General features: G+C 38.4%; 4 protein-coding genes and 1 long non-coding RNA gene across 40 annotated transcripts in view; 1 reads left to right on the forward strand and 4 right to left on the reverse strand.

Annotated features, from left to right (window-relative positions):
* Positions 1-19749, reverse strand: part of LOC149020119 (PHD finger-containing protein 6-like) — a 46464-nt gene extending 26715 nt beyond the window's left edge. For 7 of the 32 annotated variants that reach the window (XM_089148201.1, XM_089148200.1, XM_089148198.1 and 4 more), the window contains exons 1-7: positions 19307-19749; positions 17052-19200; positions 16231-16362; positions 15563-15660; positions 13656-15101; positions 10285-10431; positions 7822-7983 (exon numbers count right to left, since the gene is read on the reverse strand). Coding sequence is in view for 25 of the 32 variants with exons in the window: in XM_089148182.1 (XP_089004308.1) it covers positions 7822-7833 (12 nt within the window). In the remaining 7 variants the exon portion in view is untranslated. The other 25 variants (XM_089148182.1, XM_089148173.1, XM_089148181.1 and 22 more) reach the window with 25 other exon arrangements.
* A 6074-nt stretch (positions 19750-25823) lies between these two features.
* On the reverse strand, positions 25824-56140 carry LOC149020120 (PHD finger-containing protein 6-like). Of its 3 annotated transcripts, none has more exons than XM_089148204.1 (9): positions 55845-56140; positions 45029-45117; positions 40944-41398; positions 40785-40847; positions 40509-40571; positions 38737-38875; positions 35841-36071; positions 35639-35760; positions 25824-26716 (listed from the first exon to the last, which is right to left on the reverse strand). In XM_089148204.1, the coding sequence occupies exons 1-9, from the start codon at positions 55902-55904 to the stop codon at positions 26022-26024; spliced, it is 1917 nt and encodes a 638-aa protein (XP_089004330.1). In that variant the 5' UTR covers positions 55905-56140; the 3' UTR covers positions 25824-26021. The 3 variants fall into 3 exon arrangements, with proteins under 3 accessions (XP_089004330.1, XP_089004331.1, XP_089004332.1); XM_089148205.1 differs by having other exon boundaries at positions 25828-26716; positions 55445-56139; XM_089148206.1 differs by lacking the exon at positions 55845-56140 and having other exon boundaries at positions 25828-26716; positions 45039-45079.
* Positions 41514-54051, forward strand: LOC149020121 (uncharacterized). Its single transcript, XR_016172151.1, has 3 exons — positions 41514-43268; positions 51598-51691; positions 53083-54051. It is a non-coding gene; the product is annotated as an uncharacterized LOC149020121 (long non-coding RNA).
* Positions 56141-60621: 4481 nt separating the features above from the next.
* Positions 60622-64775, reverse strand: LOC149020122 (ureide permease 1-like). Of its 3 annotated transcripts, none has more exons than XM_089148209.1 (8): positions 64408-64775; positions 63599-63898; positions 62809-62947; positions 62508-62682; positions 62317-62363; positions 62140-62231; positions 61512-61886; positions 60622-60932 (listed from the first exon to the last, which is right to left on the reverse strand). In XM_089148209.1, the coding sequence occupies exons 2-8, from the start codon at positions 63833-63835 to the stop codon at positions 60777-60779; spliced, it is 1221 nt and encodes a 406-aa protein (XP_089004335.1). In that variant the 5' UTR covers positions 63836-63898; positions 64408-64775; the 3' UTR covers positions 60622-60776. The 3 variants fall into 3 exon arrangements, with proteins under 3 accessions (XP_089004335.1, XP_089004333.1, XP_089004334.1); XM_089148207.1 differs by lacking the exon at positions 64408-64775 and adding an exon at positions 64218-64379; XM_089148208.1 differs by lacking the exon at positions 64408-64775 and adding an exon at positions 64218-64377 and having other exon boundaries at positions 62317-62348.
* Positions 64776-67933: 3158 nt separating this feature from the next.
* LOC149020123 (ureide permease 1-like) lies at positions 67934-71400 on the reverse strand. The gene is made up of 8 exons (XM_089146874.1): positions 71174-71400; positions 70732-71040; positions 70142-70280; positions 69841-70015; positions 69633-69676; positions 69446-69537; positions 68775-69149; positions 67934-68315 (listed from the first exon to the last, which is right to left on the reverse strand). The coding sequence occupies exons 1-8, from the start codon at positions 71174-71176 to the stop codon at positions 68160-68162; spliced, it is 1293 nt and encodes a 430-aa protein (XP_089003000.1). The 5' UTR covers positions 71177-71400; the 3' UTR covers positions 67934-68159.
* Between the last annotated feature and the right edge of the window lie 442 nt (positions 71401-71842).

Genomic DNA, 71842 nt, shown 5'->3' on the forward strand with positions numbered 1-71842 from the left:
GAAACTTTCAAGCTTTCTCTTCAAGGAACCTTGAGGTATGTTGAATTTGATATCATCGAGCTAAAAGTTAGTAGAAAAGATTAAACCTAGAATTTATTAGTGGAGTGCAAGAAACATCTATCGTGCAACAGCGTGAAAAGTTAGTACCCAGATTTCTGGCGAAGTGAGAACGAGAAGAATGCAGTCTTTGAATAAGCATGCAAGAAAAGGACAATGTGCTCGAAATCTGTCATCATGCTATTATGGGAGTCTCCGATGCCATCTCTTGCCGTTTGAATCTTCCTGGCGACGGTAGGCGGTACATACTCTAGCGCGTAGAAAGCTTACAAGGTAATGCTTCCAAAGTCTTACTTTAAAATCGTTGAGGGTAGCATCTCCTGTAAAAGACTTCTAAAATTGAAGAAATGCTAACTCTTAAATCATCGATTCGCCTCCAAAGGAAGCCATGACTTTGGTTCCTCCAGACTTAGGAATTTTATTTTATTCAACTTGCAATTACAGTAGTTTGAGGCTTTATTTGTAGCCTTAAACTAAGAAACAAATAGTGCTAAATCTATGAAACCTCATTAACCTCGAACTAACATTCTAATAATAATTAGGACTTAACCACTCACATAAAAAAAGAACTCCACCATAATGTGCTCTGAAGAAATCTCCAAAGGCTTCTTAAAGTAAAAATGACACCTAGTAAAAGATCAACTCAAACTAGGGGATCCCAACACAACAAGAAATCACACCAAAATAAGGACTCACAACACACTAAACAAATGGGAAAATAAAAAATAGATCTAGAGTCCTGACGAAGAACTAGAATCTAAAAGACCCAATCCTAGAACACCACCAATCATGCAAGATTACAAAAAAACCCTAGTCAAGGATCCAAGGATTCAGAAAAGTACCCAAAAGCCCCATGGAGCCATAGCAAAAAGTTTACATTTTTTTACTCCTTTTTTAAGCGTGCTTCTCCTAAAGAATGTCGCTATCATTTGATTTTGATGAATCCTCTCGAGATCTTCGTTTTGAACTCGTCCTCGAATTTTGTAGTCATGTGGGGAGGGAAACACAAGTGTTGTGGCTGGCACGATCCAAGAAAAAATAACTCCCGTAGTGTAGGAAGCAAGAAGTGAAACTTTCAAGCTTTCTCTTCAAGGAACCTTGAGGTATGTTGAATTTGATATCATCGAGCTAAAAGTTAGTAGAAAAGATTAAACCTAGAATTTATTAGTGGAGTGCAGGAAACATCTATCGTGCAACAGCGTGAAAAGTTAGTACCCAGATTTCTGGCGAAGTGAGAACGAGAAGAATGCAGTCTTTGAATAAGCATGCAAGAAAAGGACAATGTGCTCGAAATCTGTCATCATGCTATTATGGGAGTCTCCGATGCCATCTCTTGCCGTTTGAATCTTCCTGGCGACGGTAGGCGGTACATACTCTAGCGCGTAGAAAGCTTACAAGGTAATGCTTCCAAAGTCTTACTTTAAAATCGTTGAGGGCAGCTGCTCCGGTAAAAGACTTCTGAAATTGAAGAAACGCTAACTCTTATATCATCGATTCGCCTCCAAAGGAAGCCACGACTTTGGTTCCTCCAGACTTGGGAATTTTATTTTATTCAACTTGCAATTACAGTAGTTTTGAGGCTTTATTTGTAGCCTTAAATTAAGAAACAAATAGGTCTAAAACTATGAAACCACATCAACCTTAAACTAACATTCTAATAATAATTAGGACTTAACCACTCGAATAAAAAAAGAACTCCACCATAATTTGCTCTGGAGAAATCTACTAAGGCTTCTCAGAGTAAAAATAACACCTAGTTAAAGATCAACTCAAACTTGGGGATCCCAACACAACAAGAAATCACACCAAAATAAGGACTCACAACACACTAATCAAACGGGAAAAAAAAATAGATCTAGAGTCCTGACGACGAACTAGAATCTAAAAGACCCAATCCTAGAACACCACCAATCATGCAAGATTACAAAAAAACCCTAGTCAAGCATCGAAGGATTCAGAGAAGTACCCAAAAGCCCTGTGGAGCCATAGCAAACAGTTTACATTTTTTACTCCTTTTTGAAGCGTGCTTCTCCTGAAGAATGTCGCTATCATTTGATTTTGATGAATCCTCTCGAGATCTTCGTTTTGAACTCGTCCTCGAATTTGTAGTCATGTGGGGAGGGAAACACAAGTGTAGTGGCCGGCACGATCCAAGAAAAAATAACTCTCCTAGTGTAGGAAGCAAGAAATGAAACTTTCAACCTTTCTCTTCAAGGACCTTGAGGTATGCTGAATTTGATATCATCGAGCTAAAAGTTAGTAGAAAAGATTAAACCTAGAATTTATTATTGGAGTGGAGGAAACATCTATTGTGCAACAGCGTGAAAAGTTAGTAGCAGATTTCTGGCGAAGTGAGAACGAGAACAATGTAGTCTTTGAATAAGCATGCAAGAAAAGGACAATGTGCTCGAAATTTGTCATCATGCTATCATGGGCGTCTCTAGTGCCGTCTCCTGCTGCGTGAATCTTATTGCCGACGGTAGGTGGTACATACTCTAGAGCATAGAAAGCTTACAGGGTAATGCTTCCAAAGTCTTACTTTAAAATCGTTGAGGGCAGCTGCTCCAGACTTCTGAAATTAAAGAAACGTTAACTCTTAAATCATCAATTCACCTCCAAAGGAAGCCACGACGTTGGTTCCTCCAAACTTGGGAATTTTATTTAATTCAACTTGCAATTACAGTAGTTTGAGGCTTTATTTGTAACCTTAAACTAAGAAACAAATAGGACTAAAACTAGAAAACCTCATTAACCTCGAACTAACATTCTGATAATAATTAGGACATAACCACTCACATAAAAAAAGAACTCCACCATAATTTGCTCTGGAAAAATCTACTTAGGCTTCTCAGAGTAAAAATAACACCTAGTTAAAGATCAACTCAAACTAGGGAATCCCAACACAACAAGAAATCACACCAAAACAAGGACTCACAACACACTAATCAAACGGGAAAATAAAAATAGAGCTAGACTCCTGATGACGAACTAGAATCTAAAAGACCCAATCCTAGCACACCAGCAATCATGCAAGATTACAAAAAAAACCCTAGTCAAGGATCCAAGGATTCAAAGAAGTACCCAAAATCCACGTGGAGCCTTAGCAAACTGTATACATTTTTTTCTTCCTTTTTGAAGCATGCATCTCCTGAAGAATGTCGCTATCATTTAATTTTAATGAATCCTCTCGAGATCTTCGTTTTGAACTCGTCCTCGAATTTTGTAGCCATGTGGGGAGGGAAACACAACTGTTGTGGCTGGCACCATCCCAGAAAAAATAACTCCCCCAGTGTAGGATGCAAGAAATGAAGCCTTCAAGCTTTCTCTTTAAGGAGCCCTGAGGTATGTTGAATTTGATATCATCGTGCTAAAAGTTTGTAGAAAAGATTAAACCTATAATTTTTTAGTGGAGTGGAGGAAAAATCTATTGTGTAACAGCGTGAAAAGTTAGTAGGCAGATTTCTGGCGAAGTGAGAAAGAGAAGAATGCAGCCTTTGAATAAGCATGCAAGAAAAGGACAATGTGCTCGAAATCTGTCATCATGCTATCATTGGCGTCTCCGGTGCCGTCTCCTGCCATGTGAACCTACCTGTCGACGGTAGGTGGTACATACTCTAGCGCGTTGAGAGTTTGGGGTAACGCTATCAAAGTGTTACTTACCTCGCAGCTAATCTGGGACAGGGTTTGGATGATCTCCTCTTGCTTTGAGATGGTTCAGGGCAGCTGCTCTTGTAAAAGACTACTGAAATTGAAGAATGCGGACGCTTAAATCATCCATTCGCCTCCAAACGAAGTCATGGCTTTGGTTCCACCAGACTCAAAAATTTTATTCATTTCAACTTGTAATTACAACAGTTAGAGGCTTTATTTGTAGCCTTAAACTAAGAAACAAATAGGACATAAACCAGGAAACCTCATTAACTTCAAACTAACATTTTAATAATAATTAGGACTCAACTTAACCACTCACATAAAGAATGAACTCCACCATAATTTACACTGGAGAAATCTATTAAGGCTTCCCAGAGTAAAAATGACACCTAATTAAACATCAACTCAAATTAAGGTATCCAAACACAGCAAGGAATCACACATAAATAAGGACTCGACAATGACTCACAACACACTGATCAAAGGAGAAAATAAAAATAGATCTAGAGTCCCAAGTGTTGTGGCCGGCACGACCCATAAAAAAACTCCCGTAGTGTAAGAATGCTACAAATGAAGCCTTCAAGCATTCTGTTTAAAAAACCCTTTGGTAAATTGAATTTGATACGCTTGTGCTAAAAGTTAGTAAAAAAGATTAAACCTCGAATTATTTAGTGCAGTGGAGGAAATTATTGTGCAACAAATAAAGTTAGCGAAGCGAGAACGAGAAGAATGTAGTCTTTGAATACGCATGCAAGAGCAAGACAAGGACAACGTGCTCAAAATCTGTCGTCATGCTATCATGGGCGTCTCCGGTTCCATCTCCTGCCGTGTGATTCTTCTAGCCAACAGCTGGTGGTACATACTTTAGCGCGTAGAGAGCTTGCAGGATAGTGCTTTCAAAGTGTTACTTACCTTATAACTAATCCAGGAAAGGGTTTGGGATGGTCACCGCTTACTTTGAGATGGTTGAGGGCAGCTACTCCTGTAAAAGACTGCTGAAATTGAAGAAACGCGAACTCTTAAATCATATATTCGCCTCCATAGGAAGCCACGACTTTAGTTCCACTAGACTCAAAAATTTTATTCAATTCCACTTGCAATTACAGCAGTTGGAGGCATTATTTGTGGCCTTAAACTGAGAAACAAAGAGGACTAAAACTAGGAAACCTCATTAACTTCATACTAACAATCTAATAATAATTAGGACTTAGCTTAACCACTCACATAAAAAAAGAACTCCATAATTTACTCTCGAGAAATAGGCTTAGGCTTCTCAGAGTAAAAATGACACCTAGTTAAACATCAACTCAAACTAGGGGATCCAAACACAACAAGAGATCCCAACTTAATAACGATTCGGTATAAATCATAACCCACTAACAAACGAGAAAATAAAAATGATCTAGAGTCCGGACAAAGAACTAGAATCTATAGGACCAAACCTAGGACACCACCAATCATGCAAGATTACCAAAAAAAACCCTAGTCAGGGATCCAAGGATTCGGAGAAGTACCCAAAAGCCCCGTGGAGCCATAGCAAATTGTTTACATTTTTTTCCTCCTTTTTGAGCGTGCATCTCTGAAGAATGTCGCTATCATTTGATTTAATGAATCCTCTCGAGTTCTTCGTTTTAAACTCATCCTCGAATTTTGTAGTCATGTGGGGAGGGAAACACAAGTGTTGTGGCCGGCATGATCCCCGAAAAAATAACTCCCATAGTGTAGGATGCAAGAAATGAAGCCTTCAAGCTTTGTGTTTAAAGAACCCTGAGGTACGTTGAATTTGATATGTTCGTGCTAAAAGTTAGTAGAAAAGATTAAACCTCAAATTATTTAGTGCAGTAGAGGAAACATCTATTGTGCAACAATGTCAAAAGTTAGTACGCAGACTTATGGCGAACTGAGAACGAGAACAATGTAGTCTTTGAATACGCATGCAAGACAAGGACAACGTGCTCGAAATCTATCGTCGTGCTATCATGGGTGTCTCCGGTTCCGTCTCCTGTCGTGTGATTCTTCTAGCCGATAGCTTGTGGTACATACTTTAGCACGTGGAGAGCTTGCAGGATAGCACTTTCAAAGTGTTACTTACCTTGTAGCTAATTCAGGACAAGGTTTGGGATGGTTTCCCATTACTTTGAGATGGTTGAGGGCAGCTACTCCTGTAAAAGACTGCTGAAATTGAAGAAACGCGAACTCTTAAATCATCTATTCACCTCCAAAGGAAGCCACGGCTTTGGTTCCACCAGACTCAAAAATTTTATTCAATTCCACTTGCAATTACAGCAGTTGGAGGCGTTATTTGTATCCTTAAACTTAGAAACAAAGAGGACTAAAACTTGGAAACCTCATTAACTTCAAACTAACAATCTAATAAAAATTAGGACTTAGCTTAACCAGTCACATAAAAAAAGAACTCCACCATAATTACTCTCGAGAAATCTGCTTAGGCTTCTCAGAGTAACAATGACACCTAGTTAAACATCAACTCAAACTAAGGGATCCAAACACAACAAGAGATCCCACCTTAATAACGACTCGGCAATAAATCACAACCCACTGACAAACGAGAAAAGTTAGTAGAAAAGATTAAACCTAGAATTTTCTAGTGCAATGGAGGAAACATCTATTGTGCAACAGCGTGAAAAGTTAGTAGGCAGATTTCTGGCGAAGTGAGAACGAGAAGAATGTAGTCTTTGAATAAGTATACAAGACAAGGACAATGCGCTCGAAATCTGTCATATGCTATCATGGGCTTCTCCGGTGCCGTCTCCTGCCGTGTGAATCTTCCTGCCGACGGTAGGTGGTACATACTCTAGCGCATAGAGAGCTTATAGGGTAATCCTTTCAAAGTGTTACTTACCTTGCAGCTAATATGGGACTGGGTTTGGGATGGTCTCTGCTTACTTTGAGACAGTTGAGGGCAGCTTGTAAAAGACTGCTGAAATTGAAGAACGTGAACTTTTGAATCATTTATTCGCCTCCAAAGGAAGCCACAACTTTGGTTCCTCCAGACTCGAAAATTTTATTCAATTCAACTTGCAATTACTGTAGTTAGGGGCTTTTTTTTGTAGCCTTAAACTAAGAAACAAATAGGACTAAAACTAGGAAACCTAATTAACTTCAAACTGACATTCTAATAGTAAATAGGACTCTAACTTGACTAACAACCACTCGCATAACAAAAAAACTCCACCATAATTTACTCTGGAGAAATCTACTTAGGCTTCTAAGAATAAAAATAACTCCTAGTTAAAGAACAACTCAAACTAGGGGATCCCAACACAACAAGAAATCACACCTAAATAAGGACACGACAATAACTCACAACACACTAAACAAATGAGAAAATAAAAATAGATCTATAGTATCAACAACGAACTAGAATCTATGGGAACCAGACCTAGGACACCACCAATTACGCAAAATTACAACGATATGCTAGTTAGGGATCCTAGGGTTCGGAGAAGTAACCACAAGCCCCGTCGAGCCGTAGGAAACGGTTTACATTTACTTCCTACATCTTGAAGCGTTCATCTCCTGAAGAATGTGGCTATCATTTAATTTTAATGAATCCTCTCAAGATCTTCGGTGTGAACTCGTCCTCGAATATTTAAGTCATGTGGGGAGAGAAACACGTGTTGCGGCTGGCACGATCCCATAAAAAAAATCCCGCAGCATAAGAATGCTAAAAATGAACCCTTGAGGCTTTCTTTTTAAAGAACCCCGAGGTATGTTGAATTTGATATGCTCGTGCTCAAAGTTACTAAAAAGATTAAACTCTGAGGCAGTTTCAATGTTTGAAGCCTACAACCAGATGGTTGCAAGTGTGCAAAGGCTTGCCCCACTAAAAGGGCATTTCGTTTGCATTAAGTTAACATTTTATCACTTGCTAGGTGAGTCAGTTTCACTTTCAATGACCTAATGGTTTGAAATGGAAAAGATCACCTAATTCATATACAATATCTAGCCCAAATGAAGACATTGTGCAATTATATTTCCATGCATATAACCCTACCATTCTACCCTGCATCTACAATTAATGAAGTTGCAGTAAAAGAAATCGGTGAAATATAAAAGTAACTAATTATTTCAAATCTCAGACGTACTTACCCCATCAACCATCAGATGACACCTTAGAGGCTGGAGAACGCCATATTATGCCAAGCTTGACAGCAATCTAGATAAGGTAAAAAGCCATTTGAGCACTGTCACTCTTTTTCTTTTTTTTTGGGTACCCATTTTGGTGCTTCACTGAGAAAAGAAGATAGGAATCTGGCATGACAAGTGGAGAAAGAAAGAAATAAAGGTAAGGCACATCAAAATGCAGATATGGGTACCGTATTGACAGACCCAAGTCCCAACATTCCTTTACAACTAATTTACATGGGTTGACAACAATCCTTCTTAAGCTTTAATTAATAGTAATTTCCAAGAGTTCTCAAACAAAAATAGAGATGCAAATAAAAGGTACAAGTCAGCAACAGTCAAGGCTGTCATTTGAACCAAGGTAAAACATTCAGATTTTCATGGAATTCCAACAACTTCAAAACCGGAATATTTTGGTAAACTTCATACATAATCGAATATTCATTTTGTGTCTTGTGAGAAATACTTCACCAAATTTCTAAAGGCCTAAGCCAAGCATGCCTATCTTAGTTGCCTCGTCAAGGATAATTCCCGTATTGATTACTTTCTATATCCCATTTCTTAGATGCCCAAACTACTCTTCTAAATCATAGCCAACTGTAACTCTCTAAACCATATACTGATCACACAATGTTTCAAACCACCACTCCATTTCATCGATCCAACTTCCACGTGTAAACATCATTACAACCTTCTTTATTTAAAATTGACCCAGATATCTAGGTTAATCACTTTATTCATTATTCACCACTTGTTATCCATTTAGTGGAGCCAAAGTTACACACCATAAAGCTGTCTTCAATCTACTACTCTTAAAACCTCTAGAAGGTTGAGCCATGGTGGGAGATCTCGTGAGATCTCGCCGAGATCTCACGAAATATCTCATTTTTTCACCTTGGCGAGATGAGATGGAGGGCGAGAGCAAAGAGTTGGGATATCTCGCTCGAGATCTCGCCATATCTCGCCCGGATCTCATTTGGAACTCTCAATTTTTACCTTTTTTGTGGAATTTGGCTAAATTTTCACTTGCAACTACTCTTAGCACATCTACAACAAGGAAGATCAATCATTCTCTACTTGTCTTATGAATTTATGATTTAATGACTTATATAGAACTTCTAATGGTTGTATAATTATTTTATTCTTGAAAATTGAGATTGTGATACTCATATGGATGGAATTTTGATAACATTTAAGTTAGTTGATGCATTTGATATACTTGCTTTTCATTTATATGTCTTAAAGGTTCTATATTACATGTTGTATAACATTGCATTCCCTAATCCTACTACATTTTGATTTCACACTATGGGTAGACTTAGAAATCATACATAGGGTTGTTTCTAACAAATCCAAGGCCACCAACGTGTTCAAAAGGCCTTAAATAAGATAAATATCAAGTTTCAACCCAATTGGGACCCTAAAACCCACCGAGTTGACGCCTAAAAAATTGTATATCTCGACCGAGATCTCACCGAGATGGTCGAGATCTCTCTTTTTCAAGGTGGTGAGATCTTTCTCGAGAGCGAAATCTTCTACCATGGGTTGAGCCCTATAACTCCAAAATTAGAATTCATCCTTGCTGGTCTCATTAAACAAAACAAAAGCATCAGCAAAAGCCATACAAAACATAACCTCCTTGGACACTCCAACTTAAGTCATCAATGATAAATGTGAATTCATCCTAAATAGCTCTCTAAGAAACCAGATGTTAGTATGTTACTCTGCCCTAGTTCGGATTACATATATGCCACTCGGGAATGGGCAGATATAACGGGGATTCAGGGAATGCGCAGCACACTAACCGTAACCCTCAATCAAAGTGTGACCCCCAAATCCCACGTGTCGCCCCTATCACCTTTTCCCTAAACTAACCCTTAAAATTTAAGAGAGCGAAATCTTCGGCAGAAACTTTCAAGAGTCATTGATTTAGGACCCATAGTTCTATTCCAAAAGCCACATTTCCTATTCAGTCCCAAAGACCCTAGAATATCCCCTTAGCCCTTAACTAAAATTCCCTTCGTCGCTTGTTTTCCTATTTTCCTGGTGGCACTAGCCCTTGTTTTCAGTCCCCATTCAAGGCTATATCAAAGGCACTTTCCATGTTTTAAACCCGCAATCCAATGATTGCAATGGTGCAACTTATACAAAGGCTGCCCTACAAAAGGGGCATTTTTCCGCATTTAGTTAAGACATTTCCCACTTGTTTAGTGGGTTGGTTTCGCTCTTGACCTATTGGCTTCAAATGGAATAGTCCAACTAATTCAGCTACATGAACAAGCCCAAATGTAAACATTCTTTATGCAACTACATTTCCATGCATATGCTTAGAATTATACCTTGTATCTACAAATTAAGGAGCTGCGATAATAGAGATTAAACCAGCAGGATATCCAACTAACTAATTGCTTCAAATCTCAAATGTACCTGACTTGCAAACCATCAAGTGATCCAGATAATACAACCTCCAAGGCTAAGGAATGCCATATTAGGTCAGCAATATGGAGAGGGGTAAAAAGCCTCTAATCACCATCAAGCCTCCTCCATTTCTTATCTAGTGTTGTTGGTGCTTCGCTAAGAATGGAAGATATGAATCAGTTATTTCTAGTGGTGAAAGAAAGAATAAAGACGATGAGCTTATAAAAGCACTTAAAAAAGCTAGATACGTCATTCCATTGAGAACAACTAATTTTGCATGGGTTGACAACAATTCGTCTTTCAGGGATTATTCAAAATCTCTGAATGTTTGAAATGACTTGAGCATCAATTTAAGTGAAAAATCAAAAACAGCTTCACATCTACTACCATAGACTGAAACTAGGTTTTTAGGTATGCTTCTCATATTTTATTTTTAAAACAAAAAGAATAAATGTATAATCCTATTAGTGCTTATTTTAATTTTTTCTTAATAAACACTCTCTTGGTACCATCCAAAATATAACACCTACATTTCTACTTGCCGCACGTACACTGCACGTGGAACTTTACTAGTAAATTGAGAAAATAAGAATCAGGAAGAAAGACCAAAAAAACAAACAGAATTCTCATTCTATATGTATGCTATAGTTGTTTAAATGTGAAGTTTCCCCTTCATCTTCACGGAATCAGATTTGGTCATCCATAGGGTAATAATACCCCATGCTTTACTTATTAGTTTTAAGTTTCTAGTTGTAGCTGGATTCATGGGTCTACTTTGGTTGGATTCTTTTGTTCTATTTTTCTTGAGAGATCATATTTCGTTCTTGTTTCAGATTGATATTCTGGTCACATTACTCGTACCTGATTGCTGCCGTAACCCTTCAGTAACTGCTAGTTTAATTTTTCAAGTATGATTTTCACTGTTGGGTTGGAAGTTGGAAATGGGAACCAGAAAGCCACCTAATTGTAGAATCCCAATTTTAATAAGCTCCCATAGCTACAAATCTTACCATCAGATCTCCATTTGAAGTATCTAAACCAACTAAAACTTGACATAATGAAAGAAAATCAATTTATAACAGCATTTAAATTAAGGGCAATTATAGTGGCCACCCTTTTATGTATGTAGCCGGCCCCATTTAGCCGGTATAAGGCTTCTTCTTGTTGATGTTGCATAGTGGCTCCCTTTTATTTATGCAAGTGTACACTAGTAACTCTCTATAAGTCTATATTAAGAAGTGATCTAAACCAAGGAGGATGGGATGTATGAAATTTCAGATCTTTCCAGTCTTGGGCAATATTAGGGTTTTGGGGCTTGGGTTGGATGGTTTTGAAAGGCTATGGGAATCTCTAATTGGGTAAATGTTGGTGGTCTAAGGGATCCAAGAAGATTAGGTATCTTTCCAAAACCTTGTGGTGAGAAGGAAACAGTTGCAGGGTTGGTCAAATGGGGAACTCTTGGGTGGATCTTTGAGAACCTTTCCAAGTCTTTTCTCTATTTCTTGCTTTCTTTTCTTATTCTGGTTTGCCACAAGAAACAGAGAGGCTGAGAGGTGGGGGAAGACTAAAAGGGTTATCGTAGGGCTGAGGAAGTGGGGAAATGATCCTAGAAGGATCGTAGGAGAGTGGGAAAGGGTCTTAGGGGTCTGTGCAGGGTAACGGAGGGGTCCTAGGTGGTTTGCGTTGGCAGGGGGTGGGGATTCTATCTTGTGCAGGAGCAGAACAGGGAAGGGAGGGCTGCCATAGGTTGGAAAGATGCTGGCCTTTGCTAGGATTGATCTGAGTTGAGATTTGCAGGTTGAAAACTGATGATGAATGCTGGAACTGCAGAACTGAATTGAGAAGTCTAAAAAGGAGAAATTAAGACAACCACAGGGTTCCCCTCAAAGGAACCTGCTAATACCTCCTTGGGTGCAATACTTCAAAATTTTATTCATCAAAACTGATTTCCTGAGGTAGGCATGAGAATATATAAAATAAAATTTAAAAAAGACCTAGCTGACTTAAACTTGGAATCTTTACTAAAGTAAACAACCTCAACTGAAATAAGAAACTCTTTGGGATTCTGTAATCAGATTAGAAATCCAACTAAAACACTAATAAATGAAAAGCGACATAAAAGGAGAAAATACCCAAGGGTTGGGCTCTTGTGGCTTCTGTTGGGCCTCTTTTTGCTGTTCACATCAAAAAGTAACTAATTTAGGGATGCTAAATTAGTAACTTTTAGATACACTTCTAGCCGATCCTAAAACAGGCCCATGTCAAACCAACGAAGAACCAGACCAAGTAAACTCAACTCTAGACCTGATTTAAGCCTCTGTTCCTGAGGAAATATTTCCGCTAAAACCTCTGATTCACCTCATGAGACTCCTACATTGAATTAGTAGATCATAGACATACTCAAAGGTTGTAGTGGTGCTACTAATTACAGTTGATATCACATATGCCATAGGCCCATAACTATCATACACTGTATCAAATAGTTCATGCTTCTATGGTATAGTTCAAGAATATCCTAAAAGGTGTTGTAAGAATTGATTCCTAGACAACAAATTGGAGAAGAAAGGTGATAGGAACCTCCTAGCGACCCTGCAAAATAAGGAAGACCCAAGTAGAACACAACAAGAAAGTAAGCAATACCCTGGTTATAATGGTGCCAATTACTCCCCTACAGTAACATGCCGCCCTCAGCCAAACGCTGCCCAAAGACATATTAACCGATGCCTCTCCTCACATTTAACCCCTTATAACCCCACCAAGTGCTGACATTTATGGTAACCAAACCCCCTCTCCCCTCCACGTGTCCTGCTCCACGGCCCTGGTTATAATGGTGCCAATTACCCCCTACAGTAACATGCTGCCCTCAACCAAAGGCTGCCCAAAGACACACATATTAACCAATGCCTCTCCTCGCATTTAACCCCTTATAACCCCACCAAGTGCTGACATTTATGGTAGCCAACCCCCTCTCCGCTCCACGTGTCCTGCTCCATGGCCCTACCAAAAGGCCTTGTGAATCTTCTATATCATTGAAAAGAATACATTTTGGCTTTCGACCGGATCTCTCCCATTCTCAAAGCTGCAAGGCAAAGCAACCATATTACAAAGCAGGAGGTCCCAAGATAACTATGTGCTCCTAATGTTGTTTAGTGTACCAAGAGGACAGGTTCTAATTCTAAATCACAATTGGATCATAACTTCTGCCTAGTTGCCATATGCAGACCAGAAGAAGTCGTAATATCAAAAATATTCAATTCAAAGTTCTTCACCGAGTGTAGATAGCAACATATATAGCATCAATAGCTGTTAAAACTTGAGAAAAGGAAGAATGAACTGAAAAGCAAATTATTTGTGAGGACATACAGACCATAGCTACATACCTCAATAACACAAAAAATATCAAGACGGTGATTCTTTGACTCATCAACAGGGCCTGCATATAAGGTGACATTTAGAGTACATTCATGTGAACACTGTTTATCTAAAGCAGAAAAATTATGGAACAAACATACCAAGTAACACAAACAAGTGATGTGCAAGAGCATCAGCCATTAATTGCAAGTCATTTAGAGAATTTTTGTAATGAGAAAAAACATAAAGGGCCATCATTCTCTGCAGGGTTTAAAAAGCAAAAGAACTAAACTATATGTTAATGAACAAAAAGAATGGATATATTAGAGGCTCAACAAATGACCACAACAATACCTGCAAAAATAACTCACTGTCTTTGTGATAGGAGAAGAGTGTAATCTCTATTTACATAATACAGATCACATCCACTTGGAGGTGGCAACCAACAAGCAACAGAAGAAATATCAACAGTAATAGCGCAATCTTCTATTAGAGTTCTCCGAATTGGACAGGAGTTGACAGCTGGATCACTGGGGCTCTATGGGTGTATTGACCTCTATGGATCGGCATTTCAACGAGAATTAGCAAGAGGCCGTTCAACCACTATTAGGCCAAGCCATGGCTTCAGGTCAGGGAAGGAAAAAGAGAAACTAAATATGCTTCTAAGTAGAGTGCACTAAAGATGCCAACACCAGGCAATAGCTAACTAGTAAACTTAAATCTATAGCCATGGTATAAAGTCTTTTGGACCATGCAGATAAGCTGTGACTTTGGACCACCATGTCAAAATTTTCACCTTCTCAATATACTTAATATTGAATTCTAACCTACAGATATTAGGGATGGAGCTCGTAGCATCCAGACACAGTAAACTATGTAACCAAGATTCAATTGGATCACTAGAAGCATATCGGATAGCCTCACTGAGTTCAACCTTCTTGAAAACTCTACCTGCATCCATCCAAACATATTAATATAAGACTGTACAATTTTTGGACAATGATACATGAAAAGTATATAATTTGGTGAGACATATATATCTAACAAAATGTCCAAAAATTGAAGAGTTGCTTTCAAGCTAATGTAGTGTGCGGTACCCATTCACGGTTGTTGAGAGGAAGACCGAATATGGACCAAGCAAAGACTTTAAAAACTGGCAATGGAATTGCCGCTGCTTCATCAACAACTAACAGTTCAACTTGGGAAAGCTTTTCATGTTCATGTGGCTGCAGATACGGTTAGGAGAAAAATAAAGATTAAACAAGAAAGACGGGGCAGAGAAGAACATTCACCAAAAAAATAGACCTGAAATGTTGATGGGAAAAGCATTCAAAAGAATATGTTCCTGATGCAGTCAACCAACCTAGACAATGAACTAGGAATCAAAGATCAGAATGGCAACCCCACAAGCAAGATTTGAACTATTTTCTGACAAAAAAAGGTTGACAGTTTCGGTGATCTTTGCTTTCAGCATCCTGTTCAGGAAAGAAATAAAGAATGCAGTAATGAAGAAGGATAAGAGTTAAGGAGTTGTTCTCCAACTTGTTCTACGACTGAACAATATTTATGAACAGTAACTTGGAGATAAGAAGGAGAGGGGAGAAAAGTTCACAGCTCAGATGACTCTTGAATAAGTAACTCATCAATTGGTTAATCTGATAGTTACAACTTCATATTAAAAAAACTTAAACAAGTGTATTAAGTAAATTTCAAATACTAGGAACACCTAGATATATTAAACAGCTAGCGAGCAACTTAATGGTGTAAAACACAAACAAAAGTCAGCCATACAAGATGAATAACAGCTCATAAGTGTCTATGCCTATTTGTGGATAAACTTCAATTGTTAAATGTGGCATCATGAAATAAGATCATGACATGTGTAAAACAATCATAATATTTTTTAAAACTTCATTAATTCGTATTCACGATTCACCTGAATTGTTCACCTGTGCTGTTTGTAGATATTTATCTTCACAGTTGCCTTCTTGAACTCAGGATTGGCACTTTTCACTGCATCATAATCTAGATGCCCTGTCAAATGAATAAAATTTGAAATTAATAGGATAACAAACAAACTGAAAACACAGACACACATTTCTTCCTGAAACATAGACATTAAAAACAAAATATTCATTGTCCAGGTTCAGGCTTTGGAAATCAACTTCTTTTGAAATCTCTTTGACAATCATTTTCTATACCTTAATCAAATGATTCTACCCTCCAATTTTTGTTCTAAGTTATAATGCAGTTCTTCCTCTTACGCTTGTTTTTCTACATTATATTTATCTCATAATGTACTTAATTCTACCAAAGCCTACTAGACATTTATAAGACAGCCAACCGAACACCACAAAAAATGCAAACATAATTCCAAGCTGGGGTGTTTACCTTACATCCAAGAGTGTCAAATCCCTTGCAAATGAACTCAAACAGAGTTTTCAAGTTTTCAGGACTAGGTGCAGTTACAAAAATATTTGAATACCTCAAGGAAAATGAAACACCATTGTCAACCAAGGAAAACCAAATAGGAACTGCACCAAACATTGTTAAGTGATTCATAATCCTTGCAACGACTAGGAATAAGCTTGCCGACACAAATACCTTAAAGTTTGAGATTGAGAAGCCAGTATAGGAACTGCATGAAGCTTGGTGCCATTTTGACCATATATAACATGCATGACATTGTAGAGCTTGAGTTCTCATCAATATCTGGAGTTCCTTGATAGGACGGACCTGTAGAAGCACAAGAAAGAATAAACAAGAAAAAAGGGAAAATGACTTAAATATTCAATATGGTTACAATGACCAAACTGCACACTTTTCAGAAATATTGAACACAATTACAGATCGATATAAAACCAGGAAAATAAAGCATGGCAAAATACAGAAAACAACACCGCTCATGTAAGAAATCAACTTCCAGCCATACATATTACATCTTTAACCATAGTATCCCACACTACATATTTCCGTCTAAATTTTTAGATGTTTGCATTTCAATCATTTGAAATTATCAATGTTAGTCTCGTCTGCTTGTTTTTTACTGCATTATACACATGATTTTAAATCAAAGGTGCAAACAACTCCACACTCTTGTGTTTTAAAATAAAGCACAAGTTTCTAAAATTTTCAGACAGAATTTGCCCTCAAAACCTCCGCATAGTAGAATGCTTAGAAGTTATAACTTATATTAACTACTTCATTTGAAGAAAAATAAATAACTAAATAAGAAGTAGATTTACCGATGCTGGGTTTTTCACTTTAAATGCATAGCAATAAATTTGCTCTTCACTTCCTCCTTTCTTATCCACAACTGAAACTTCCCAACTGACCAATGTCTTACACAACCCTTCCCCACCCCAGCCTTATTCAATATGTGAATGGTAGTCTAAGTACTACAAAAGGAAACTCAAAAAGACCACCTTCAGTACTTGAAGATGGACCACTACCACTATTGCAGATGAAAGCATCAAAACCAGTTGCACTCAGTCCTCCTGAGAGCAGAAAAGATTGCATCTCAAACATGATCAGTGCTGTAGACAATTTGAACCCTACAATTCCAGAAGTCTTAGCAGGCCCTGCAGCATTACAGACCACCCGACTGTTTTCAAGCAGATCTGAGTATCCAGTTCACATCAGTAACAAAAATGTGTTTCATCCTTCTGAATGATAGGAACTTATTGACGGTGTTAGGATATGATTTCTCAATGTTCCCAGATTGACATGTAAGGCTTTTGGAAGCCCGATACAGAATCAATCACATTCTGAATTCTGCCTGATAGAAGATATAATCATTGTCTCATCAAATTCATGAATACCTCAATTGACAGGAAGCAATTGAATTTTTGCTACCTAAAAATAAAACCCTCATGATAATAATCTTAAGATAGAGATTGTTTGGCCACTCAGGTCACAAATAAGAGTTAAAGAGACAACTATAAATTATAAATTATACTTGCTGAATTATTTTTGTTTCATGTAATTTGAAGAAAAGAAAAAAAAAAAGAAGGAAGAAGAAGATAAATTCATGATTTTTTATACAAGCTGCTCTACTGAGTATAATGAAAAGTCCAATAAAAGCAGAGTCACATCATTTGGGAAACGGGAAGCTGCATAATTCAACATATTGTCCCTCTTACCTCAGGCATTGGAAAACAACAAAATTGAAGTTGGGATAAGGCTAAAATTATCCATGTATTAAGTATTAACTCTTAAACATAAACTTGCAACCACAAAAGAAAAGGGGGGAAAATACTACCCTTAAACATACCAGTAGGATGTTGATCTTACTGGTACTGTTCCACGGTGCAAATCCCATATGACAGCTTACTGGAGCTCTAAATATTAGGAACTGTTAATTCATGAATATTGAACTGCTGTGCTATTTAACTAAGTGGTCAGTGGACTTTCTCTTCAGAAAAGGGCAGAGCATGCCAATATGATTCAGCATTAAAAGCCATAGAAGTTGGGGCAGAATAGAACATATTTTCTCCTTCCGTCAACTTTTAAGGGCCATTTTTTGAATATTAGAATTTGTCTGCTACTCTGGTGCCTGCCTTGAGTGCCTTCTGAAAAGTTATGGAGTTACCTACCCAACAAGACCGAGATCATGCAATTTGAGTAATGCCATGACAGTCATGGCTAATTTATAAAGGGCAGTTACTCTCACGACGGCTTCTATTTCTTCCCTCCCCATTGGGGAATTTTCTTCCTAAATATTTGGCAGTTGTAGTTTAAGAACTTAGCTTCCTATCAGCCGTCAAAAACAACAAATATATATTAAAAATGAAAAACAAAACTGGGATCGCTACCACTTCTCCGCCTCAACCCCTCCAGAGGCACACAGCAAAAGAGGAAAATTTAGTAAATAGACAAACAGAGATCACACCAGCAATGCAAGTTCAGGACCAGTCAACTATTTATATGAAAAATAAAATAAAATAAACATGGAAAAGCAGACATTTCAGATATACGTTAGGAATTTCAGGTGAGAAAGCAAATGAAAACAGATCAAAAAGCTTCAAACCCCATTTCTCATCAAACCTTCAAATCCATTCGATTGATCAAACCTCGAAAAATGATCAAGCCCCCAATCCACGAAACCTTAACTCACCTAAAAGGCAACTTGATATCAAAATCTGGTACTCGATCAAAGAAGGAAACTATATCCAACTTCCAGTTGCAGTCAAATAAAATAGGGAGCTGATGAGATGAGACTAACCGTAGTAGCTTTTGAGGGAAGGTCTTTCAGTTGTTCTGCTTCACACCGAAGAAGAATAGCTCTGCAGAGGGGAAGCAGAACAACCGAAAGACCCGGAGTGACTTGCTAGGAGTTTAATTGGGGTAACCCTAGAGCCGTTCCTCCTACACCTTCTACTCTGAGTACTTGATGGGGTTGGAGTCGCATCCATGGCACTTATTGGCACCAAATCGAGAGGACAGTGGAGAAGGTGTGAGAGCTGTGCGTGTTCGTCTTTTGCAATTAGGGTTGCCGCCAGGAGATGAGAAGGTGTTACAATCGCACTTGAGTATGAATCATTCGGAGAAGAAGGCCCTACAATCGATATTATCCTGGAAAAAAAAAACAATGTTTAGAACTAAGAAGTCAACCATATCAAACGAAACAGCATTGTCATTAGATTTCACAATGAGAAGATGTCGAGGATAGTGTTCGCACCGCTCTGGTGTTGTTGCAAGTAGAATCAGAAGAACACAAGGGTTTGTCAACTAAGTTGCTCCTAACACCATTGAAATTAACAGGAAACAAAATGAAACAAAATCCGACAGAACGACAAATCTACAATCCTAGCAAGTAAACAAATGAAGAGTGAGAGCATCAGAAAAACTTAGTGGCTCGTGAGACGATCTCCACTTTCTCTGACAGAGATCACAAGCTCTTGTACTTTGATCTCGCTCATAGGGTTGGAAAGCTCTTCCTTTGAAGCCATAGCTTGCTGTAACTGAGCCCCCATAGCATTAGACGATTGCTTTACCCAAAAAGAAAAAGGCATTAGTCGTTTGGTACAAGCATGGTAACCACTTCAACGTTTCTTCTTCCTCAACTTTTCTTCTTCCTTTATTGCTAAAAAAATTAAGTGACGTTTCGTCTTCCGTGGTTGGGAGTTGTTTCACCCATTGTATTTATTGTTATTAGGAAATAAATGTTTTTAATTAATTTGTTTAATTGACAATTATAGACATCATTTATTAGTAATACAAATGTCTAACTGGTTGAATATAGAGGGATATACAAGGAAAACGAAATGTAGTCATGTCTTTTGAATTCATACTTTTATAATAGTAGTATAATATAATAATAGTATGATTTGTTTAATTGACAATTATAGACATCATTTATTAGTAATACAAATGTCTAACTGATTGAATATAGAGGGGTATAGAAGGAAAACGAAATGTAGTCGTGTCCTTTTATTAGTAAGTAATACAAATGTCTAACTGATTGAATTTAGAGGGGTATAGAAGGAGAAAAAAAATGTAGCCGTGTCCTTTGAGTTCATACTTTTATAATAACTAGTAATAATGCACGTGCATATGCACCTGTGATGTGTTCTCCGAAATCATTTCTCACGATTGAACTATAGGTAAGTAGTAGATTAATTATTTTTAAAGGAAGAAGAAGACACTGAGTTTGATCTGAATTAATATTGTCAAATAGAGACAAATAGAGAAGAAAACAGATATATGCACAAGTATATATACATTTGACCTCTTAGCATCTCAAACAAAAAAAGCAGTTTCTGCCTTTGCAGGTGTCTTCTCTTTCCTGTCGGTGATAATCTCTACCCCAAATAGAGGGGTGAGGTGAGCCAAAGAAAATGAATCCCTTGTGAGATAAACAGACATCTACAAAAGCCTATTAAATTATGACATATGGTACCAAGAAATTGCAGCCGATGAAACTATATACATGCAATCCAAAAGAATGTGATGAAATTAGCCACACAAAAATTGGATAGGACCAAAATGGCCTTTAACATTTGGTTCGGGAACAGCCAGTGTAGGGCTGATTGGTCACCTGGTACCACCGGGACTATGGTAGGTCTCATGTCAAAATATGCAAAGCTTATTAGTATGAACTGCAGAACAGGATTGATTTTTTCATTAATTTGATTGGGAATCCACCATATAGTGATGGACTACATGGAGGAGAGGTGGAAAGATAATACAAGCTAAAGGTTAATTGAAAGAAACCTTAGATCAAGTAGTCTCATTGGACATTGGGCGGGTTTGCATGCAGGGTGGATGGAAAATCATTAATTGATCCTTTTTTGGAAGGGGGGGTTTAAAATTCACCCTTAAACCAAAATAAAACCCCAATGCTATCAACCATCTCAGATTCTGAACCCTTGACAACGATCACTCTTCTTTGCCACTTTAAAACCTACCCTCTTATCCATTTCATGAAACAAAACCCTAAAACCCAAAAATTAATTCAAACCAAATTTTCTAGCTTTGAATTCCAAAAAACAACCAAGAATGAGAATGACCTAAATTAACCCTCCCCTAGATAGCTTGCATGTCAAAAACCATAATGAGGACAATTTTTCACTACAAAATCAATAATTGGATCCATCTTGATTATAGGGACTTAACCTTGTTATGAATAATCTTACCAAGATATGAGATGCTATCACTGGGTAAACAATAGTTCAGATCAACAAAAGAAGTGGAAGGTGGAATTGAGTACTTCCAAGTGTTTAGAGCTGTCAAATCAAGTGTACCAGAGCTGCCACCATGATATGCATTTCTAAGGGCTATCATACCAAGATTACCACTATATAGTCGAGCCATCAGCATCGCTAATTCATTTGCCTCAGTTCCAGAATTGACAAAATATACAACCTGCATTTTGTTCAGGCTTAATTAGTAGTAGCATAATCTCTTCTTCTAATAGCATCACATATCCCTAGGTATAACTAAGCAGCCATTATGGTTGCAGGACTCCAATAGGTTTAAGGCGACACAAAAATATGAAGAATCTATATTGGTAACTAATGAACAGTCCACTCTTCTTTAATGCTAAATTTCCATTACATATACTTTCTTGCACAACACATACTAAAATGCTTACTGCCGCCCTCAACTCCAATAGTAAGTTCTTAACCAATGCTTCAAAAAGATATCAGTTAACTTTGATCAAAATTTATACCCATCTATTAATAAACTTTCTAACATGCAGTTAGCATGTAGTGATCAAGCAAGTGGGGCTCATGACACCTAAACCCTATTGGGAGAGACATGGTAGTTAATTCCTTCATCCTCACCTCGAAAAAAAGAGAGACCGGTATCACAATGTAACAGAAAAAATGTCTATATAGAAAGAGAAGGCAAGTGCAGAATTATGATTATGGCAACTAACATTATATGGGTATAATTAAACAATGTTTCAATCATCATTTTTTCAAACTATGGTAACATTTGAACCGATCATCTTAACTCTATATACAAAACCTCGAGGATATAAACATAAGCTGAGACAAACTGAACTATGGAAACCAAAAAGGGTTAACGATTCAAACTAACTAAAACTCAACCAGTCATAACTCCTGAAAACATACAACAAGAGGGGGATCATGAAAATGGCCACCATGAAGACTAATCTTGAAAGTCTTCAATTTGTTTCAGAAACCGGCATATTTAATTCAACATTAAAAATAGTAGTAGAAATTTTCAGGGTATCATAACCAATTGTTCGACTCCCACGCACTCCCACGCAATTAAGAAGAAGTTTAACTTCACAAAACAGAGTACTCGAGGAAAGAAGCTAGTACTATCCAAATTGCAGAGTAGAAAAGCAGAGGAACTCAAAACAACAATCAGCCAACGCTTGGGAAACTGCTCCCACCGAAGAATCCTCTACAATGGTAGCATTCATGGTTAGGGTCTGGAAACGTTTTCGTTATGGAGAAATCACTGTAGGAAGATTTGAAAAGCAACAGAGCAGCAATAGTATCCAGAGTTCATGCAGTGAGAGAAAACAGATAATATAAACCGGGAAGAAATGGGAAGAGAGATACTAACGGGCAGTGGCTCTCATAAATCAGCGAATAGAAGAGAAGAGAGTTAACAATACATTTAGAACTGTAATAATCGTGAAACAGAGAACATACATTAAACCACGCACAGATTGTAGAAGAATTTCCTCCTTGCAAAAAACTTGCAGTTATATTCGATTAGGATTAGCAAAAATACCCTCTTTGCTACCGCCCTCCACCTATCAAAGATTTGCAGGTTGCAGAAAAAATCCTTTTTGCATAGAGTTCTCTACCAAAGAAGGGAAACAAAAAGAGCATCTCCTCTTTGGCATTTGGTAAAAGCATTGTATAATGGAGGTATGCGCACCAACGTTTCTGGGACATTTGCTGAGTGGGCGTCCAAATTGCCGCCGGGCAAAGAGTCAATTCACCCCGCCCCCACGTCCCGCCCGGCGCCGCCTGCAACAGGGGCCCCCGCTGAACGCTGGCTCTCACCAAAAGGGAAAGAAAAGTTTTGCGGGGGAAGGAAGAGATGAGCATCTCCTCTTTGGCATTTGGTAAAAGCATTGTATAATGGACTGGTATGCGCCCCCAACGTTTATTCTTCTCTTTTTTTTTTTTTTTTTTAATATTCGGTCAAAACATTTATTATTCTCATTGCCTAAAACCTCACTGTAACATTAAAATTTAAGAAACTTTTCATCTTCCGCTTTGGGCATCAAACTTTTCCCCTTCCGATGGGCTTTAGGTATTTTGTCATCTATTAGATTTTATTACCTGGGTCTAATTAATTTGAATCTCATTTTTCTGAGAATACAATGGACAACCTATCAAGCAATTAATGATTTTTGAAAAATGAAATTTTTTTTTGAGAATTATAGTTAATTTAATAATTTAAATTTATAATTTTAGACATCATTTATTAATAATTCAAATATCTAACTAATTGAATATAAAAAGGTATTTGTGGAAAATGAAGTGTAGTGTCCCTTGAGTTCGTGTTTTTATAATAGTAGTATGATAGTATGATATATATACTTTATCTTTTTAGAAAAAATATATTCCTTATTTCATAGAGGTTTTTACTAGTGATTTATAAGGAAAAATTGTTTGAGATTGAAAAAAAAATACTCTCTTTTCAAATAAAAATTGTTCTTAATTTAATTTAATTTTACGCATTTAAATAAAAAATATATAAAAAGGGTACCAATAATTTATGAGTAAAAAATAACATGACAACAAAGTTAATACAAAAAAATGACATTTAAATAGAGAAAAGTGATACATTAATCAAGTGAAAGATTTGCGGAAAAAGAGGAGTACATGCTTTTATAATAGTAGTTTGATACATACTCTAATTGGGTAAATGGGTCAATCTATCCGTTCAGCCCAAGCCCTCTACTTCCACCACAGATTTCCACAAAAAGGTCATTAAAGTCGCCCACCAAAAAATGTCGATGTAGATCCATCTTCCAATTCGGGTACAATAATTCGGTTTAAAACATAACACATTAAGATAACAATTTACATGCACCACTTCACTAGATTAATTGGGGAAAAAATCATGAAAGCAAATGTTTTATTGAATTTGTGGGATGCCATGGGGGTGGAATTGCTGGCAAACCAAATGGTACAGCAATGGACAAAGGGGCAAGGATTGCCAGAGGAGCCCATTGAAGTGATTTCCGATGAAGCCAAGGTCAACGCTGGAGGGGATAGAGGAACTTGTCTGGATGAGATTTTAGAGTTTTGTTTGATTGGGAGAAATCGGGTTCTGTTGTTGTAAATTTGAAAAGCATTAGGGGGAATAATAGTAGTATTCAAGACATTTTGAATATAAACACGTGTGAAATGAATCTTTACCGTTTATCCCCTATGGGACATGCGTCTCCATTATGGGCCTGCGCAGTTGCCCAAAAAAAAATTCAATTTCATCATCTATAGCTATACTCACGTATTAAATAAATGATTTATGTTTAATTGTTGAGTTTGGTAAAATTTTATTATTTTTATAGGACATGTGTCTCCATTATGGGCCTACGCAATTGCAAAAAAAAAAAATTCAATTTCATCATCTATAGCTATACTCACGTATTAAATAAATGCTTTATGTTTAATTGTTGATAAATATAAATTTTTTATTATTTTTATATATTTTGTCTTCCTTGTTAAAAAAAAAGATAATAATAATAATAATCCAAACTATACGTGAAACATGCATATCCAGGCTTGATTCCCAAAAACCCTAACTAAGACAACGAATTACTCCAACACTTGATGTGGTATGATAGTGTGATTAATAGATTTTGGTGTTGGATTACATATTTTTTGTAACTTAAATATCGTGAGAGAACTATACAAGTACCATAAACTTCACCAAAAAAAAAAAAGAAAAAAAAAGAAAGATGGCCAAAAACTTCTACCAACAAAGGAAAAAAAAGGGGACCATAGAACTATACAAGAACCATAAATTTCTACTAACAAACGGAAAAAAAGAACAAGTACCATTAAAAACCTTTATGGTACCATAAAACACTCAATGACACATAAACCAAGCACAATGAGTTCGAATCTGCACCCGTCCAGGGTAGTGCTCTGTGCTCCCCGACGGGTTTTCCACCACAAAATCATGTGGGGCCCACAGCTAAGAATCGCAAAACATGAAAGATACCAATCGCTGTGGGTCCCACATGTTTTTGTGGTGGAAAACCCATCGGATAGCACAGAGCGCTCACCTGACGTGGTGCAGATCCCGACTAGTCGTCAAAGCACATCTGGCGTAGTGATATCATGATACCCTCCCACAGGTATCCGTCTGCAGCTCATTAAAGTATGTCGACCGGGTTGGTCCAAGGGTAAGCTTCAAGCGAAACCTTGTGGAGCAAAAAATCCGCCATGAGACTGACCCAGGGTGCGATTCCGGGTGCAATGCTCATCAAAAGTAAATCTCGTCACTCCTCTGTAGTCTGTTCCCCTTTTCCCCTCCAATAACTAATAATTGTTTAGCTCTACCTTTTCATAGCAGTCTTGTTTTGCCCCCAAACAGTACAAACAACAAACGATGTACAACGGCCAGATCTGGTTCACCTGAAACCGTAGATAACCAAAAGCGTAATGTGACAGCTCCTAATCTAACGGCAAACCTTTTACAAAGTCAACACATGTAATTCCACATTAACACATAATCCAACAGAATCATTTATCTTTCTCGCCCTATATAAAGCACTGCATGTTCCATGTATTTCTATTTCTATCCAACAGTTATCGACCCTACTATTTCTTCTTCGCAGATCCAGAGGTATTGACCAACGGGATCGGAAAACAAAACTACTTCTAACTTTCTATACTTTTGCTGTTTAATTTGCGATAAATTCTCCTTCAAGCTTCACCCTCACTCTAGCTCCGACCGGATCTGCTGGTGTGGTCTTTTTTCTTCACCGACTTATCGCCGCGAAGCCATTCAAATCTGACCAGTTCACGGCCACGATCCTCTTCTTTTTCTTTCTTCACTTCAATGGAGATGGGTTGAAATTGGTTCCTGGATCTCGAACTACCTTCGCTGTTCCTTATCAGTTCTTGGGAGATGAACGGAGTTGTGTTTGCTGCTTTATCTATCTCGTCCAAGCTACGAATTTTCACTCCCTTTCCTCGCGATTCCATATCTGTGCAATCCCAAGCACAAGGCTTTTGGGATGAGGTTCCGGCTTTTACTCCATCCATGTTCTTCTGGCCACGCCCCCAAGTCCCCCAAGTCTCCTCCTTTTCTTTCTTCACTTCAAGTTTCTTGGATCCAAGTCTTTTTGTTGGTTCCTGAGCTGCAAATCCAGGAGGAGCATCGGGAAACTCATGATGTCCACTGGCTAGAAGTGGTAGCACGTTCTTGACGATGTCTATTCTCCCAACATCCCTGCCACCGATCATGTCAATCTCCATGTTGACAACCTCAGGATTATTATTTTTCAGAGATTGAACATCGATCATCTGTAGTTCTCCCGGCGCCAACAGAGAGGAAGATAATAGCACATCTGTGGGGCTTGGACCACTGTCTACATGGTGGAAAACTCCCCACAGGTATGATTCCATATTTATTCCTGTTACAATATTTAACTACATCAAGCCACGTCATAGATTCTAACTTAAGGAAGTAGTTAGTAAAGTCATCTAAATCAATGTCACTTCTGTCAAGCAAGGGCCGTGGATTGATTTTAATGTAATGGAGAAAAATAATTGCTTTTACCAGTAGTTAAAAACTTGCAATATACATAAATCCTCAACACACACACTCTCTTATGCACAGAATCATCATTAATGCAAACATTAAGTTTAAGAATCATCTTAACTGTGCAGAATATCTTACTCGCTAGATGGGCACAAATCAACTGAAAAACATCTTTGTCCTAATTTGCTTGGGTTTCTTGCCCCAACAGTTAATTCCATCTGGCTGCTTGAATAATTTCCTAAATTTCCATTCTACCTTGGTCCATAAATTTTTTGTCTGAATTCACTTTTTCAAAATTTCTAATTACATATCCTCACATACTATATAAGAAGCACATGAACAGTGTGATTCTCTAATTTGTGCACAGATAAAAGAGACACAAATGTATGCATGTATGCCTACAAAGGTGATAGTGATACCCAAAAACTTGGTTCTGATGGGGCATTGTGGTTGCTCAAGACTGCTCTTTTTGCTTGATAGTACAATTAGAGCTATCTTACCAGGGAAAAAAAAGAAAGAATGATTAGAGCTAATAATTCTTTTGGTTCAATGTCTCTAACGTGTGTCTTCTGCATCATAAATTTCCATTTGCATAAGGTTGCTGATAATGCAGTTGCTGCATTCAGTTTGGTTTACTCCTGATTCCTTAGAAAGATTCAGTTCCGTTTTGTTTAGAGAAGTACAATATGGATGATGGAATTTGCAATTTTAGGGTTAGCTGTGTCTGAGTCCTATTTCTTCTTTTTTTTTGGCTAATAAGTGTATTCATGTAACCAGCCCCAGTCATTCCCAAAAGAGCCAAAAGAGGGCCCAAGACCATTTGAACATTGAAGTCAAACCAGGGGGCCCGAATCAGATCAGGGGCAAATTGGTCATTATCGACCCCTGGACCGAGTCCAGCTAACTTTTTGGAGTTAAATTTTGTTTTTGTTTTGTTATTTGGAGTCCTAGTCTGAAGGTTATTTAAGAGTTTCAGTTTAAGTTGGAGTTAGTTGTTTGGTGGTGATAAGGTTTGTTAGTTGGTTGTGATCGGGTTCCTTATCCAAATGGATCTTATCTGAATAAAGCAGGTTGAATATTTTTGAGTTAAACAATGGCTTGGGCCATGGGGGGACAGGGACCCTCGCAGCCTGGGCTGGAGACTAATTCTCGAACTTCAGAAATTCCAGTAACATCTTCATCTTCTTCAAGTATTCAAGCATCTAGTCACAGCAGTCGGGTTTACAGCAGCCTTCACCCCTTCCCAGCAGCCCCAAGTAGGTACAGACCTTCCCCCACCCCTTCCCTCTACTGCACAACCTTCCCCAATCCCCTGTCCCTGCTGCCGCATAAATCCAGCAGCACCCCCACAACCCCACAGGCCCTAGAACCCTTCCCCTTGCTGTTTCAGATCTTTAGGCACTCTCCCCTCCTTCCTCTGACCCTACCACTCCTTTTCCCAACCTGTCCAGTCCCTACAAGTCCCTCTAGAGCCTCCCCACCCCACTCAGTTCTCCATTCGACAGAAAAGAGGAAACCATAAACATTTTTTCCTGCATTTAGTAGAAGACTCCTAGGTTCTGAAACCCTAAATTCTACTACCATTCAGACCCAATTTGTGCTGGTTCTTATTAAGAAGATCTTGGAAGATCTAACAAGACCCTGGGTTACATCATGTAATCAGGTCTTCTGCCTGACTTTTCCCTGTGACCGTGCAAGGTCTGCAGTCCGAGGACCAGGTCATCCAAGGATTCAAGTGGAAAGCCAATTAAATCCAAAGTGAGTGACCCTAAACAGGTAAGAGTTGAACACGGATAGCTTGTTGATTTAGACCAGGACCCATGCTAACTTGGCCACTCCCCTGGAGTTGAATCTCAACTTGGTTTTAGGTGGTTCGAAATCTAATTTGGTTTAGACAGTCGTGTGACTTTTTATTCGAATGGTAAATGTGCAAGTTCATATTTGAGTTTGCCAATGCCAACTCAGCTACCCCCTTAAGGTTGGATCACTGATTTGGTGGAAAAAGTCATCTAATTTCTGATTTTAACTGTAATGGTTCTAGCTTAGCTCCACCTTAGTAAGGTTGCTACTCAACATGTACAGAACTAGAAGTTTATGAAGTTCAGGAATCTTAGGTCAACAAAAGCCCGTGTTGAAGACAGAATTGTTTTCTATTTAAGAGCTTTACACCATATCCCTGGTTATCCTTGATGTAACCAGATGGACCCCTCCCCCAAGAGAAGCCCTTTTCCTAGGGCCCCTCTAGGAAGGCTGAGCTAGGGGCAAAGAGGTCATTTTGCCTTCTGTAATTGGAGTCCTAGTGAATCTAGAATAATTTTGGGAGTCCATATATACTTTTATTTTGTTATGAGTCCTTGTTTGTTAAGTTATGAAGGAGTCCTGGTCTAGATAGGAGTCCTAATTAGAAAAGGATTTATTTTGCTGGAGGTTTTTTTTTCCTTTTTCTTTTTTTTGGGGTGGGGGAGGGATGAATAAATAAATTCATTCCCAAACAGAACAAAATAAAGGAGCACAAAGGGGAAAGCCCAAGCAACGGGAGCCACAAGACTCCAATTACAAGCAACCGAAGGGCAAAAAGCCTAGCAACCACCTATGAGCAAGATAGATAGCAAACTAACAATACTAGAAGATATTTTTTAGACTTTTATTTTTCTTCTTATTTCATGGCAACGAAAAACAACAATAAAATCGTTGCCGATTTAGTGCTGCCCTCTATAGATGCGATTGCTCCTTCTACAACTCTCACGATCAAAGACCGACACAGGATTGTTAGGACATGGGACCAGCGAAGGAGGAAGAAGGCGGTGGCACAGAGGTTTGGGGGGAGGAGCTTGGGAGAGAGAGAGAGAGAGAGAGAGAGAGAGAGAGAGAGAGAGAGAGAGAGAGAGAGAGAGAGAGGGAAGGCCTGAGAGGGAGGCAAAGGGAGAGGGAGGAGAAGAGGGACCAGAGAGAAGGAGAGGGGATTTTGGAGTGGGCTGATGAGAAGGGCGGGCGAGAGCAATTGGGGGGGATCCAGTGGAGTTGTGGACCCAAATGGATGGCTGAGTGAGGGGGGAAGTGGGATTGGGTTAAGGAGGCTAGGCTAGAAGGAAAAGCGAAGGGGGGGGGGCAAGGACTTGGGTTAGTTGGAGCCAAGCCCAATAGGGGGAGACATGGGTTGTGGGGGGGGGGGGACAGAATTTTAGGTTAAGTAGAGATAATGGGCTGGGAACATGGCCTAGGTAGGAGGAAGAGGTGATTTGGGAGAGGGGGCCCACTGGGGAAGAAGTAGAGAGATGAGAATGGGAGGAGGAAAAAGAGAGAGGTTGGGTTTGATCGCAACTAACAGCAAAGAACGAAGGAGAAGAGGGGACCAGCGGGAGAGAGGGCACTGGGAGAGGGGAGGCGTCAGGGGTGTCAAGATCTAAATTAGCAGCAGTAACAACGGGAATCACGGCCTGAGTTGTAGCATGATTCCCTGTTTGGATTGCATCCTAATTTGCAGCCAAGGGTGCAGAGCTTGTGTCCAATCGGTTTCAGTCCAACCAACGATATACCGGAGTTCTTGCCTGAATAGTGGCAGGTCTCCGTTCACAATGCAAGTAGACCGTAGGGGTTGGACAAGCATATGTGGTGGCGGCATTGGCTGATGTAGTTGCGGGCGCGTCCTTAAGGTAGAGGAGGCTTCAATGGGGGCTTTTACCGGGGATGCGGGAACATCGCCACCGTAAAAAGCGAGCAGCAGATTCGTCAACAGGAGCACCCATATTAGCATCTATAGTTGCGGCATCAATCACAACGTTGATGAGTAGCAACACCAAAGGCATCATTGCCGCGATCGACAATGAACTACTCTTAAATCTATAACAAAGCCTGGAGCAAAGAGGATAAATCCCCTTGATGGGCCAAAGCCCTTAGGGAACATGGCAATCAGTAGCAGAGATTTGTCAGAGGGCATCGAGCGACAACCCAATAGCATAATCAACAACATCTTCAGAGAAACAATCTCCAGAATTGGCAATAGTGATTCCCCTACTCCGGCACTCGGTCAAATCAATGTGGATGAGGCCAGCATTGGTGGTGATGATACCACTGAAAGTGGGAGGGCAACAAAGGATGTTGGCAAGGGTTGTGCTAGAGCAGACAATAACACTCACCAAATGAGCGCGCAAGGTCAGTGGGCATTGAAGGTTCTCTGAACATCTTCAAGAATCGATCTCCTGCACAGCTTATTGCATTTACAGGGAGGGTTTGTAAAACATGCGGCAGCGGCTGTGTCTTGGTTCATCTTCTTCTTCTTCCTCCTCTCCTCTCCTCTCCTCTCCTTCCATCCGAAGCTCTCTTGTTCCTTTAGAAGAACATTACTTAGTTCGGGTCCAAAATGTTAATAGGATCCCAAAAGTATTTTTATTTTTGAGTTTGGATTCTGTCAAGTTGAAGAGTCCTAGTTAAGGTAGGAGTCTCAATTGGAGAGGGATTCCCTTAGTGACACTCCACTTCTTACTAGGAGATTAGAACTACTCTTATTTTGTAATTTGGATCATTCTAGGTTGAGTTATAATAGAATCCTTGTTAGAATGACAGTCCTAGTTTTTTTTTTTTTTGGATGAATAATTAATCAATTAAAAGACGAGACAAATACAAAGAAAGATCCACGGGCAAAGGATCAAAGGGGAGAATGGATTTGGGAGTTGAGGCCCCAGGCAACAACAATGAGTATGTTCCTTGGGGAGTCAACAACCGGGGGGGAGGGAAAAGCAGAAATTTTAGAGGATGGATCGGGATTTAGAAGTCCAGCGCCGAAGGTTTCGCTCCCACCACGAGATGGTGGGTGAAGCCCCAAAAACAAGCCCGCCTATTCGGTCACAAATGGAGGTACACGAGAAGTTACTCAAAACCCAAGACCAGTTCCTAATAAACCCAAATGATCGACGACAGCGGGGCCAAATGAAGTTAAGGGCTTTTCTCCAAAGAGCACTGGAGAAAGGGCAAGAAAAAAAAACAAGAAAATTTAGGTTCACAAGGATGTGGCGGGAAGCAAGGAATGACTGGGTTGGTAAGGCAGTGTTTAGGGCTCTCCAAAGGGTAAGAGAGTGGCGAGGAATATGATCTTTGAACCAAACCAATGGGGGCCATAGGGGGGGAGGGGAGGGGGAACGAAACAAATTCCAAGCAGACTGAGTGGTGAATATTTTGGAAGAAGAGGGGATCCAAATAACTCTATCGTGGGGAAGGGAAAGGATAGGGGGGAGAGAGTTCCAAACTTGCGTGAGACAATGGTGAGGGGGAAGGACCCAAGAACCACTAGAGATAAAATGTGAAAGGCGAGTATTTTTGGGAATGCGAGTCTCATAGACCGTGCGGGGAGAAAAGAGATTGAGAAGAATACCCATCGGATGCCAAGGATCTAGCCAGAAAGAAGTAGAGGAACTAGAGGAGATCTGGATGGTGATGGCAGGGAGAGCATGAGGTCTGAGGAGAAGCAATTTCCTCCATGACCAGGAAGGATTAGGAGGAATAGGGGCAGTCCAGAAAGAGTCAGATTTGAGAAGATAAGATTGAACCCATTTAACCCAGATAAAGTCATGGTTAGTGACAATTTTCCAAATGAGTTTGAGCAACGCAGCAGAATTGACTTCTTGGATTCTGCGGATTCCAAGACCCCCTTCAGATTTGGGTCTACAAATGTTGGCCCAGCTGATGGGGCGAAGGAAACGCACAGATTCCTGGCCTTTCCATAGGAAAGCACAGAAGAGAGATTCCATTGCAGACGTGATGGCTTTGGGGATCGGGAAAATGCCACACCAATAGAGGTAGGAAGATTGGAGCACAGATCGAATGAGTTCAACCCTACCGGCAAACGAGAGTAGTCGGCTTTTCCAGAGTTGGAGGCATTTACGGATATGATCCAACATGGGCAAGCAATGATGGCGGGAGAGCCTACCCGGGATAAGAGGGAGACCAAGGTAAATCACAGGGAAGGAGCCAGCCTTAAACCCCGAAAGATTAAGGAGATTTGAACGCAAAGGCTCAGACACACCTGAAAGGAAGAGGGATGATTTATCGAGGTTGACCTTAAGGCCGGAGATAGATTCAAAGAAGGAGAGAGCGGAGATGATGGAAGATATGGAAGAATGGTCAGCTTTAGCGAAGATCATGAGATTATCAGCAAAAGCAAGATGGGTGAGATTGATAGCTTTACACTTTGGGATGGGAGAAATAAGAAGTTGATCAGTCTTGGCTTGGAGAATACGGGAGAGCACCTATAGAGCCAAAGAAAATAGGAAGGGAAAAAGGGGACAACCTTGCCGAATTCCAACCCGAGAGGGAAAGAATCCGGCCGGCGAGCCATTGGTTAGAACAGAGAATCTTGGAGTAGAGATGTAGACCTCAATCCAATGGATGAAGGAAGGAGGGAAACCCATAGCGGAAAGAACATCACTGATAAAGTCCCAGCGGATAGAATCAAAAGCTTTGTGGAGGTCAACTTTGAGGAGGGCCGCAGGGGAATGAGAGGATCTTTCGAACCCCCTAACAACCTCGGCACAAAGGAGAATATTATCCGCGATACTACGACCTGAGATAAAAGCTGATTGGTTGGGACTAACCAGGGTTGGCATGATCTTCTTGAGCCTATTCGCTAGGATTTTGGATATGAATTTGTAGAGAAGATTACAAAGGGAGATGGGGCGAAAATCAGAAACAGAAGAGGCTCCAACTTTTTTGGGGATAAGACAGAGGAAAGTTTGGTTGATGGAAGAGAGCCGAGAGGGATTGAGAAAGAAAGCTGCGGACAGCTCTAATAAGGTCGACCTCAATGAGATCCCAGGCACAAGAGAAGAATTCCATACTAAATCCATCAGGGCCTGGGGCACGGTTTGATTTGTGGGAACGGATGGCCAGAGGCTATAAATAGTTAGGATCAGCTTTTGAGTCCTAAGGTGAGTTCATTCATCTAAGGCTATAAATAAAGCCTCCCTAGCTTGTAAATGACAGATTATGGTTAATGAATAAAATTTGAGATTTGAAGGAGCAAGGCTTAGGAGTTGTGGACCCTAGGAGGGAGTTGGCGGCTGCAATTGAGTGAGATTTCTGCAGAATTTTGAAGCCCTTGAATCCCCTTGCAGTCAAGTATAAAACACCCCCAGCCCTGCCCCTTCCTCCTTTTCCTCCCATCTACGGCCTTCCCCATCCCTAAACCCTAAAACCTGTGCAACTACAGCCCCCCCCCCCCCCCAATCGCACTTCACTCTCCCCCTCTCCCCAACCCTGTGGCAGCATCCCCTTTCCCTCCCTCATCCCTATTCCCCAGTACCCCTCCCTTACCCAGCCTGAGACCTCACTTCCCAAGTCTCCCTCTTCTCTTTTTCTTCTTCTTTCTTCCTTGCAGCAGTTCTGGAATTTCCAGAATTTCACCTAAACCCCAACCCTTAGGTCCCCCTAATCTCTAGGCCTATACCCACCCCATTAGGAATTAGACTCTCCTCCCCGTACCCTACCTTCGATCCCCAATTTACCCTAGTAGAACCTAAATTTCATTTCTTCCTTCAAACGCTAGAATACTAATCTTACCTTCAACTATAATTCTCAAACCACTCATCCAAGCCTTAAACCCTATTAGGATCATCCTCCCTACACCTTCGCTGACCTTCAACCATAACCCTAGACCTAACCATTCCCCTAGAAACCCTAATTTCCATCAAACCCTAATTTAAAAAAACCCTAACTTAATGTTCAATTCTGAAATTAAAATTATAACAAGGTTTTGAATTGAACCCTATCAAACCCTAAGTCCTAGCCCTACCCAAACCCTTGCTAGGTCATTCTAAATCCTAGAACCTTCAAATCAGCCCTAACCCTTCAACTGCAGGGTGTACTAAGCCCTAAGCAGCTGCTGTAAACCTTTGAGGACCTAATTACAAGGTGGTTAAACCCTAGTTAATTGCTGGTTCAATTGAGTAAGATCCTGAGTGTGAACCTTAGATTCAGGGCCTGCATCCAACCTTGAAACCCTAGATCCCTGGTTCACATCAATCCTGTTATTAGGGTCAATGATATATGGGGCAAAATGTTGGGCAGTTTCAAAGTGGCATATGGAAAAGCTGTATCTTGCAGAGATGAGGATGTTAACATGGATGTGTGGACAAATTAGCGAGGATAAAGTAAGGACTAAACTAAGCTGATGTAGGAGTCATCAAATCAATGAGAAACTCTAAGAATGTTGTTGAGGTGGTTTAGCCATGTGCAGCATAGGCCTGAGCATGCCTCATTAAAGAAGAGCTATCTAGTCCCAATTGATGGAGCTAAGAGTGCTAGTGCAGGCCTAAAATGACCATAGGTGAGACTGTGAAGAATGACAAGCATAGTCAGGGTCTTGGGCCAAGTGTGACCTCAGATATAGCCTATTGGAGCGCAAGGATCTACATTATTGACGCCATGTAGCCGAGATTTTCCTGATTTCTCGGGCTATTGTCTTTTTATTTTCATGTTCCATTCCCATTTCTCACTTCTTCATCTAATTTCTTCATTCCTCTTCTCTTCATTCGCTGATTAATTGGGGGCAAGACAGAGTAGCTGATTTGTTGGTCTAAGGGACAATGATAAGAAACTAATAAGCATTAACAACTTATTTGTATTTCACATCAAGAATTTTATCCAGTTCCAGACCATCAATTTTAGATCAACCTTAGATTTTCCACTTTTTTCTTTGCTTTACAACATTGATTAGAAGGAGACAGAAAATGTATGCTTCTTCTTAAGTTTAATTCATAATAACAGAAAGAAGATATCTTAACATAAAAGTTGAAAGACTCACTCGAATCCAGAGGCAGTTGTTTAGATGTAAATATCAATAACTCTACTCCATCCAAGCAACTCTTCATTGCAAAATCATGCACTTCTAAATATTCATAAAGGGCATCATACATTTTTGTTGACCTGCATAGGTTATTATGATGACTTAATAATTGTTATCAAACAAATTTTGGATTGAGATCCTATGGATGGAAAAAACAAACCTCTCGAAATCTCCAGGGAAAAAATAAAGGGCAATGTCATTCCCGGATGGTGAATATGAATCAAAGACCTCAGCCCATATGTCAGAATGCTTTTGCAACTTAAACTGCAGAATTCCAGACATTTTCTTCGAAAACATATAAGCTTTAAGAGAAACTTTTGTAGGAGGGTGAGCCTGAAATCCATCATAAAAATGGCTACAGGAAGTCATATTGACAACCTCGAAACTCCCTCTGCAAAAAGAAAGAATAATTATGGTTCAAGCAGTTCTACTCAGGCATGACAAAGAATTGTCTGGATCTCCAGAAAAAGCCCCATGAGAACGATGAACAACAAAATCCGAAAATCCGTAGTGATCATAAAACATTATGTTCCAGCACATAAGGGATGGAAAGAAGAATAATCATCAACTATAGAGCTTATAACAAAATGGTCCACAACAGAGCCACAATATGAATATATATAATTTGTGAGCGACAGCAGATGTCATCATAAAACAGAAATTGTTTGCCAGCTACTCAAGTGAAGGATATCACATACTGATTTAGGTTGGTTCAACAACCCCACAGCAAGTAACAGTAAGTTTTCCAGCAATGCCATGTCGGGCAGATGATTGCCTCGTAATGTAAATGTTCATTCCTGCTTTGGAGTTGCTTTGATGCTGATCTGAAAACAGCAGGTAACAGTTTTGCTCACTTCTTCTGTATGTTTCATACATAAATATTCCTCCAGGCCTTGTTTATTGGTTTCCCTAGCCAAAAATGCCAAAGAAGCACCTCTGGTTTCCATGAAAATTTCATCAGTCTATATATGAGCTAGTAGTGATCTTATCCCCCTCCTTCCCCCCCCAAAAAAAAAAAAAAAAAAAAAAAAGAAAAAAGAAAAAGGAAGTTCATTGATATATCAGTTTGTTGAGAACAGAAAAAGAGAAAAGAAAGGTTGTTTGATCCACCAAATATATTGGTCAACTAGATAAATCCTTTTCCATCTGTAAAAGAGTATGAGAAGATTCAATAATTGCAGTCAAATTTTCCCAAGCGAGTCAGCTTAGCCTGATAAGATTCTTCAATCTACACAGCATTCCTCCTCTTTCATTTCGCTCGAAAACCCTCCATTCGATGCATTGAACCCTATTTTCCACTATAGTCACCTCAATTCAACTCCACCTTTTTTTTTTATAGGTCAATTCAGCCTTACCCCATTTAAATGGGGCAGGTACAAGGATCCTTTTTATCCAATCAGATCTATTCAAAGTCATACCTGTTACTAGTCTAGGCAATAAGTGTCTTTCCTCACCACTTCTCCTAGTGTCATTTTAGAGTTACCCTTGACTCTTTTAGCTCAACTTTGATCAAATCAACCATCTGAACTGGAATATTCAGAGGCATCCATTGCACATGTTCATACCAAAACTATTTCTCCTTCTAATCCTGAGGTGTCCATTCATACCCTCTTTGAATCTGTATATTAATGATACAAAATTGCAGGTTTTCTGTGTGTTTACTTGGTAATAGTACATTTACAAGCAAAATTTTCTGTTTAGAACTTGTCACAAAAGAGAACAATAAACATTGATGACAGAAAATAATGACTGGGGAGGACAGCACCAATATCAAAACAGTTGGACCTAAGGAGCGGGAAAGATGAGACTTTATGGCATACAGTGCAACCCAGAATAAGACTAATGTAGCTGCAAAAATGTAAGTGACAAAGATGTTTAAAAAATTTTGACATATAAAAGCCATATAACAAATATTATTAAGCTATTATCCAGATTGAAGGAATTAGAGGAACTAGGGGCAGACCTAAGATAACTTTAAGAGAAGTGGTGAAGAAAGCATATGCCTAGCTTAGGACTTGTACCTAGTATGGCCTCAAGCAGAGCCGACTGGAAGGCAAGGACCCATGTAACCAACTCTAGTTAGTTGGGAAAAGGCTTGTCGTTTTTGTATCTGTTATTTCTAAGGCCAGCTCAAATGAGCAATCTTTTCAAAATAAAGATGCATTAATAAAATGCAACTTATATCTTAATTTCTAAGGAAGAATGGTACCATCACAAACGTAAAAATTGAAGCAAAATAGAAAAGGGACAGTATATGCTGAACTGTAACAATCACTGACTTGCTGTGGGGTAATCAGTCTTTTGAGACTCATACTAAGGTACCCCAGAAATAGAGGATTTTCAGGGAAAAGATTTAAGTTGTTGTATAAAGTATAACCTCAACAAGGATGGCCTTCCTAGGAGCCCAAGCTTCAGGAATCACAACGCAAATTCACTAAATTAATTTTTTCAGGAATTTTGTAATATTTAATTTCAAAAGAATAAGAAACTCCATACTCTATGGGTTATGTTCTACTTCCTCTTTTTCATCCCACAATCAAATCCCCTGAGTCAGAATCAATCAAATGTGCAACTTCAAAGTAATAGTGTACCTCAAACCCCTGAGTCAGAATCAAACTTCGTTTTGACTGCATATTTGTCTACGAAAGTCAATGATAAGCTAAGAGAAAGCCAATTGAGGTGGCACAACCATGTTCAATGGAGGTCCTTAGATGCCCATATAGAGAAGTGAAATCCAGATTGAAGGAATTAGAACAACTAGGAGTAGAACTAAAATAACTTTAAGAGAAGTGGTGAGAAAGGTTATGCATAGCTAAGGCCTTATATCTAGTATGGCCCCAAATAGAGTTATTGGGAGGCAAGGATTCATGTAGCAACCCCATTTAGTTGGGACAGGGCTTCTTGTTTCTGTATTTCTCTAAGAAAGTCAATAAAACCATGAAAATGGTCATGAACCATGAAAATGGTCATGGACCATATTGCTGGTGTTCTGCATGCTTTTCACTTTATCAAATGAATACTATATCAAGTTAATTAGGAAAGGATAGGTTTCTCACTTCCATGTACAATCTAGAGAAGGAGGATTTTCATGATCCTCCTCAAATCTGGGGGAGATCACTGCTAGATTCTTTTCTTGAACATATTTCAGGAACTGTGAGTCAATAAGAGAAGCTTCACCAAGCATATTCGCAGGTTCTGAAAATTTGTGCAAGGCAACACATGTTACAAGTTAGTACCCCAAAAAACCATAAACCAATATAAGTAATAACAAGTTATGCTAACAGCAGCTTTAATTATTCCAAGAATCTAAATATTGGTCTCTTTAACATTATGTGCAAAATTATTAGGCTGATGAAACATCAATGGCTCCACCTATCAAACACACTGGTTTCCAGTTGGCATAAAGCAACATAGAGTAGAGTGAGCAAATCATGCTGACAGCAATTCTGACTATTAGTAATTTTCAGCATACTGCATAGTATATCTGGGAATGTAAATCAGTATGAGAGGCTTCAATTACCAAAGACAGGTTTCACAATGAGCATGAGTAAGACAACATATAGTGATATTCAGGAATAACTCCTGTGTACTAAACAAAGGATTGCTAATTAGTAAAGGTTGAGTGACAATTAGTTAATTATTCACCAAAACATGCTGACCACAAGCCTGAAATTAGTAGTATTTTCAACACCCTGTATTACAATATCTATTAGCATGTGAAACAGGACATATTTGGGCTTGAAAACATAAAGCAATGTCTGGATACCTCTTGCTTTGGTAACATAAAGTGCTGTGCAAATACTTCTGAAGCAAAGGTTTGCTCAAGAGCACATTGAGAAGCTTGTCTGAAGAAGCAAGACATCTGTCATGGGGGAATAATTGGTACTAAAATTTTATAACATTTGATCCATGGTTATCATGGCATCATCTAGGTGTCTAGCAGGTTTCCGAGGGCCTGGCGGGTAGCCACCTTATTCTAACTTAGCAAGTGCCTTGTGTCTTGGAGCCACCTAAAAAGCCTTGGGATGCCAAGTTCCTGGGAAGTTATATATATAAACATAGGGAGTATATATATCTATATATATATATAATGCCATTTTTAACATTTTTATTGGCTTGCGTTCAAGTTTAGGTATAGGTGAGAAGCATGGGGATCATTAGTACCCCCCAAATAAATAAAGCTTTGAAAGAAGTCACACTTCACTAGTTTGCTTTAACTGTTCTCATTTACCTTTTTACTTGGGTTTTTTGCCCCCTTCGAATAACTTTGTTTCTGACAAAATGCTGCTGTAATGCTGTAATGATGTTGTTAAATGTAGTGCCATATGAGTACGTATATTCAATTTGTAGTAGGGTAGACTATTGCTATACTAGGCATAGTGGATAAATAAAATATAATAGGACACATAAGCAGGCAGCCTAAATGCTTAGATGGCTCTCTGACACCTTGAGTTGCCTAGGCACCTCAACAACCACGATTTGTTCTATCATCTCTATTGGCATTTAAGTAAGCTAAGTCCAAATTCTCCATGTGTTTATATGAAGCATTGAGAACTTCCCTTTCTTCTTACTTTCATTTTTTGTTTCTCATTTTCCATCTCTTCATTCCCCTTTTTTCCCAACCTCAGTTTTCCATTCCTTGTTTTGTTTGGATCCATATAGCCGACTTGGCATTAAGATTGCTTCTGTTTTTTTCCTTGTACTTTTCTCCTTCTCACAACAATAGCACTTGTTGTGAGTGGATTTATCTTAGCCAATTCTTAAGGCCGAAAAAGAAAGATGAAAATATATGACACAAGTCATATTCTATATCATTCCACATGCTTACCTGAGTTTCTGGTGCTTGGCGATTCACAGTGTTGTGAAGGATAAACAACAGGAGCCTTGGTTCCTGAAACAAACCTCATATTGTGAGAAGGAGAAAAGGACAAGGAAATAAAAAAAGCAATCTTAATGCCAAGTCAGCTATATGGATCCAAACAAAACAAGGAACGGAAAACTGAGGTTGGGAAAAAAGGGGAATGAAGAGATGGAAAATGAGAAACTAAAGATGAAAGTAAATGACACAAATAAGTCAAATTCTACATCATTGCACTTGTCTTACCTGAGTATCTGGTGCTTGGCGATTCACAGTGTTGTGAAGGATAAACTACAGTAGCCTTGGTTCCTGAAACAAACCTCATATTAGCAATCTATTGACAGATGCACAAGATTCTCCTATGAGAAACAAATCTATGAAACACAAATATCATGGCAAGTATACCCTCTACATTAGACAGCTCCAACTTCTCTCCCAGGTTTGGCTTGTCATGTGAAACCATATCACAATATGGTGGTTGGGTTCGAACAGCTACTTTCTTTGAATTCACATTCTGCCTCTGAAGTAAATACTTTGAGTGAAGTGTTGACACAGGGGGAGTCCTACTGGACCTCATGCCATCTGTTGGATGAGATTGTGATGCTGAACAAATATTTGCCTTTTTTTTTTGGGTACCAGACGCCAACATAATTGCCTCTTCAGGAGGAATACACTTTACTCTTCCTGTTTCAACCAGTTTCAAATAACTAGTTCTGGGAGCTGTTGCCATAGACTTCTGCATGGGAGACTTTATTTTTACTGGATGACTTCTGGCTTCTGAATGACTCTCTTTCTGCAGCCTGCATGCTTCACAAAACCAAATGGCTGGAACACCTATGAGGTTCGTTTTCATACAGTAGCTGAAAATGGAAACCAAAATTAGTCTGGAAACAAAGTTGTGTACTACAATTAATTCAATAGGAATATATTGGTCCATCACATAATCGGAGGATATGCAAGAAGTGGCAGCTCAGGACAGGTTACCAATACTCATCAAAGCCTTAATCCAACTAATTGACTAATAGTTCAAAATCCCACCTTCCCACCCATACAGACAAAGAAAGACAAGCCAAAATAATGACTCTAATCCACAGCCAAGAACTCAACTTTAAGTTGTACCTTTTCTTGCCTCCTTTCCTGACTGCAAAGAGAATGTGATTAAAATGTTTCTGGATACAGATATTGGTTAGATGAGATCTATAATGGTTAGCTGCCAACTTCTTTATCTAACTCCACATGAGGGTTACCAAATGTGGATAATATCTAAGAATCGAACCTTCTGACATTAGCATCCAATAATTGCTAGATTCTTGAAAATTGATTACAAAGTCGAAAGGCAACAAGAAGTTGCAAAGAAAAAGCACACGAGAAAATGAAAGACAAAGGCAGAAAGTAGAAGAGGAAGAATGGAAGAATCATGAGAAGAGACAAGGAATGGAGGAATCATGAGGAGAGACAAAAGATCCTTTTTCTTATTATCTTATTTGGAAAGAAGAAAATTTTTTCTTTTGAAAGGGAGGAAAAAAATTTCCAATTTCAAAAACCTGGTAGTCTTCTCATTTTTCTGAAGTTCGCTGGCATTGCTTTGGGTTCTCTCTCATAGCCATGGATCTGTACAAGAATTTGCTACTGTTTGTAGGGTTTTCTGATTTGAAAGTTTGCTGGCAAGATTGTCATTGATCAATTTTTTGAGTGTCAGATCCAGTGGAGACAGGGTGGGGCCTGTAGCTCAAAGGATTAGAGCACATGGCTATGAACCACGGTGTCAAAGGTTCAAATCCCTCCTTGCCCACAACTGGCCCAAAAGGGAAGCAGAGCTGCAGAAGGACCTTTCCTTTACCTATGGGGGTAGGAAAATCATAATCGGGATGGCAGACCCAAAGCTGCTATGGAGCTTGGGTGTGGGTCTTTTGGTGAAATGGAATGGTTTTTCTTTTAAAGAACCAAAAAAAAATTGCGAAGTAACAGACGCTAGGAAGAACAAAAGGCCTTGGACATATATTGGGTCTTCAAGTACTATTTGTGCATCTCCCTGACCGAATCAACCCAAAATGGGATTATTCGTAAATGGTGATCAAGGTTGACAGATTCACCCTCTGAAACAAGACGTTCTAGTCCTTCCTGTTAATGGACGCTGCCGAAGTCCATACCATATGCAAAAAGAAAGAGACTCATAGAATGATAGAGGCAAATAGAGCTTTTGCAATGTCTCACTTCCCTCCGCAATTCATCAAGTGGTCATGCTACAGGCATAAACATTCATGGATAATTATGAGACGAGATCCTTTTGAATGGGATAAGAGAATTCCGAGGTGTACAACTAGGGTTCTGCTGCTCCAAATCTGCTCTGGTTTGAATCTATTGTAGTTTCATAATCTACCCTACCTTTATGTGCTTTGATTGCTGAAGTGTGGGATTGACTGATATACTGCAAATATAATTTCTAATGGGATTTTTCTCTTCTCTTCCTGCTGGAAGATTTAATGATGTCAGTTGGTGCTATTCTCAACTTCCCCCTAGCAAATTACTACTGTTTAGGGTTTACCTGTTGACCGCTTGGATTGCTCTTCTACAGCTTTTGATGGTTCTTTGCTCCCACCACTGGGATCTCTAACTGCAACCCTATTTGCAGCACCAGGATCACCTCAAGTGAGCTGTATGCATAGTGAGCATCCAACTGCTTGGCAGGTACTTCATAGGAGAGGATCCAAATTCCAAATTCCTATTTGGGTAAGATTTCTCGCCTTGAATCAGGCCGGGTTTTCTGCTGGCTTTTGGCTGTGATGATGTTAAAGACAATCTCATGTGTTGGATTATCAATCAATTACCTCTCTGATTCTCTTTATTTCCTTATATATTTTTAGTAGTTTTACTTCTTAGTTTGCCTCTTTGTCTGCTTCCTTAATATGGGTATCAACTTGAGCCCTTCAAAATCTTGTTTATTACCAGATTGTCACTCCTGTGTACCTTAGACATATGAACGAGATACCCATTATTTACCATTGAACCTTGATATGGCGTTAACTATATTGAACCCCCTTGGACTAGTATCATGATTTTTCCATTAAGTCTTAGCATTACCTATTGTGTACTTAGGTGCGTCCACATTGAACCAAGTTGGTATTTTCATGGGTTTCCACATTTGTTTTGGATTGCATTAATTAATTTGAGAATTTTGTTATAAATAATTGGTCATTCAAAAAAAATTAAAGATATTTCATTGGGCTTCTATATTTACTATATTATTATTCAATAAGCCACAATCATATCAATTTGGGGTTGCAACTTTTAAAAATTGGCACTTGCATGACAATAATTTTTACTATAAAGGGATGGATCAAAGATTATTGGGATCTTATTGCAAAACTAAGCTTGATTATTGGATTTTGTTGTGATGCCCATCCTTTTCTGGTTGTTGCTGGCATTATTTCTTCACATGTAATGCTACACATGAGGAGAAGATTATTATTCTCTTATCTACTCAAGTCATTGGCTCAATATTATTCTATCTGAAGATTACTATGGTTTATTTGTTCGCATCGTCAACAAGATTTGACCTTGAAGGTTCAACAAAATTCACATCCATTTGGTCTACAGCAGATGATATGCTTGGTCCATAAACCTGTACTGCCTACTGGTCCATGCTACCCTATACTGCCTATTTATCATTGGCGTTCTTTTCTCAGACTCCTGTTTGGGGCTCAATATTTGTCTCTATTTGAGCTGGTCACCCCTTACTACATGCCTTCCTTGAAAAAGGTTTCTGATGTAGCCACTGGATGCTGCATTTTTATATGACTCCTTCCTACTGCCTTCTCTACGAGTGTTTTTTATATTGTTGTTGTTCCTGCAACATCATGGATTATGGTTAGTTTTCACTGCCAATTATTTTGCTCCTTGTTGATTGAATTTCACTCAAAACATGAAGATTACTATCTACTTCTATTGGTGATGACTAGATGTGCTAGTTGATACTGTTTCCTAGATGAAGTTCTTCCTGTGCTAGTGTCCACCACCGTTGTTTTTATGCTCAAGGCTGATGCAATTATTAGAAACTGTTCTAACTGGTTTTATTATTATAATTGTTTTTTTTTTTGGGGGGGGGGGGGGGGGGTCCTTCTAAGTGTAATTTGGTATTTGTATGTCCTAGTATTTCTAGGAGACTTAGGTATAGACTTCAAATTATTCTCTTTATTTTATTACGTTTCCTTCTACAAGTAGGCATCTTAATCCAGGGAGGGCGGCAAGATAAATCGACTTTTATTTTCTCTAATCATTGCCCCCTTATTTTCATCTCTTGTCTTTTGCTTATTTTCTACCAATTTACCATTCATATACTGTTACGTCCCTTACAATGACAACTTCAACAGAAACACAGTTCAATTTCTGTTGCAATATGATAAGCAGATGCCATGTCTTCACAGAAATTAAGGGGAACTGGACAACATAAAAATAAAAAGTCTAGCTTGAGTATGCAGAGATGGACATACACATGCTCACATGCTTGTTCACACTGATTGCAAACTACGAGATATTCATTGTAGCCAGTGACTCCACATGTGTCACACCTTTTATTCTCCTGCAGAAAACAGATTATAAGAAACTCTTTGATTTCGTAGCATCCCCTAGAGACACCTAATGGCAGCCTGACAGAAGCAAGTAGAACTTTCTAAACCAAATTGTAGAAATCAAACTGAGAAAGTCATCATTGGACCAAACCAATCAGTTTTGAATAGCACTTAGTATTTGGCTGAACCAAATGATGAGGCACCATTTGAAGTATTATGATGTCATAGAGTGCAGTTGAACCTCCAAAAAGGCAAAAATGAGGGAGCTCAATGCAAAACTTCAGAGAGAGAATCATCATTTGAGCTACAAAGGGTGATTTTGAAACTGTAATTTATACACACATTAGGAACTCAAAACTTAATTAAGTTGAACAACATGTTATTCGTTGGTCTTGATTACAAAATTGACATAAAAGCATTACCTTGCAAGGCATCGGACCTTCTCTCTTTTATTAATAATATAAACAGTCAGCAGCATCCATTAGTACAAAAGATAGTGCCATAACCACCTTGAGATGTGCCACAGAATTATTCCATCGGCATAGTATAAACATAAAATATATTGCTTGCTCACCCCAAGGTCAAAGAGCACTTTATATGTTATCAAACCAACATAAAAAACATGCAACCATGGGACTCAAGCAGATTTTACGTATAACTGTAAACGCATAACAAACAGGTACATCTCTAAGGCTCTAAACATGAGAAAGACTAATCTTGGTCTTAGTCCTATTAAACAACTGTAGAGTGCTCATCCTTTCACACATAATTTTGACTCCAAAGGTCTTCCTGATGAGGTTTAAATCCATCAGTTTTGTACCCCAGACAGATGTCATAAACATAGACAAGGGGGATAAACCAAATTTGAAGTAAATCCAGTAAAACACAATTAGGCAATTTTACCAGAATAAGACACTGATCAAATACTATTTAGATATAGGAGATTAACATAGCAAAAATTTGGAAGGTCTCTTCCAAACAAGATTCCATCTGGTTCAACTGGATCTCTGCCCATTACCTCAAGTCTGACTCCACGTGGATGGTACCCAAGTCTGAGTCCATCTGGATGGTTCCCATTCTCTCCAATCCCTCTTGGATATGGTGCAGGATTCTCTCTCTTCACCTGCTGGCTCTCTTGGGCACCTCCTCTTCCATTGCTAATGGTTTGAACCTCCTTTTGGCTAGACCCTTGACACCCCCTTGATATCCTATTCTAGGTTGTAAAAGGCTAATCATCCTATTCTCCAGTATCTCCAAGAATGCCCCTCTCCCTTTTCCTCTCTTTTGACCAATGGATCCCTCCCTCCCCCCTCCCCCTTGCCTACCAAGCTCACAACCATTTGGCCTTCTCTCTTGCTTCTCCCCTTGCCCCCTCCCAGATGCAATTCACCAATTGGGTTCCCTCTTTACACAGGCCCCTTCAACTCCTTTGCCTCGGATTTCATTAGTTCCCCTTGCCCCAAAGTCTCTTGGGCCCCCCTGTTCTATTCAAAGGACTATCCCAAACCACACCTTCACTACTTGGTGATCCTCAATGCGTCAATTTGGTATCAACACCGTATACAAAAACCGAAACCAACCGTAGAAAAATGTACTGACCCGAAACATTTAAAAAACGGTATGGTACAATTTTCAAAACTGGTTTCTCATTCGGTACGGTTTGGCATCAATTTCAGGTGTCATACCAATGGTAAGTACCACACTGCACCAAATAATACCATTTTTGTACCGAAACCATACCATTTCTGTACTGATTTTGTATCATTTTCATACCATTTACATACTGTAACCGTACCACACCGTTTCCCTACCATTTTGGTATCAAAATCATACCTGTTCGGTATCAATATGCAAATACAGGTATGATGGTAGAGTACGTTTTCAGTTTATGTACTACTTCCGTGAACAGAACCGAATTACCGATACCATACCATTTTACACCCTTAGGTGATCCCTTACCATCTAACTCCTCACCCAAGCCTTCCTCCTCAGACATCACATCCAAGGATCCTTGGTGACAACCATAGTTGTCAAGGCAACAAGGCGAGGCAAGGAGATAGAGGACAACGGAAACCAAGGTGACACCAAGCTAGGCAACAAGGCAACACCAAGTTGCCTTGACCCAAAAAAGGACCACGACACCTAAGTGTCACCTTGACAACTATGGTGACAACAGTGAAGAGGACATTCACCACCTCTTCTTTGCTTGCCCCTTCTCCACTTCCTTTTGGACTACAGCCCCTTGCCTCCATCTAGCCTCATAGCTGCTAACCCCTACCCCAAGCCTTTTGATTGTGAGTGTTATTGGGTATCTTCAACCTTCAGTGGTTCTCGAAATCCCGACATTGCTCTAAAACTGGTCTTAGGAGCCTCAATCTACCATTTTTGGAAGGATTGCAACATTTGGAGGTGGACCTCCAAATCACGTTCTATAGATCAGATTAGGCAATCCATCATCAAGGATGTCAGCGCCAAACTTGGCTTACATTCCACCAGACCCCTATCTGATACCCCAACAAATAGGCATATGGTTGTTAACTGGGGTTCAGATACCTCCCTATTTTCCCTCTTTGAGCCATTTGATCTGTACCCCCGTCCCCCCAAAAAGAAACTTCTTTTTCCTCCTCGGGGGCTTTTTTTATATAGTATTTAATAATAAAAAAAATAGCAAAAATCTATACCAATCTGAATGCCAGATTTGAACATAGAAGTTTAGTTCAATAAAAAAAAAATCCCAAAACAGAAGTAATAGCAGTAATACTGGAGAAGTTAAACCACAGCACATCAAAGAATCTGGTCTAGCCCAAAGTATGATTGCAGGCTACTATACTCTGTAGGTTGATAGAGTAGAACTTCAATCTCCGGTCATTCCAAGGGTTGGATCCTGAGATCGAAGAGCTTTTCAGAGCTGGTTGGAATCATTAATCAGATTATCTAGAGCATGTATCAAACTCAGCTAGATGGTTCCCGATGATGCAAGAGGAAATAATTAAATATATATTATGAAGCAGAAACTGAGATTAAAAGATAGCAACCAACATTTGTTGAATAAACAGAGAATGAAAGACTTACTTGAAGGATGATCACAGGAAAGAAATAAGAGGAGAGCAAAAAAAAAGATATCACTGGAATCACCACTAATGGGTATGCTCAGAATCACCACTAGCCCCTCCAGTGATTCACCCTAGAAAATTAGTCAGAAGTCATCGTCACTCAATAAAATGTGGGCTAACCTGGAGCCTTACCATGGAATTAAATAGTCAGAAATACCCAGATTCATATCAAGTCTAGGAGTAACTCCTAAACAATAAAAAACAACACCTAGTTAATGTAAACAATAAAACAAAAACAGAATAGGAATTCCCTTAGGTTGATAGCCCTATGGATTATCTGATCTGTTTCAAACACTTCCATGTATTAGAATTAAACTACTTTAGATGTGTGTGTCTCAACTAATTAGCTAAGGTAATACAAACAAATAAAAACCAAGCTACTATCCATGATGGGGAGCTAGGTTGGTCCACTGGGTTTAACTCAACTCAGCTTACTCCCTGAGTTGAGCGGTTTATTAAGTTGGAAATTTTTTCACTCTGGTACTTCTTAAAATACCATTGAAGCAGGTCAACCTGCCCAATCACGTTTAAATTTGCTTAACCATCCAAGCTGAAAATTATGGATGTTTACAGAGAAACAGAGCAATATATTCCCCAAGTGATCTTTTCCATTATTTTAGAAGTAAAAGAAATGAAGGTGTTCAACACAAACACATCAGCATTATATGTAAAGCATAAAATGTGTTTCTTGGGGTGGTCCATCCTCCCCTAACAATTTATGATCAGTATTAGGAACTGTGATATATCCACTACTAATTGCACGTACAGAATTCTTAACTACAGTGCATGCAAGTAGTGCAACCACTAGTTTTAAGAAATCCAGCATACTTGAATGTAAAATAAATAAAAATTCTTGACAAAAATATATTTGATGCAATTAGCTATAAATTATAATGATCCAATATGCAACCAAATGCAAATTCAAATAGATAGTTAACAAGCTACAAGAGTTAACACTCTACAAAATTGTGAATGAATGGTGGACAATGAGACCAATAAAGGCAGGCCTGTTTTCCTTGGAGAAATCATCACACACGATGGACGCCTTCCCTTTTACCCTGGATCGCTCTTCTGGCATCAACTGCTTGAGCTTACTATCTATTTGACTGAGCCTTTAATCTATGGGCAGAACACAGCCGCTGATCTAAGAGACCATCTCTCTCAGTATATTACTGATAAGGAATGCTTCAATCTTGCCTCTGTTTGCTATAAGTTCTTCAAGACTCAATATCCTGGCATGGAATGTCTGATCTGGTTGATCCGTGATATAGACAGGACAGCGTCTGCTAGCGATCACTCTGTTTTCTATGGAATCCTCTACCGTACCACAGTACAGGATTATATGAAAATGGAGGCCATGAATATCTGGCTTTGTGAGATCTGTCCGCGGACAACCAAGATCTGGCAATGAATGCTCTATCCGGGTGACAACCAAGATATGGTAATGAATGCTCTGTCCGAGTCAAGGTTTAAGCTATCCCACGATATGATGCGATACTAGCAGATATATATCCATATTGGATACACCTGATACAATACATACTGTGGAAATAAGAAAAAAAAAGAAAAGAAAAAAAAATCGAGAAAGAAACAGAGAGAGAGTGAGAGAAACAGAAACAGAGAGAGAGAGAGAGAGAAAGTCCAGCGGAAGAAAAAAGAAAAGAAAGAGAAGGAAAAAAACCTTTCTTGGTTTTTGGATTCTAATTTTACCTAGGCTTTGATACCATGTGGAAATAATTGAATCCTTAGTTGATCAATGTGACCCGAAAGTTTATTATTTATAATAATGTGAAATATACGGAGTTACACATTTACCTTCACTAAACAACTGAATAATAATAACTTGAACCACAACTTATAATTAAACCAACCCACAAATAAACCGAACCAACCAAAACATATTGATACATCTCTCTATTTGATTGCACTAAAATACATTGGTCCGTATGATGTAATACTCAATTCAAGATGATACGTCTCTTTAAATCACCTGACCAATACAAGACTTGATACTGATACTTTAAACCTTGATCTGAGCACATCCACCATATGCAAATGAACAGAAAAAACCCTCCACAAAGACAAACCTATGAGAGGGTTGCAATCTTATATAGATATCTAGGATAAGTGGGCAATGAATGCTCTATCCAGGGCAATCAACGCTATGTACATCCACCATGCACAACAATGAACGCAATGAACAGGATGAACGTGGCATAGCATATCTGTGAAGACTAAATATCTAGCATGTAACTTTGGTTGTGATTGAACGAATGATGGGGTGGTGAAACTTGATGAGAAGGAGATTCCACAAAGTGATTATTTTAGGTACCTTGGCTCAATCATAAATAGAAAAGGTGATATAGAGTGAGATAGAGGATGGTATTTCCCAATGAATTAAAATAGGGTGGATGAAGTGGAGAGATGTGTCCAGGGTCTTCTTTTATCAACATATTCTTTTAAAGCTCAAAGGGAAATTGTATAGGACCGTTGTACTACTAGCTACAATGTATGATGCAAAGTGCTAGGCTATTAAGAAATATCATGTAGATTAAATCAATCTAGTTGAAATGAGAATGCCAAGATAGATGAGTGGCAAAACTAGGAAGGATAAAGTAAGGAATGATCATATTAGAGCTGGTCTGAGTAGCTCCAATAAATGATAAGGCATGAGAAAATTGATTGAGGTAGCATGACCATGTTTAATAGAGGCCCTTAAATGCCCCTGTATGGAGGTGACTTAATCCAGATTGAAGGAATTAGAAGAACTTTGGGTAGACCTAAGATAACTTTAAGAAAAGTGGTGAGAAAGTATACGCATAGCTTAGGCCTTGTATCTAATATGGCCTCAAATAGAGCTGATTGCAAGGCAAGAATCCATGTAGCTGACCCCATTTAGTTGGGACAAAGGCTTATTGGTTGTTGGTTGGTTCAAAGCATAAAGGGGAACTATATAGAGAGTGACAGGTGCCCACCGAAAATCTCTCAAGTGAGAGAATTCACCTTCTCAGTAATAAAAATATTTAATCACAGCCCCAGGTCAGCTTTAAAGACATTAATATATGTATTATAGCCTCATCCCTCCTGAAAATCTTTGTTAAGTATGAGAGCTTTTGCAATATTCCTTTTGACTACGTTACCAAATGTTGTCAGAAGTCAGATCTCAGCCATGCAAACCTAGGATTACAAGTTGATCATTGCACCACTTTTCATTAATAAAATTGAATTTTTACGGGAGAAGCTTTGGAAAGGCATTAGAATGGCTTTAGGTGGTTTCAATTTTTGTTGCTTAATCAGGCCCCATTGGCCGAAGTTAGTCCAATAAAGAAGTTATTAAATCACTGACTCAGAAGCTAAGATCATTTCTCATTATCACAGGATGGTCAGGTACACTACAGACTGACGAATCTGATTACAACTTACAAGGACCAGAAGCTTTGTCCTCAGGAGCAGTTCTCTAGCCAAGGATGAGGTAAGTATTCAGAATTTGTATAATAGGTAACATATAGAAATGTCTGAAATAAAAACCAATTTTTGTTTTTTGGTTTATCTGTATATTGCTCAGCCAATAACATCTTTGTTAGTCTATTTAAAAAAGAAAGCAACGCGTAGCACTTTCTAGATCTAAAGATGATATATTTCAGTTCAGAACAAGGAGCATTTAAACATACAGAGGACCATACATGTATGGATGACCCTTTTACAAAATCCAAGATAGTAAAAGAACTCCTCACAAAGGCTCAAGATCTCGGTCTCAAAGGCAATTTCACCCTTGAGAAAAAGCGAGATCTTGAGCAAGATCTGGTATTATTTTGATGGTTCAACTCGAGTGAACTCGAGGGTCCGTCTCGGGGGTTTTAAGGCTTAGGTATGGCTCAAAATTGAAACTTAGCTTATTTTAGTAGGTCTTCTGAACATACTAGTGGCCTTAGACTTGTGAGAAAACAACCCTAAGTATGGGTTTCTAATCCGACCTTAAGTTTGAAATCGAAATACTACGGAATAAACATGCAAGGTTATAAAACATGAAATATAGAACCATTAACACACATAAATGAAAAGCAAATGATATGATACATCAAATAACTTAAATACCAATAAAATTCCATTCATATAAGCACAATAGAACATCACATTCTCAACTCTCAAGAATATAATAATACAACCATCATTAGTTCATAACAAACGTGTTGGGTATGGCTTATGCTTCACATTATGTTGCCGACAATCTTCCCCCCGATGCACACGAGTCCAGGGGGGCTGCCTTGGCAGGGGTGTAGGGGGCAGCACCTTGGGCCTGTAGAGGCCTTATATCACTTTGAACCCCGGAATTTCCTTTGCAGTTTGGGCTTGGGCCCATGAATACATTGTGGCTTAGGTGTTCTGAGCCTATATATATTATCTTGTAACCTAACATCTGTAACGAGTTGTTAAGATGTAGATGTGCTAGGTCAAGATCTAGCGTCAATCCGTAAAAAAAAATGAGGTTTGTATGCTGTCAGCATGGTGGGAGGCGAGACAAGTCAAGATCTTGACTTGATCCGCTTGAAATTTGGCATTTAAAAGAAGGGGTGGAGTGAGATCTCAAGTCAAACCGAAAGCTCAGTCGAGTTTGTGTATTTCGTGAGACTTGATTGAGATCTCGTCTCGAGTCTCCAAAAAGGGAAGATCTTGCCGAGATCTCGAGTAAGATCTCACACCTTGCTCCTCACCAAACAAAAATGATAATCACTACGATATAATCACCAATTCAATTGCCATATGTGGTACCCACTTATTCACGAAAAGTAAGGCTTTGGTTTTTTACAACACATATTCAGTGGTGTTTATCAAATGTGAAATTCATCCCATTCCATATGGCAGGATAAAGGTAAAAATAGAAGATACAGAATCACACCCTGATCTCAAGGGCCTCAATTGGTGAACCTTGGATCTACAATTCTAAGGTAACTCAAATGATGATAACAAGCCAAAGGTAGATATTCTGGTCATGCCCTTGGTTCATTTAAACAATTTTGACTGGGTGTTTCCAGCCACCTCCAATCTTGCACTGGACATTTTGCCACAACTTTGGTTGGAGAAGCTGCTGCTGGGTATTTCTCCAATCTAGCTTGAGTTTCGTAGCACTTATTGGCAATTTGGCATCATATGGAGTATACGACATATAGTCTTGAGTTGTACTTTGGATTGTAATTTGAAGTTTGGACATGTATACTGTATACAGACTTGTTTAAATATCAGTGTATGAATCAAGGTCTTTGTATGAGTTTATTATGTATATGACAGGGCCTTTTTATAATCTAAGGGTACCACTGTGTTCAGAAGGCTTTAAATACACTGGAAAACAAGTTTCAACGTCAAATGACATGACATACCCCTCAAGATGGATAATCAAGTACAGAAAAAAATAAAAATACAACATCACAGCAACTTGCTATTTTGAGGGAGTGAGATCGCCCTCAAGATTGAGATCTTAATCTGTGATGTAGCATCCAACAGCCAAATTATACATGGTAAGTGACAGTCTTCCCAATAAAAGACAAAAGTACATCATCCAAAGACCTCCCAAATGAAGGCAAGTAATAAGTGATAACCTGCTCAAACAAAAATAAATATAAGAACCACTCTGATGGCAGGCTAGATATAAGGTAACAATGATGTGAATGGCAAACAAAGGTCTCAAACAAAAAAAAAATCCATTGATAAATAGGCAATAATTTCTAATCAACAGGGTAACAATGATGTGAATGGCAAACAAAGGTCTCGAACAAAAAAAAATTCCATTGATAAATAGGCAACAGGCAATTTAGATTATTGTGAATGATGTAGCAACAGAAGGTCATTGGGGACCAGAAATATAACATAACTATGAACCAGACAACATTGTTGTGAGACCAAATAACAATTTTTTTGGTTGGGTTGGATGAATAAATAAGATCATTACCAAAAGGAGAGAAGAAACGGGTGGGGCCAGAGACAAACAGGAAAGAATTGCAAGGATGGGAAAAGCGATCACTCAATAAGGGGTAAGAAGAGTGCGTACGCACGTACCAACCGCTGAGGATGTTCAAAAGCATAAACTCAATCCATTCTGTTCGATAAAAAGAATGAAGGGAGACAAGGAGAGCTGCAGCTCTGCAGGTTGTGGGGGTATACATAATACAGGTATCCAGGCCCCAGATAACAACAATTAATCTGTTCCCTGGGGAGTCCTCAAAGTTATCATTCCTGTGGACATAAAAATCAACAAAGTTGAGTCTTGGAGAATTTGGATGAAACTGCAATAAAATTTTGCGATTCTGTATTCAACATCAGTTGTTGGATACAGAACCCCAAGGCAGAGAGGCCACTACGATTAATTGCAGAGAGAAACATTTCTCGATAAACTGAATTCTGAATAATCTCCATAATGGATATCTCAACCCTAAAAAGGAAAATCCAGTCTTTCCTCTAGAATATGGGAGCTACTTCCGGAAATTTTTGTGAAGCAATGGAGGTCCGAATGACTTGTTAATAAGAAAAAAAAAAATTTGTTGAATATGAATTACTCAAGCAACTGAAATATAACACTGTTCTAGTGATTACGAAACTAAATTGAGCTAACATCAGGAATGACTATAGTGTCCAGAGTTCTAGGACATCCCTCAATTAAATCCTTCCACTTGGTGGTACCAATACAGAAAAAATTATCAAGAACAGAACAACCTGATGTAGTTAATTGAGTTTTCAACAGAAATACAATAAGCATGTTGAATAAACTAAGTCCCAAATAAACGTTCAACATCACACACAGCCGGTAACAACCATCTCATCATCATGAATCTTAACAAAGAATAATTTGAGAGTTAAGTACACAGGTCCCTCTAACATCCAAACACTAAGCTTATGTCTCTGCAATGCTGCTAAATCCCTTAACAGAAGAGAAAAGGGGGGGGGGGGTTGTAAGGCTAGGGATAATGTGGCCGATTTTAAAGAGGATTATCAAGCTTTCATGCAATCCAGAAAAAAGTAGTTCAAGTGATGTTATCCAAGACGACCCAGAGAAAGATAAATGAACCCAGGCTACACAAAACAGGATAAAACAGTCCCGTCAGTCATTTTGATTAGTTCTAAAGAACAAAAGGTAAAAGGTGGGGAAAATCAAACAAAAACAAAACTCAAGCCTTCAACATATCGTAGCATTATATTATGGGGCGAAGCCAGAGGAGAGGAATAGAAAAGCGACCTCAGAAGAAGCTTAATGTCTCAGAAGAATCATGAACATCGAAAGATAAGTAAACTAAGCTTCAAGCCTTCAATAGCATTACAGTATGGGATAGAAGAGGACCAAACCCATCTCGCAGAAACATCCTAAAAAGAAAAATAAAGTACCGAGAAAAGAGACAACCAAAGTTATTTTATAAGGTCATTACAGAACCAAACTTCCACATACGAGCTGATGAACAGTTCCCAAAGCAAATTAACTATCAGTACAGAGCAGGAAATGCGACAGAGCAGTAAACCCACTAAATGGTAATAAAATAAAGTAGAAAAGCAGCAGAAGGAAATAAAAAAATGGTGAAAACAATATCTATGGGAGTATCAAACTAGGGTTCTTAAAGATTAATTTAATGGGTCAATTTTACCAAGTTCTTTTCTCTCGATCTTCCCATGTTGTCAATCTCCTTCCCCTTATTTTTGCGCATTTCTCTGAATCTTCTTCAACGCAAGAGTGTAGATGAAGCGGCACTGTTGAAGAGCTGAATTGAGAGAAAGGATTCAGAGACTGTAGGACCCCTTCTCAACGCGGAGAAGACTGGTGATAGAGAGGAGACTCTATAAGACTCCAGGTCAAAGTGAAAAGTGGAAAATGGAACGACTCCTCCTTCCACAATTTCTGAAAACTGCTACTAATGGCTCCCTGTTTCCTTCTCATTTTTCCTCATGTTACAAGTTACAACCTCGTGGCAGTAAAGCTTCTCCGTTTCCGTTGGCATCGGTTGCTTTTAGGCAACATTTCCCCGCTTGAATGCCAGGTGGAATGGATTAACTTATCCATGCTGGCAGACACGTGGATGGATGCTTACTTGTCACTCGGGCTGCAACGTGGAATGGATGCTTAGTTGTCACTGGAGCTAACGTAATTCTTTCTTCTTCTGTTTTGGGTTTTGAAAATGATTCCATAGACCTTCTGTGTTTCTTTCCATCCACACACCGACACTCACTCCCGTCCCGTTACGAGTTCAGACTTCAGAGGAGATGAATTGGAATGGGCCGGGCCCATCATGGATCGATTTCTTGAAGACTCAGTAGATTGTTATCCATCCTGGGCCCCAAATTATTTCGGTAATGGGCTCAGGGGCGAGGCCACGTATTTGTTTGAAGATAAAGGAGGAACTGTTGAGATCGGCTCGGTTCGGTTCGGTTCGGTTCAAACTATTATTGAACCGACTGGCTCAAACCTAATCTTCATATGTACATGAAAAGATGGCATCAGTTTACCAAAAATTCCTTCTTCGTTTTTTTGGGGCACTAAGGTTAGCCGATTTTTTTTTTTTAAATCTCGTCAGATCAATGGACTGGATGTTATAGATCCAAATCAATGACCCCAGGATAAGAATAAATTTTTTGTATCAATTTCCTTAATGATTGATTTCAATTATCTAGAGATTTCAAATAAGATCAAATCATAGAGATAATTATAAAATTAGATGTTGGGTGGAAGAAACGGGATTCATCCTAAAAACAGATCGACGGATGGAAGGCAAATGAAGCTTTGAAATCTCCGGATTTCATCACACCCATAAACTACGACACGTTAGGTAAAAGGTGGATTCAGAACGAGATTTTACAACCAAACGGGTATAACATGAACCGAGAGAAACTCTAGATTAGTAACAAGCAATGTTGATTTTTATCTGAATTAATCAACTTGATTCAAATTTTAGAATCCCTTCACCCTCTTTAGGGCTTGTTTGGTTACATGAATTCAAAGATTTCAAATCTTTAGATTTATAAATGCTAAATTTATACTTGTTTGGTTGTGAAAAGTCCTTGGATTCATGAAATCTAGAAATTCATCATTTTACACTAAATATGTGAATCTCTAGATTTATGGGTATGTAGTGAAATTCAAAAATTTCATTCCACAAATTTAGGTTAACCAAACAGTTAATTTTATGAATTATGACTCCATAAACTTGAAATCTCTAGATATGAGAGGATAATTTGATAAATTGATATTGGGATGTTATTTTGGTATTTTGTTTTGAGACTTAATGGATATAAAGTTATTTTCTAAATTTGACTTAGTTAGCAGAATTTTACTCACTCTGGTAAATGTAATGGTAAATGTAAACCACCAATAATAGAAAGGTGAGCAACAATAATATTTGATACTTCATAAATGTATTTAAGTTTCACTCCCACTTAAGGGAGCTGCCACTAAAAACCTCAAGTAATAATTAAAGCTAAGATTAGACACAAGCAATGATCAGATTTAAATTTGTATAACGATATACTCCGTTAGCAAATTCCGTTAAGTTTTGGTTAGATCATCATCATATAGTCTTATCCCAACTAAATGAGATTGGTTACATGGATTATTGCCTTCTAATCAACCTTGTTTGAAGTCATGCTAGATATGAGATTTAAGCTATGTATATATTTTCTCACCACTTCTCTTAAGATAAGGCTATACATTTCCTTATCTTAAAGGCTTAAGCTATGATAAGAAATGGGTTGGGATTTTTAAGTTTAAAAGTGGTTGGGACCCTGGGATTGCGTGTCATGATAATAGGGTACTATAGGGATTGGTTTGGGAATCGGGATTTGGGATTAAAATTGAATTAAGAGATCGGTGAAATCTCGCCGTGGTGAACCGGTGCAAGTCGGGCAAGATTTCATACCGTGACTGTGCTACAACAGAGCTATAACAAATTGAATAATCACAACTCAAATCATAGGTTCGGATACTTTTATTGTCCCAACAAAATAAGAAATTAGCTCATATTAAAGTTTGAATATAGATAAATAAATATAGCCATTAAAAGAATTTAGCTATAATATAAAAAGTAGAAAATATAAAACCAAATAGAGAACTTGAAGAATCTAAAGCTGGGAAGAAGAAATGGAGAAAATATGGAGTCATATTTCGATTTTATGTTTTTGCTACTACTCACTACACTTCTATAATAATTCCACGGGCAAGCCCAAAAACAAACAAAAACAAGCCAACCAGGACAACCCCAGGAGCGCATCGGGGGATCAGAAAAGACGATCACTCCGAGCCGCGCAACCAACGCCTGTTTGCCCCCAGACAAATCAACAGGCCCGAGAAGCAAGGGAATCAGCAACTCTCCCACGTCCTTGCCGAACTCGGGTCCACGCCTTTGGCCTCGGATTCTTTTGGAGTGGCATGCTCCCATTCCACGCTCCTTTCCCTTTTTATGAATGGGGAAGCACTTTAGGTGTTTTATTTAGATTTTAGTGTTTGTTTAATTTTTGGAATTATGACGTTTGTGATAACTCTATGAAATAGAGTTAATTCTAGTGATTTTACATTTGAGATAACTTGATTTAAAAGTGATTTTTCTTTGTTTTAGTGTTAGTACTAAATAAAATTGTTGTTTAGTGAATCTTGAAGTTTTAAATCTTGTAAGGTCTTTATATAATTTATGCATAAAATTCCCTTCAATAAATTGATGGAATTGATCTGTCCTCTTTTTATTGTCATTGTAAGAAAAGAACTATAATGGATGAAGAAATGACACGAGGAATAGAAGAATAAACAAAGAACAAGTCTTTTCAATTTGTTGTATGGATGTTCTCTTATTAGGTATGTCTCTAGCTCTTTTAGTTTATTCAATCTAGATTATATCACTTATCAATATAAAAGCATTTACAGACTCCGTTTAATGTAGCCATGCAATCTCAAACAACATTACTGTAAAATCACAAGACATTAATGACAATTTAGGAATTTCAATACTATATAGCCATCAGAGGCCCATCATTAAGCATAATTTAGAGAGAGATAAAAACCTTTTTTTTTTATGATATCTTTGTCAATTTGATATATTATTTGGAGTCCGGATCAGCGACCCCGACAGGGAGCATTTTGTGCTCCCCCTACACTTCCTGACCACAAACATCAGTAGAGCCCACGGTGAAAAATATTTTTTGGAAAAAAAATTCACCAGTGGGACCCACTGATTTTTGTGGTGCCATGGGGAGCACCAACGATGGATGGGGAGAAGATCCGAATTCTATTATTTGAACATTTATACTTTTCGCTACCCATTTTTGGGTGTTTCTGAAATTTTCCGTTTTCACATCATGCATATCAAAGACATGACATGAGACGAACAGAGAAGAAAAAAAAAAGAAAAGAAAAGGAGAAGGTAACAGGAAAAGATAAGGTAGATGTTTTGACTTTTCTTGTTTTTATTCTTTCTTTTGTCATCATCAAAGCAATCACAAGACTTAGGACTCAAAGGGTGATAGAAAAAAAGATGGAAATGAAGTATTGGTCAGTTGCCCAGAAAAAGAAAGAACTTTTAGAACCAATAAAGTAATCAACCAATCTGGTTTCAAATTTTAAGCCCCTGCGGTGACCAAACCTTTCTATAATTTCAAAATCAAGGCACCAAGCCTATCTAATTTTATCACATTCCACTCAATCAACTACTACGCATTTGTAACGGTCTCACCTGAAAATGACATTATCTTTAAAAATCGTTTTATAATATTCTTATAAAAAAAATAATAAAATAAAAAAGAAATTTTGATTGTTTGGTAAAACTTGTACACAGAAGGGGAAAAAAATGAAGTCTAATACACTAAATTATACTTTTACTACATAAGCACACCCCTCTCAACTTTGCGTCTTTACAACCTCATCTGACACAGAAATTACCAGTTAAGCAGCAACAGGCTTTACGCCAAGCAATTGTACAGCAATTGTAGGAATTAGGATACAACACTGGTCCAATAAGCACAATCCTGCTCTAATCCCAAAAGGATCTATGTTAGGCCAGGAATGAGATTTCAAAGCATGAGTTGAAGCTTCAATCTAATTCTCATGTAGCTATCCTATGGTTGCATCTCAATGTCACCAAGTATGTCAAATTACAAGTTTTAGGCTTGCAGCACTCCTTTCAATTTATTCTGAAAAACCTCTCTTACTGCACATAAATCATTCTTAAGACAAAACGGAACCATGACAACTAAGATTGTCTAGATCATCACTGACAGCTGCAATGGTTGTTCATAAAAGCTTCAAGAATATTTACACAACTCCAGCTAAAGAGGGAATGAAAGATGCACTTGTATTCAACATGTATATATAAAAATGAAGGAAGACATCCACAGTTAGTAATTCATTTAAGGAGTATATGATGTAACAGATTTTCTTATGTTAACCCCCCCCCCCCCCCCCAAAAAAAAACAAGGATTTTCTTATGAAAATTTTCATGAATATTCCATCTTCTGAACTTGGCTCGGCTATTTGCTGCAACACTTGCTTTGACTTATTCCTGTACATTTTTAAATTTGTAGGATTCTGGGACTCACCACTTTCAAGTCTTGCGATGCCCAGATGACGCCATGAGCACACCAACAGCCACGATGAACATGGATAGCATGCTCACAAGCAATATGTATGTTTTCTTTGATGACTTCCGGTATTCCCCAAAGAGAAGTATACCCCAAAAGGTGCTCACAAGAGGAAGTGCCTGATATTATTACAAACCAAAAAAAGGTGTAACGTCATTGATAACAAATAATATACGCTCATATACAGCAAAAACAGACTCAATGTCATATACAGGTAAATAAGCAACTGGGGACAGTCAGAAAAATTCTCAAATTTTCAATTGCATGAGTTTTTTTGGGGTAGCTACCAACCAATATGATAAGAGCTTACTAAGTTGTTAAAAATGAAGAAAATATTTCTCATCCACTGTCCTAAGTTGGCAAAAAACAAGAGCACTCAAATGGCCAAATACTCCCCTATTAAATGATGACTCATGTGAAACATAACCACCCTTCCCATAATAAATGGATATAGATCATCATAGATGTGTAAAATTTCATGTCAACAAGGCCTTATATTCTGTGTTATTGGAAAGTGGTGAAGGGATTCCCCCTACCAAAGATTTTATCATCTTTTCCCCCTAGTAGTTAGACAACCCAGATTTATGATCATATGCGCCAGTGTGGTAAATTGAGACCAAATATATAAATAGCCAATCCACTTTATTTCTTGGTAAAGAATTAAGAAGCATATATATGCACACAAAATGTATACTAACCTGCACAGCATCTGCTGCAGCATATCCAGCAGCTTGACCTCCCATGAATTGTAGACCATTCCCAAACCCACATAGAAGTCCAGACAAGAGGGCCCACTGTCTACCATTCCAATCATTAAGATAAGCCTTAAATGATGTTCTGGGTAAATTGAGAACAGGGTGGTACAAGAAGCTGACGTTTAGAATGATGGCAAGGACAAAACAAGAGATTGAGAAGTAGAAAAATGCAGTATATACAACCAAATGAGGAACCCCTGGTTTCAATGTATGCCACTGGTCATTTGTTGCCAAATTGAATGCTGGTGAGAAGAGGGAGAAGCAAAGTCCAGCAAAAAAAGTTAGGCCCAAACCAATCAAAGTACTCTTCCCAAAAACCTGTCATTCAAAAATAGTAATCAGCATTGTGTCACTGGTATAAAAAACAAAACAGAAGATAATGCAGCATTACTTTTTAGTAGAACATCAATGAGTTCACATGGATGTCTTGTTTGACACATAAACAGAACATGCAAGTATACCATATTACCAAGTTATGAAGTATCTAATGGATTAATCTGATCATGTCTATAGACACACATGATTAACTGTATTAGCAAGAAACGAGGGACAATCTAGTGGAACCACCAACCTTGATTGATCTTCTTTTTTCAAGCTCTATGAGATAGTTGGCAGTTCCAGCTTTTGCTTTATCAACACAAAAACTTCCTTTCTCCATGTCCCCTGTTTCATTTATTTTCGTGCAAGTCAATACCTGTTTGGTACCTGAGGGCATCAAGTAGTGAAGATTAAAGCTCCAGAAGCTTACCTTTTCCTTGCAACTCTGTGACTTTGATGGCCCTGATGAAAGGTAAACTTTTAGGAATTCAGCTCTATAGTTTGATCAGAAAACAAGGTATAGGAGCAATGCAATCAAACTTCATAATAGAACTAAGTTTCAAGTGACAAACTTAAAGATTAACAAAATGCTTGAAGTCCAAACATATGACAAGAATATACCCTGTTTCATCCTCATAACCTTCCGAGAGTTTACAAAGCTTTGCTTTATTATCAGATGCATTGGATGAGTGAACTGCTGATCCGAGGATAACTGCAATGAGGAAGCATCCAACCCCCGGAAATAGAATTTTTGCATTATTTATCCGGTCATCTAAGAAGTAATTTAGAGTTGTGCCTGCAAAAACAAGACAAGGACAGATGCATCTTAGCTATAACCAATCTAAAAGTCATCGACAGAGTATTGCAACAGCTGGATAATTCAAACATCTAAACCAATAAAAGATGGTTCAAGTGAATATACCTATTACAACAGTTATGCTGGAAGTGACTACCTCTGTCACTGACAGACCAACAAAAGCCCAAGCATACTGAGTAGAAAGGTTTCCAAGGCTGAGAACTATTCCACCTGCCATTGCGAATAAAACAGAGGGCCAGTTGTCCTATATCAAGGACACACTATAATCTTTAGATCAGGTTGAAGAGATGAATAAAATCTTGCATGGGCAAAGTAATTCTAGAGTGGCAAAACAATTGGCTTAAATCGGTAAATATTAAATTTTCAAGGCACATAGTGTGCCCAGTTATCAGTCACCTAAGAACAGTTAAATATAAGAGATGGATATTAAATAATAAGAAATAACCTTTATGAACAGAAACATGAGAGACATTGAGTACAACATCTATGTTTGCAAGACTAGATAACTGCTGCCCAGGTAATCCCAACCTCTGGTGATGTCATTCGTTACAAAAATCAACTCCCATCAAAATCCCAACACCATAGCATGTAGCAGCAAGCACTCAATTTAGCAAAGGAATTTATGTCTCACAATTGGTTGAAATATTAATTGTTGAATTCTTTCTTCAAAATGCTGACAGAAGTATGAGTCATATGATCCTAAGTTGGATCTGTGAAGACATAAATCTTCAAGACTAAAATGGAACACATGATACAGAAGTAACAGAATACAGGCTCTTTTTCTGGTGAACGCAGAATACAGGCTTGATGAATATAAGAATCAAGTACACCAAAATTGAACAACCTTTGATGAACAAAAAGCAATAAACTAAATCCACTTAAAAGAGATGCTTACCTGAGAAAGTTGAGTTATAAAATTAGGCTCGCTTGGTGTGCTGGCACCAATCTGACCGAAGGTTAAAGCAATGAGGACAGCAGCTAAGAGATTTGTAATGGAGTAATCCAAGTAAGTATGCTGAGGAAGTCGACCCCTTCTCTCTAGGAGTGTCATAATAGCAGGCCAAGTGCCTAGGAAAAAGAGAGAGAGCAACATGCAGACTATGGCACCAACCTTACTCTCCACCAAATACATCTTGAGCCCACTGAAATAGATCCTCTGTGTCTCAATTGAAAGAGAAACGACGGAAGCAAAATCCTGCAAAAAGAAACCCTCATTAGATTATCCGTTGACCTGTTATAGTGGACAAACATCAGACAGATCACAGCAGGACACAAATGTATTAAAAGAGGGGGAGAATCCAAAACCCATCATATTTTCTTTGAAAAAGATGATCAAGAAAAACATCCAGAAAGCCAACATAAAAGCGTAAATCGAATTAAGAAAACTATTCTTGGAAATATCTCGAGAGAGCTGAATCTGAGTTAAAAAGCTGAAAGATTCAGAGAGGGGAGAGATCCAAGAAAATGGAAAAAGAAGACGAGTAATCACAAACAGCCTTCCTAATTTGGTATACCATTAGGAAACAGCGCCAACCTTTGACGCAGTGGAAATGCAGGAAGGGGAAGGAAAAAAACTGAACTGGGAAAGCACAGTAAACCAAATCAACAGCAAATGAAAGCAAAAATGTTACTCAAATAACAAAGAAGGTCCCATACGGAATCCAATCAAAATCAGATAACAAAAGACGCTAACAAGCTAACTACCTTTCAATCTTGCCTTCGTCGTCTCTTTCCTCTGGCTTCTTGGCCCCTCGGGTAAGGAGTTGCAGAGAGGAACAGGAAGAGAAACTCATATTTATAGAATAAAAAACCAAAAAGTTTCTCATCTTACCACATTTGACTTGTTGAGTATTTTAATGGAAATTCTGACAAATTTTTCATAATTTGACAGATACCCATATCGTTGGCTTAACGGCAGTTGAAAGAAAAGACGAACTGCTTGTGCTTCCCTATCAGATTCTTTGGAATCTTGCTTGATTTTCCTTCACGGCAGCCAACAAAAGCGACTTTCGTGGAATTTGGAATCCTCATGGTGAGCTGTTTACGGAGTGGAAAATCTTTGCCCTCTCGGGATCACAAGCCAGTCAATGGATCCATTATTCAAGATAGTGGCAAAGCATAAAATGCAATTAAAGGCAATTTAATATGGGCCACCCATAATACTGGGATAGATTAGAAAAGGTGAAAATCGCTATCGATTGTGTTCCGCTTGCATCAGCAGGGCCATGATAACTTCAATCAGGATCCCAATGGAACGATTTATTCGATTGCGTTTGTTTGCTGGAATAAAAGTGGGGTGCGAAAAAAAAAAGTGGAGAATTTTTTGAAAAGAATGTAGAATTCTTACTTTTTCCTTAAATCTTAGGGAGATTGTTTGGTTGCTTGAGGTAGGAAAGTGAAAATCAAGAAAACTTGTCTGCTGAACTTTTCCCAAGCCATTTTAAAACCCCACATATTTGGTGGGACTTTGTGAGAAAGTTGGAAAAATAAAAAAATGGGACCCACCACTATCACTTTTTTACAAAACTTTTCCGTTTCTTTTCTTTTCCTTCATCCCACTATACATGGGATTCACGTGTTTTTTTTTTCCACAATTTTTTTCCCACCTCACCTTTACAAACAAACGAAGCCTCGAAGAATTTGAGTTTCAAAAGCGTATGTGAATTGGCAACCGTCGACGCTTCTGAATCGATGAACTATAAGGTAGTAATGCTAATGTAAGTAGGGTTTCTACGTGCATTGGCAGCAAATAGGGTTCGCCGATGCCCAAGAAAATAGTTACTCAAAACTGCTGCTGGGAAGCAAGAACATAAAATGGGGGAAGAGTTCCAAGTTAGAATTCTAACAAACGAAAGAAAGAGATAGGAATGTTTTTTGTCTAAAGATGGGAATGTTTTCTCCCATGCTCTCTCCAAAGGCCTTGTCCGGACTTGTTGGCCGATTTCTACCCTTTGGATCAAGGAGCTTTGTGCTCGAATCTTTTATATTTTTCTGGTGCTTCTCAATGTGAAAAGTGGATTACCAAAAAAAAAAAAAGTTCGAACTTCGATTTTTTCTTTTTCATCCAAAATGTTCAAAGTTAGAAGATGATGGAAAGTGGAGAACAAAATAAAGAAAGAAAATTAATTATTATAAGAATTTTTTACACGTTACTCCATTTTGTCAATCATAAATTAATGATGAGGTACTTTAATGCAATATATTACATGTGCGTGTGGGTCTCAAGCAGACTACTACGGCTAGTCACCCTCAAGATTAGATAATATATTGTGTTAATATATATAAATTCAGAAAACAAGAATATTAAATAATCTGAATAGTATTTTAGTTTTTTTTTTGGTAAATAAATATTTTATTAGAAGACAAGAATTATCGAGAAAATCAATCAGTTGACAAAACACTACACAATCATAATAGACAGAGTCTTCCTAATTAGGGAATCTGCCAAACCATTGACATTATGACAAGCATGGACAAAATTACAAGAAGCATAAGTGAATAATAGAATTAATGAATCCCAAAATACACTTAACCTCGAAAGATTTCCACTCTGAGTCATCAAAAAAGAATCTACATATTCATAACATCTTTCAAAACTTGACGTATAGGAAGAGCTTCATTAGAAATCACATCATGGAAAGGTAGAGGTAGAGAAACTGTTATAAGGACCTCATTTGTTGACGAGAAATCATATAGTGGAAAGGTAGAGGTAGAGAAACTGTCTTAAGAACCTCATTTGTTGGGGGCGATTAGAGCATTGTGGTCTCTCACGTTTAAAATTTGAATATATTTATCAGCAATTAATGGTGTTAGTTTGATTTTATAAAAAACTCAGCATTAGTTTCTCATCTATTGTGGGGATCCACACCAAAAACACTACTAGTAAAATAATCGTTGTTAAGAAAGAGGATTAAAACTTCGAAAATCTTAAACCCAAATACCATTAAAAAAAAAAAACCGAAACCCTAACCATACCACCCTGAAATCATAAACAATGAAAGAAAGAAGACTTTTGGTCCTTTGTTTTGTGCATGAATTGATACCTCTACTCATTTGTTCTGTGCTTAAATTCATACCTACACTCATTCAAAGCCTTCTTAAGCTGTTTCAGTTAAGGTAGGTGAAGATTCCAGTTGTATATTGCATAAGATAGAAGGAAAAGAAAAGCTAAAAGAAAGAAGATCAGAGGAGGAGGAAAATAACTTGTAGAAATCTTTGAGTTTTGAAGAAGACGACTTACCCTTTGTGATGGGAACCCTATTTTTATAAAATTATATACTGATCGTTTACAGCAGATTTCAGTCCACTTCAACCGAAAGCCTCTACTCACTTGTTCTGTGCTTTTTTAATTCATACGTTTACTCATTGAAGTTCATCTTAAACTGTTTCACTAAGATCGGTGAAGAGTCCATAATGGTTTATATTGCATGAGATAGAAGGAAAAGAAAAGCTAACAGAAGGAAGAAGAGCAAAGGAAGAGGAAATGTATTTTTGAATTTGAAGAAGACGACTTACCCCGGGAAGCCCAATTTTTATAGAATTACACTGATCGTTTACAGCAGAGTTTCAATCCACTTCAAAGAAACTCTGCTACAACTGAAAGATAAGAGTTTCAACTGAACTGAATGCTGCTGTAAACCATCAGTATAATTCTAGTGCTTTCCATCACAAAGGGTAAGTGTTCTGCATTTGAAATACTGTTGGTCAGATATATTCGTTAACAGAACGAAAGGAAGGTGATTTGTGCCCCCAACGTGTTCCAGCAAGGATGAAAAAGAGAGAGAATGCTAGAAGTAGAAATTCACCCCTCTACAGCTATTCTCAACCTTCTCCGGACGCCAAGAACAAAGAAAACATCTCTTGTGAGCTTTGCCACTTCTTTTCTTATTGCATTCATTGTTCTCTATCAACCCTTTATCTCATACATAAATTCAGGGCAGGAAGATGTCGAGGCTTCCTCTGCTATAATAGTTATGCTGTTATTGTGTCCATGATTCAAAATGGATCAACCGCTTGCTCAAACTGACCATGCAATCTCTCTTTGTGTTGTTGTAAACAGTTTGCTTTGGTTGAACAATCTTTACCCTTTTTATCTGATCATATAGTAAATTAGGGCAGATTTTTATAACTTCAAGAATATTTGCAGAATTGGGATTTTTCTTTGGTGCCCCGGGGTGGGGGGGATCAGAAGCTGCAAATGTGTATATACCTGATTGAAGGTCTAGAAAACACCTGGTGTTCAATTACTTCATTTAATATAGTAAAATTGCATATATGCTTTGGATGAAACATCAATCAGATTTAACACTACATCTTTCCTTCTGTAAACATTCATGAACATTTTATTTTCTGGATATAAAGCAGTGAGTTGCTGCAGCAATTGCTTTGCATTTCTGTGATGTATCATTTCTATTCATTGACATGGACTAGGACTTCAATTTCTGGGTCTCACACCTTCAACTTGTCCGATGCCCAGATGATGCCATGAGCACACCCACAGCCACAATAAACATGGATAGCATGCCCACCAGCAGTATGTATGTTTTCTTTGATGACCTTCGATATTCTCCAAACAAAAGTATACCCCAGAAGGTGCTTACAAGAGTTAGTGCCTGATTTTTTGAAAACAAATAAAGAATGAGTTAACCCTCACATATGGTACTTACTAATTAAGTGATATGTATTTAATGACTGATCATAATGGAAGTTTATTGGCTCCATTGACCAGATGCGGTCAGGACCAATCGAAGGCCAATTACCCCTTCACTATTGAATGAAGTGTCTGGGATATCCTTCAAACCACAACCGTATCTGTGGGCTCCATGACCAAACTATCCTCTCATAATAGGCATAATTATATGTTACCAAATGTATATGCTATTCATAGTCAGCAAAGCATTTTTCTGTTTGTGTGGTGAGCTGAATTTGTGTTATAAATGTTTTTCCTCCACAACAGATTATATGATCTTCCTCCTGGTAATTTGATGTCCAGATTTATGATCATGTGTTTGTTCAGGGATATAAGAATCATTTTTATGAAGCATATCTATGTGCAAAAACCATATACTAACCTGCACAGCATCAGCTGCGGCATATCCTGCAGCTTGACCTCCCATGAATTGTAAACCATTCCCAAACCCACATAAAAGTCCAGACAAGAGGCCCCACTGTCGACCATTCCAATCATTCAGATAAGCCTTTAAGGACGATTTGGGTAGATTGAGCACTGGGTAGTACAGGAAGGTGACATTTAGAATGATGGCAAGGACAAAACTAGAGATTGAGAAATAGAAAAATGCAGTGTATACAACCAAATGAGGAACCCCTGGTTTCAAAGTATGCCACTGGTCATTTGTTGCCAAATTAAATGCTGGTGAGAAAAGGGAGAAGCAAAGTCCGGCAGTGAAACTTAGGCCCAAACCTATCATACTGCTCTTTCCAAAAACCTGTCATTCAGAGATATTCATCAGCGAAGTCTCAATGACATCAAAGGGAAAACAGAGAAAAAGCAGGATTTTACTGAAGTACTACATCAATGAGTTCAGATGGATGAGTTTGCATGGATATCTTGCTAGGCACAAGAACAGGTCATATAAGTATATTATATTACCAACATATGAAGAAGTATCTAGCAAATTAATGATTGTATATAAATGGAAATTACACATTGCCAATGTTTGTAAACCCAGATTGATATATCTTATCAGTGAGAAAAAATGGTTAATGTAGTGGAACTACAAACCTTGATTGACCTTTTGCTTTCAAGCTCAATAAGGAAGTCTGCAGTCCCAGCCTTTGCTTTATCTACAGAAACAGTTCCATCCTCCAAGTCCCCTATTTCGTTTTCAGAAAATGTGCAAGTCAAGATCCGTGTAGCATCAGTAACTGAGGACTTCAGTTAAGGAAGCACTGAAACTCCAGAAACTTACCTTTTTTGTGGACAGATTCTTGTGCCTCTGAAACATCCATGACACTGGTGAAAGGTGAAATTTTGTATAACTGATCAGTTCTATGCTTATGATTGGATAACAAGGTATAGGGACAACAACATCGAACTTCATAATAAAATTGAGTTCCATGTTACAACTTCAAAATAAACAAAATGCACAAAGTTTCTAACACATGATTAGAATATACCCTGTTCCATCCTTGTAACATTCTGAAAGTTTTGTGAGTTTTGCTTTGTTATCAGATTCATTGGACTTGTGAACAGCTGCTCCCAGGAAAACAGCAACAAGGAAGCATCCCACCCCCGGAAAAAGAATTGCAGCATTGTTGATTCTGTTGTCTAAGAAATAATTTAATGTTGTGCCTGTCAAACCAAGAGAAAAGATGCATCTTAGATACAACCAGTCCAAATAATCATTCACAAGTGTTACCAGTAGCTAGTTAATCCCAAAGATCAACAAACAACACAAGATAGTGCAAGTGAATATACCTATTACCACGGTTACACTTGTAGCGATTACCTCTGACACTGACAAACCAACAAACGCCCAAGAATACTGTGCTGCCAGGTTACCAAGGCTGATAACTATCCCACTGGCCATTGCAAACAATACGGAGGGCCAATTGTCCTGAATCAAGGACAATATGCTCTTTAGAGCAGGTTGAACAGGGAGGGAAAAAAATAAAGAACGATATAAAATTGTAGGTTACATCAGACACCTAAGAATGGAGGAACAAAGCACTATGGTTCAGTGGGTAGTTGAGAACAGATGAATAGAAGAGATTACTGTTTTATTACCTAAGTTTACAGCAGATTTAGAGATAGGAGTGCTAGGAGAAGAAAACAAGCAGTTGAAGCTGAAGATTTTAATTCATAAGTTGCTTTACTGGATATTACAATTATTTATTTTGATTTTGAACTGCGTATTTCAACTTTAACTTCCTTGCACTGCTATTCCAACATAAGTATCAAATTCAACCGAAATTGAAAAATGCTTGATAAACAGAAACAGGAAAACACACACACACACACACACACACAAAAACAAACAAACAAACAAATTAACAAGAAATACTTGCCTGAGAAAGCTGAGTTAAAAAATTTGGCAAGCCTGGTTGGCTGGGACCAATCTGTCCAAAGGTGAAAGCAATGAAGACAGCAGCTAACAGGTTTGTAATAGTGTAATCCAAGTAAGTATGCTGAGGAAGCCGACCCCTTCTCTCTAGGATAATCATACAAGCAGGCCAAGTGCCTAGAAAGAAGAGGGAAATCAACATGCAGGCTATGGCACCACCCTTACTCTCCACCAAATACATCTTCAGCCCACTGAAATAGTTCCTCTCAGTCTCAGTTGAAAGAAAGACCAGAGAAGGATAATCAGCAAAATCCTGCAGAAGTTAAAACCCATTACCTGTTTAGTGGAAAAACATCAAACAAATCATAGCAGGCCATGGAATTGAAAGGATCAGACAGAGAGAGAAACCAAGTTCAAACTCAAAATTTCTGAGCAGCAAAGCTCACCATATTCAAAAGCCTCAGGGAAGATAGTCTGAGGGGAGGTGGCTGGAGAGATTCACAAAATGGGAAAAAAGGAGAAAAACTAGTAGTATCTAAAACTTCATAACTTGGGATACCAACCAGCAACCTTTAATTGGCTATAACAACCCCAGAGAAGTGTAAGGAGAGAAGCAACCAAAGAAAAAGAGACAACAGGGGAAACACTGTGTAGCCATCATCAAATGACAGCAAAAATGTTGATATCTTGATTAAGAAAGGAGGACCCATTTGGAGGGACCAAAGAAAGAAGTTTCAAATCAAACTCACCACTAGGAACTGACCTTGTTGTCCCTCTGGAATCTGTTCTCTCCCATGAAACAGGGTTTGTCTCCAATTCAGGCCCACAGGCCACAGTTAAGAAGTTGCAGAGGAGATAGGACTCTTATTTATTTGCATTGTACACAAGACCATTTGATCAATTTAATATTATTAATTTTTTTATCCTCTTAATTAATTAACAGAAGATCCAATTTCCAAATTTTTTATTGTCATTTCACACTTGTATAAGTACATCAAAATAAAAAATTGATGGAGTGATATCTCTTGAGGGTGACAATGTGACATGATTGGGAGTCACTTTCAAATCATTTTGAGAACTTTTTGCATAATTTGAATAAATTTATAGATTAAGTC

This window comes from Hakea prostrata, chromosome 3, assembly GCF_041222555.1.
Source record: "Hakea prostrata isolate BN-2017 chromosome 3, UWA_Hpros_2, whole genome shotgun sequence".
In the NCBI taxonomy this organism is placed as follows: Eukaryota; Viridiplantae; Streptophyta; class Magnoliopsida; order Proteales; family Proteaceae; genus Hakea; species Hakea prostrata.

Excerpts from the sequence above, each read along its gene's own strand:
- LOC149020120 (XM_089148204.1), bottom strand. The coding sequence starts at position 55,904 with ATGCGCAAAAATAAGGGGAAGGAGATTGACAACATGGGAAGATCGAGA. Across the intron at positions 40,848-40,943 it reads GGAGCTGTCTAATGTAGAGG|GAACCAAGGCTACTGTAGTT; the intron begins GTATACTTGCCA and ends GGTTTGTTTCAG. Across the intron at positions 40,572-40,784 it reads GCCAAGCACCAGATACTCAG|GAACCAAGGCTCCTGTTGTT; the intron begins GTAAGACAAGTG and ends GGTTTGTTTCAG.
- LOC149020122 (XM_089148207.1), bottom strand. Across the intron at positions 61,887-62,139 it reads AAAAAAGAAGATCAATCAAG|GTTTTTGGGAAGAGTACTTT; the intron begins GTTGGTGGTTCC and ends TTTGAATGACAG. Across the intron at positions 60,933-61,511 it reads CTGCAGCAGATGCTGTGCAG|GCACTTCCTCTTGTGAGCAC; the intron begins GTTAGTATACAT and ends TAATAATATCAG.
- LOC149020123 (XM_089146874.1), bottom strand. Across the intron at positions 70,016-70,141 it reads AAGTGTAACCGTGGTAATAG|GCACAACATTAAATTATTTC; the intron begins GTATATTCACTT and ends TTGGTTTGACAG. Across the intron at positions 69,677-69,840 it reads TGTTACAAGGATGGAACAGG|TGTCATGGATGTTTCAGAGG; the intron begins GTATATTCTAAT and ends ACCTTTCACCAG.